The 71,357-nt window shown below is 42.3% G+C and overlaps 5 protein-coding genes and 2 non-coding genes across 16 annotated transcripts in view; 4 read left to right on the top strand and 3 right to left on the bottom strand.

The window, feature by feature from the left end:
• LOC105041993 (nuclear intron maturase 3, mitochondrial) overlaps positions 1-5,855 on the bottom strand; it is a 9,880-nt gene extending 4,025 nt beyond the window's left edge. For 2 of the 9 annotated variants that reach the window (XM_073253994.1, XM_019849597.3), the window contains exons 1-2: positions 963-5,855; positions 825-882 (exon numbers count right to left, since the gene is read on the bottom strand). In XM_073253994.1, coding sequence (XP_073110095.1) covers positions 3,621-5,855 — 2,235 coding nt within the window. In that variant the 3' untranslated portion in view covers positions 825-882; positions 963-3,620. Of the gene's footprint in view, positions 1-824 lie in introns of all 9 variants that reach the window. The other 7 variants (XM_073253995.1, XM_073253997.1, XM_073253996.1 and 4 more) reach the window with 7 other exon arrangements.
• Positions 5,856-6,191: 336 nt separating this feature from the next.
• Positions 6,192-8,585, top strand: LOC105041994 (pentatricopeptide repeat-containing protein At4g13650-like). Its single transcript, XM_010919087.3, has one exon. It carries the CDS (start codon positions 6,192-6,194, stop codon positions 8,583-8,585), a length of 2,394 nt encoding a protein of 797 aa, XP_010917389.1.
• A 2,331-nt stretch (positions 8,586-10,916) lies between these two features.
• On the top strand, positions 10,917-35,507 carry LOC105041995 (proteasome subunit alpha type-5). Its single transcript, XM_073253992.1, has 9 exons — positions 10,917-11,019; positions 11,111-11,174; positions 11,270-11,351; positions 11,452-11,526; positions 30,144-30,230; positions 30,316-30,417; positions 31,011-31,070; positions 34,100-34,168; positions 34,308-35,507. Exons 2-9 carry the CDS (start codon positions 11,161-11,163, stop codon positions 34,461-34,463), a joined length of 645 nt encoding a protein of 214 aa, XP_073110093.1. The 5' UTR covers positions 10,917-11,019; positions 11,111-11,160; the 3' UTR covers positions 34,464-35,507.
• LOC140856798 (small nucleolar RNA R71) lies at positions 18,127-18,232 on the bottom strand. Its single transcript, XR_012140400.1, has one exon. It is a non-coding gene; the product is annotated as a small nucleolar RNA R71 (small nucleolar RNA).
• LOC114914053 (small nucleolar RNA R71) lies at positions 19,969-20,074 on the top strand. Its single transcript, XR_003800486.1, has one exon. It is a non-coding gene; the product is annotated as a small nucleolar RNA R71 (small nucleolar RNA).
• Positions 35,508-54,392: 18,885 nt separating the features above from the next.
• Positions 54,393-57,301, top strand: LOC105041996 (subtilisin-like protease SBT1.5). The gene is given in 2 exon segments (XM_073253991.1): positions 54,393-55,429; positions 55,432-57,301. Coding segments are annotated over 2 exon segments (2,391 nt in total). The 5' UTR covers positions 54,393-54,459; the 3' UTR covers positions 56,853-57,301.
• An 807-nt stretch (positions 57,302-58,108) lies between these two features.
• LOC105042062 (protein TONSOKU) overlaps positions 58,109-71,357 on the bottom strand; it is a 13,620-nt gene continuing 371 nt past the window's right edge. The window contains exons 1-20 of one of the 2 annotated variants that reach the window (XM_029263613.2): positions 71,217-71,357; positions 69,644-70,444; positions 66,441-66,617; positions 66,011-66,102; positions 65,754-65,852; positions 65,196-65,674; positions 65,056-65,096; positions 64,504-64,776; positions 63,741-63,888; positions 62,803-62,922; positions 61,900-62,000; positions 61,669-61,750; positions 61,380-61,492; positions 61,045-61,156; positions 60,473-60,577; positions 60,310-60,376; positions 60,085-60,205; positions 59,802-59,975; positions 58,864-58,981; positions 58,109-58,783 (exon numbers count right to left, since the gene is read on the bottom strand). The exon at positions 71,217-71,357 is cut by the window's right edge and continues 371 nt beyond it. In XM_029263613.2, coding sequence (XP_029119446.2) covers positions 58,275-58,783; positions 58,864-58,981; positions 59,802-59,975; positions 60,085-60,205; positions 60,310-60,376; positions 60,473-60,577; positions 61,045-61,156; positions 61,380-61,492; positions 61,669-61,750; positions 61,900-62,000; positions 62,803-62,922; positions 63,741-63,888; positions 64,504-64,776; positions 65,056-65,096; positions 65,196-65,674; positions 65,754-65,852; positions 66,011-66,102; positions 66,441-66,617; positions 69,644-70,444; positions 71,217-71,357 — 3,873 coding nt within the window. In that variant the 3' untranslated portion in view covers positions 58,109-58,274. Of the gene's footprint in view, positions 58,784-58,863; positions 58,982-59,801; positions 59,976-60,084; positions 60,206-60,309; positions 60,377-60,472; positions 60,578-61,044; positions 61,157-61,379; positions 61,493-61,668; positions 61,793-61,899; positions 62,001-62,802; positions 62,923-63,740; positions 63,889-64,503; positions 64,777-65,055; positions 65,097-65,195; positions 65,675-65,753; positions 65,853-66,010; positions 66,103-66,440; positions 66,618-69,643; positions 70,445-71,216 lie in introns of both variants that reach the window. The other variant, XM_019849001.3, reaches the window with a different exon arrangement.

Genomic DNA, 71,357 nt, shown 5'->3' with positions numbered 1-71,357 from the left:
TTTTGCCTACCCCTACAAATTATGTCACATCTTAGTGGTTGCTTATTAATTTGCCAGCTACATCTACTAGATGGTTCCTTACTAGCTCTAGTGCCTCACTGGGTTTATTAGAGCTCAGATGAAAAATTCCCTTTTTGACTTCCACAAGTGGATTGCTAGTCTCCAGCCAGTAGTGACGTTGTAATTGTGGATGGAAACTTCGCATATCTTGGGAAAGCTTCTGAGAGCAGAAAAGTAGTCAAGATAACCCAATTTTAAATCTATTTAAGACATTTTAAACATAACAAAAATAAAAAAAGATCTGCAAGAATTAATTGGTCACCAAGTAAAAATCAAAGATCACATCCACACCAAGAAACAAGAAACAGAAACCAAAGTTTCAGCTCTTCCACAACCCAAATTCAATAGAGAAAGTTGAAATGTTCAAGATATTTCCGGTGTAAGGAAGAATAAAAAGCCAGCAGGGTCAAACTACTCAAACTATTCCAATTTTTACAAAGGTCATGCCAAAGCAACAAGGCAACCATGACAGGTACAACAAATCAGATTGTAGACTCATGCCAAAACATTCCAAGCAATACTAGCTGTTGCACTGAAAACTTAATAATAATAATAATAATAATACACAGGACATACATGAATAAGGTTTTAAATACAGGACACATTCACTAGTTCCTTCATGCAACATATGGACTAACAAATAACAGGCGATTTGGTAACAAAAAGAAGTGAATAAGCCTACAGATAAATATTAGCAAATATGAAGATATGAACATCTGGAGGAAAAGTATAGTCACCTTAGTGGGTGGACTAAAATGACTTACCGGCAAGAAACATATATTCAACCACAGTAAATCCCAAGAGCAATATAAACATCAGGACCTATGGGAAGAACGAGTAACCAAGCATCACACTTCAATGAAAAACTTCATACCTAAATTCAAATATAATCAAGATTTTACCTGTCTGTTGTCCCAAATGCTCAGATGGTGGATTCATTGTACTACACCAACGCTTGTCAAGGAGCCAACCTGCAAAGCGTCACTAAGGCATCACTTTAGCTAGTTGGGTTTCCATCAGGGTGTGTTTCCACTTCAGTTCATTCCCTTAATCACCATGTTCACCTTCTCATCTACTATCTTTTGCTTTGAGCCAGTCTTCATGTCATAAAAATGGTTAAGAACTAATCCTCAAAATCGGAAGGGGAGGGTAAGTGCACAAGTGAGAAACCCTATCAATTCCTAGATGTGCTCTATTTACCCTGACAGGTACCTCAATCCATACTTGAGTGCACTATTATGGCTATAAATTTTCCAACATAGACAAGTTAACCAAACTAAAGATAAGACTGTTTCAAGTTTTTTTTTTTTTTTTCTTTGGACCAATAAGATAGTAAAATTTGCAGAGACTGGGGTGTCATTTGGCTTAACTTTCATTGTTTTCCTATTTTCAGAAAATAGAAATTCTGTTTCTATTTTTTATTTTTAAAAATATATACATATTGGGTCTAATCAATCATTTTAAAAACAAACATGGTGATGGTGGTAGGAGACTGTGGTAGTAGAAGAGAAGGCAACGGAGGCTGTAGTGGTGTCATTGGTGGGTTTGGCAGCAATATAATAGAGATGGCAATGATAGCTGCAGTGGTGGCCTTGATGGCAATGATATTGGAGGCAAGGGCATCAATGACATGCCAAAGGGCAGGAGGTGACAGCGATGGCAATGGTGGTGTAGCAGAGGCAACGACGACAATGATAGCGGCAGTGGTGATACTGATGGGGAAGATGCCAACAATGTAGCAGAAGCAATGACGATGGTACTGGTGGAGTGGCAGCGGCAGCAACAATGGTGAAAGTGGAGAAGGCCACGACAATAGTGGTAGAAGCAGTGCTCGTTGTGGTGGTAAAAAAACATGAGTTTCTGATGTTTAAAAACTTAAAAATGACTTTTGAAAATAGAAAATAAAAACAATAACACTAAACATGTTTTTTGTCTCAGTTTCTGTAATTTTGTTTTTAAAAAGAGAAAACAAGAAATAAAAGCAAAGACAAACATACCCTAATGACACACTAGTCTAGGTATAAGCTCCAGATCAGTTTATTAATTCTTTAATAAATAAAGTGCATGATATTTGTGGGAACATGGCTCCATGAGGAAAAAAATTGTGATCTCATTTTTTCTATATACTCTAAAGTGCAGATTGTTATTATAACCTATCGTTGTCCAAATGAGTTTTCTCAAGAAATGCAAATGTGAAATAGGGCCACTGTGCCATTACCCGAGGAAATAGAACTACTATATTGCAGTTGCATAGCACAACATGTATGAACCCAGGTAGAATTTTGGCAGCTTCATAGACAATTTAACTGCAATCAACAATTTCACTAGCTTTGAATTTTGTTGCATATGCTACAATATAGAAGATTTTCATATTGTTATACTTGGGTATATTCAAATGTGAAATAGAAGACTTTTCCATGACAGATTGGAACACTAGTTTATTATATCTGCAGAAAGATGCAAGATTTCCGAATTTTGCTTTGTTTTTCTAGTACAACAAAACCAGCAATTGCTATATTCTTTAGTACTGCTCAAATATATAAACGTTACAGCAAACAGAGTCTTATGACTTAATCCCTTTGTGCTGAACAAGCCAACTAAGCCAAATGCAAGCTCACATCAACATCAAGGACAGTAGGAGGGAATAAAACTAGTAATAGAACAAAAGGACATTTTTGCATTTTCTAGTGCTATGCTAATTCCCTAGAGGACAAAGAAGTCAGTAGACATTCCATTTCTGACTGCATCATTAAAAAATATCAGTGATGGTCCTTAAACAATGCAGTACTAAGTTTTATCATGATTCAATAAGTGGAAAAGAAGAGTTACCCAATCTTCAAGAAACTTGCATCCTTATGATATAAAATTTGCAGATTCATTCTCAAAAATATGGATCTGGTTCAGAATTGATAGCTATTGATGATATGATTGCTAATTCACTGAATAAATGTCTACAGTAAATTATCTATTTTTGAAAATACATAAAAATGCTGCAAGCAAACAAGGACTACAAGAGAATATTGCTCCTGGTGAAAAATAAAGAAGAATTAAAGTGCATACCTTCCAATACCAGAATTGTGCATTTCTAAAAGCAGAAGTGACCTAGCAGTAATACTGAAATAGCATATTGTATGCACCTTTTTCTTTAGTAAAGAACAAGAACCTAGTAAATAAATATTGAAAAACAAAAGGACCAAGCCATTAAGAAAATAAAAACTTAAACAGGATGTTATTTAACTAAAGTCACATATTTGATGCTAGTCCATGCCCTGTTAGCACAGAAACTTTTGATCCTTCACTTGGAGCTCCTTGAATAGCTTCCATTTTCAGTACCCAATAAATGAAAATGATACTACCATCAATCAATACTTCATTTCAAAATATGAAACTTTCAGTCAAATCTCTCTTACCTGAGCAAAGGAAGAGTTAGCAACACCACATTGGCAAAGCAACATGGAGAGCTTGTGTGAACATTTGCCTAGTGATGACCTCCAGCAGTTTCACCATATTCAGAACCATATCTTCAATGCAATTGATTTGCACACTACTTGTGCAATTTACTAGACATTCACAAATGAGGTACAGTCAATGTCTTGGAGTGTAATCCTGCCCATGAACAAATCGCTTGCATGTTCTGGACAGAGTGAAAGAACCTTCTTATTAAGGCTTTCATGAATAGCACCCATCCCTGGTACCCACTTGTTCTCATTCCAGGGATCTACATGCAAACGGTTCTGAAGCAAACGTATTCTATAGAGAACAGTATCCTTCCTATCACAGAAATGGGCTAGGCAGGAGCAAGCAGGTTCATTGACTGCTAGTCTAGCCAAAATCATAGATAATGCGCCATCCACAGGCTTTGGATCAGAGAGATTCTTGTCCCCCATCATCCTTATCTCCCTCTCAGTAGGAAAGTGGACTTCTTCCACACCACCGTCATCGGTAACTTTCAGATCCTTGGTGTAATGTCTAATGGCTTGGTGTTTAGTGGATTCATGCTTCTCTGCCAGCGTCAAGAAACAAGAGAACCTCAAGTGGTAATTGACAACAGTCTTTACCATTTTAAAGTTCCAACAGCAACAGAAATACTCCAACCATCTCCTTCCCACACCAGCATACCATTTGATAATATCAGCATCATCTAAACAAATGAGCAATTTGATTGGCCGTGGTCGTCCCATAGAATTAGTAAATCCAGCCAATTTCACTGCCCTCCTTACAAGTTGTATAGGTGCATTGACTCTCATCTTCAACTCAGTTAAATCCTCCACTGTCCTCCTAGCATAACTCCTCTCTTCTTTTTCTTCCTCTTGTCTCTCCTTTTTCTCTATGACCTTACTAATTCTAACGGGATTTAGATATTTATCGACCTTTGCCTGAAACTGATCGTATGAATCTACCAGCTCTGTTGGCAACTGATCCCTCACCCTCTTCAAAGATAAAAAGTCTCCAGTTGTGAGCATCCGGTGCCAATTCCGGCGGTCCTCTCTAGACCTGAAGTATTCTGCCATCACCTCCTCTGCCCAATTCCTAAACACCTCTCTAACCTCGCTCTCAATCCGGAAATCAAATTCAAACACATGGCCACGCTTAAGCTTCTTGAACAAATGATTCAATATCTTCAATCCAAGCTTCTTCCTTCGAGTCTCACGGGCATTCTTCAACTCCAATGCCTTTGCCGCCTTCCTCTTTAGGTACTTCTTCATTGCCCGAATGGCCTTCTCTGACATGGGAGGGTCCAGAACTGAAGGAGGGACAGCCTGAAGTTCCATTCCCATGAAATCCATCTTCTCAGAGACAGCGCTATGGATGGAGGTTTTCAATTTATCAATTTTAACCTCCAATTCGCCCTCCAAGTGCTTCAAAATCCTATCTTTTATGTTCATGGTGAACAATTTGGAGCCAGAAGTGATCACCAGTATCTCGTCCAAGTACCTAACGGCATAAACCCTAATAGGCGTATGAATAACCCGATAGTTCTCGCCCTCGAGATCACGGAGCCTGGGATTCTTCTTATGGACATCGGCTCGAAGCTCCTGGATCTCGCGATCGACGGCATCGAAGTAGATATTGATGAGAATCGAGCTGAGATCGCTCTCTTGGGGGAACCCTCTCCTCAGCCCAACTCCACCGAGCTCGATCGCTACGGCCACCGATTCGAAGAGCCGCTCGACGAGGGCGATGAGGGCCGGATCGTCGATCTTCTCCTCCATGACGGCGGCGAGACGGCGCACGTGGCGGGTCCCGAAGGGCTCGCGCTGAAGGGTGACGCGGAACCACCAGGTGGGGTTGCGGACGGTGGACTTGATGTAGCGGATGGCGGTGTGGCGGCCTATCGCGGCGCGGCCGCCGTAGGCGAAGGTGGCGAGGCGGGACTCGTAGACAGCGGCGAGGGTCATACGGAGGGCCTCGAGGGCGACCTTGAGCTCGAGGGTGGGGAGGGTCAAGGCCTGGCCTTTCCGGCTGGAGGAGGCGAGGGAGGAGCAGAGAAGAGCAGGGTCGAAGGCACCGCTGCGGAGCACGGTGGAGAGGCCGGAAAGGGAGAAGGGAAGGAGGGAGAGGGAGGGCGTGGAGGAGGAGGGGTGGGAGCGGGAGAAGAGATTGTGGCAGGCGGCGAGGAGGACGGAGGGGTCGGCTACGACGGAGGGGAGGAGGGTGTGGAATTTTCCGGCGCGGAACTGGCGGAGGACGAGGGATTCGAAGTCGGAAGGGGAGATAGGGACAGGAAGAGGGGAGAGGGACGTAAAAGCGCGAGCTTTGGAAGGAAGGAGGAGGCGTTTGAGAGGTATTAGCATCGAATTCGAGAGGAGCAGGAGGTGCTGGTGGTGGCGGCGGCGGCGGGAGTCGCAAGGGAAATTTTGTGTTTTTGAACGAGAAAGGGCGGCGGAGGGAGGAGGAACGGGGCAGACGACGGAAAAGGGCGGAGCATAGATCCGGATCCGAAGACTTGTGGATCGCCAGATCGGGACCATCTTGTAGAGTCCAGCGTTAGAAAACTTTTCAGATACGATTCCGGATCTAGATTACCCGAGTCCGACCCGTTATAATGGTAGGGGCTCGTCTCCTAAGCTCTCATTGGATCACCGGAAGGAGATCCGGCGATAATGGCTTGGTAATTACTAATTAGATGGATGGGCTTCAGATCTCCAACAAAGCTTAAGCTCTTCTTTCGCTCCACCATCAACTCAACGGTCAAATTCCACAACCGTTTGTATTCAAACAACCCAGATTCCGTCAGGCCCTCCACTGAATTCTTTGAGATAGAGAAGGAGTACGCCGAGCTTTTCCGAGCCTTCGCGGAGACCCAATCGATTTCCAATGGGGAGGCCCTCCACTGCCACATCCTCAAGACCATTCCCCGTCCCCGCCTCTTCCTCTCCAACAGCATGGCTAATATGTACTCCAAATGCCAATCTGTGGCTGACGCCCGTCGGGTCTTTGATGAAATGCGGCAACCTGATGTTGTCTCCTGGAACACCATCATCGATGGTTACTTTCTTTCTGGGCTCCGCTCGGATGCGTTTGCTTGCTTAAGAGAGATGCTGAGATGTGGAGTTGCTCCTGATAAATTTAGCTTCACGTGCTCTCTTAAGAGTTGCTCAAGTTATCGAGATTTTGGTGTGGGATTGTGGATTCATTGTGTTATAATTAAGTACGGTCTTGGCAACAGTGCTTTTGTTGCAAATGGACTTGTCGAGTTTTATGCTAAGTTTGGGTTTCTAGGTGAGATGAAGAAGGTTTTTGACATATTGGAGTGTAAAGACATTGTGTTGGTTAACACTGTGATTGGTTTACTTGGAAAAGCTGGGAATTTTGAAGAAGCTTTTGTGAAGTTTCGAGATTATTTTTTGGCATTTTCTACAGTGCCCACTAGAGCTACTTTTGTGAATCTGTTGGGTGGGATTAATGGGTATGAATCTTTGAGACACGGAATTCAAGTTCATTGTTTGGCAATTAAGCTTGGCTTTGAGAGTGACAATGCTGTGGAGAATATTCTTGTGAGGATGTATTGTGACTGTGGCTGTGCGAATGATGCTTTTGATCTGTTGGTTTGTTCCGGTAGCAAGAGCGTGGTGTCCTGGACCAGTTTGATTGATGGCTATGCCAATCTAAGACGCTTTCAAGATGCTTTGGAAGTGTTCTATTGGATCTGCCATGAAGGAGGATTGTTGGATGACATATTGTTACTTTGCATTCTCGGGATTGCAGCCAATTCTGGGTGCTTGCAACTAGGTATCCAGCTCCATTCTCTTATTCTTAAATATGGTTTTGAATCTAACAGCTGCATCAGACATGCATTAATGGATATGTATGCAAAATGTATGTCTATGGAGGATGCACAGAAAATATTTCAACAGATTGGTAAAGATTGCAGTGTATTATCATGGACAACAATAATATCAGGGTATGTCTACAATGGGTTCTCCATGGAAGCTTTGAGAAGTTTCCACCAAATGAATAGAGAAGGTTTCTATGTAGATTCTGTTGCATGTATCAGTGTTCTCGCGGGATGCACTGATCTGCAGGCTATCATTCAAGGCAAACAAGTTCATGCTTTTGTGATCAAGTCAGGTTGTGAAACTGATATCTCAGTCCAGACTGCATTACTATCTCTTTATGCTGATTGTGGGTGCTTTACCGAGGCCACTAAACTTTTCAGAATGATGAGGCATGATGTTGTTTCATGGACTGCATTGATTTCAGCTTATGTGAAACTTGGCTATAGTGAGGAAGCTCTAGTTTGGCTTGTTAGAATGCTCCAAGATGGACTAAAGCCAAATCACTTTACTTTTGCTTGTGCACTGACAGCCTCAACGAAACTAACGTCTTCTGAAACTGGGAAGTCACTTCATGCTGCTATCATAAAAACTGGACTAGAAAAGGATACATCCGTCGGGAGTGCTCTTATTGACATGTATTCCAAGTGCGGTAGCATGAACAGTGCAGTCAAGTACTTCACAAGGACATCTAAACATGACCTCATACTATGGAATGCTTTGCTTTCGGGGCATGCCCAACATGGTAACATTGTTGAGCTTTTGAAGGCCTACGATGAGATGATTGACCTTGGGGTGAAGCCTGATGGAATTACATTTGTTGCAGTTCTAACTGGTTGCAGCCATGGTGGCCTTGTTCACAAGGTAATCCAATACTATACAGTGATGTGGGATGACTTTGGAATTAGACCAGAGATCGAACATTGTGCTTGTGTTGTTGATGCTCTTGGGCGTGCTGGTTTGTTTAAGGAAGCAGTCAATTTTATTCAAAGAATGGGACTTACACCTGGTTCAACAATGTTAAGAAGTCTGATTAGTTCTTGTATAAATTATGGATATGTTGCATTAGGCTTGGCTGCGGTAGCCAAGATGGTGGTTTGGGGCATGGTTGATAGTTCAACTTATGTATTGTTGTCTAATTTGTATGCAGTTGAAGAAAGGTGGGCTGATAGAAGGACAGCTAGAGAAGCAATGGAGACAGTTCAAATAAACATGAAGAAAATTGGCAAGAGTTGGATTGCTTGTTAGCTTAATTTGGGATGAACCAGCTAACCCTTTGGCTGTAGTATATGGTAAAGTGGAAACTGATTGCATGAACTAGATAAGAAACATGGAAATTAACTGAACTGATGCCTGAGTATTCTACTAGAGAGTGGGCATGGTTCACCAAGCCAGTCTTTCTAAAACTTGTATACTGATTAACAGAATACACAGAGAGAATGCAACAGAATGTATGATTTTCTTCAGGATTTTTGGAATTTCACAATCGGTGTTGAGATTAGTATTTCATACAGCATTTGTTTATTATCAAGGTCCTCAAGCATACAGCCTTATCTTGAAATTATTCAAAAAGACCATTTCTCCTGTTGTGCTTGCATGCCAAAGTGCTTGTAAGTAGAATGGCATGAACAGAGTTTCGAGAAAGGATCTATGGAATCACGGGACTGACTAATTGGACCTTGTTTGATGAATATTCCCCATTATTGAAGCCAAATATGCCCGGGAATAGGTTTGTAGAATTAGTTGATGCATTGTTTGGCAATTCACTGATATGGACGGAAATAGCTATACACATTCATTTTCTTATGGGAGATTGAATATGTTTGTAGTTTTATTGGAATGGCTCGATCGGCAGCAAGATTAGTAATTGAAATAGTCATTTCTGAAAATTTCTCAAGCATATGAACTTATTCAGATGTTTACACCTATGCTTATGCACGCAAGTTTGTGCGTAGATTGAATAGTATGAATAAAGTAGTGACATGTGGAATTTCATGATTAAGGCATACCTTGTTTTGTTTTCTCAGGGAAAAAAAAAAGTCATACTTTGTTTTGGGTAGCGCATTCTCTCTCATTGAAGAGAGGGGTTTTTCAATATTGGCTGTTGCGTTATTTTGCAAATCGAATGAAATATATGGAAATATTATATCTTATTCTTTTAATGGGTGTCCATATGAAACATTAAAAGATTTTGCTTTGCTTCTTTTGATGTAATATTTTATTGAGTTCAGAGTTGAAGGAAAACAATTCTCTTAACCAAAATTGATAAGCCAGTCATGTGGCCAGTTGAGGTGATCCAATCCCTTATCAACATCACCTATTCACCTTTCTCAGGGTATGATTCTGCTTAGTTGACTGGACGTTTCAGTAATTGCTCCTGCTGCCATTCTATCTGTAGAACTCCTAAAGTCATCATACCATTTATTTTCTCATATTAAGAAGGAAAATACATGCAACCTCTGACTTCTTGGACCATAGGTTTAACTAGCCAGCTGAAGACTTCATGTTAAATAAATATAATCAATTACCATATAACAGAAGCATAATTTATATAGAGTACTGACAGTCTTACTCAAGTAGCTTAAAATAAACCAATTTGTAGATGAGCAAGAGAATTTTGATGCACATTTTGAAGAAGAAAACCACTCAAACATCGAATGCAAAAACCATCAACATTTTGTTCAAATACGGAAGCCTGGATCAGTCTTGCCATCCAACACCCAATCATGTAATATAGACCATTTATTTACAAGACAAGCCCTTAACAATCCTACTAATGAAAGGTTTTACAAATCATTATCAGTCATCCATAACTCAAACCTTAACTCACACATGAAAAGTAAAGTTCAAGTATAATTAGCTAGATGAAATAGCTGGCAGAAATGGGCATAGTCTTTTCTTGTGAAATGAAAACTAGCTCTGTATTAGCATCATTTATCCAGATGGAGTTCTTAATCTGAGAAATGATTTTATGAGTCATGCTCCACTAAATGGCTTGTATTTTAGGAAGGCAGTTTCTGTTGAATAGGTATTGCATCCAAAAGAGTCGATGAATCAATATACTACAAAAAAAACAACTTCCATAAAATCAATTGTGGTTCGAAAATACTGCATGAGCTTTCACAAATTAGTCTATGATGACCATGAGAATACTTAGTCTTCCACAACCAAGTTCTTTTGAACCAAACCCAACATTCTCAATTTGGACAATATCATCACCAAAATTGAGCTGACCAAGAACTCTTATGCCATATATTCTGGACTCGCTTCATGGATTGACTTATGATCCATCAACTTAAGAGGACTTTTTAAATCATCTCTCAACTTGGCCTCAAAATCTTGCTGCTGATCGGCATCGCATTCCCAACAAAAGATAACTTATTGGAAGAAGAGGGGTTTGCCACAACAGCCAGTAGATTAATTCTATGGTAGAGGATGTGGAATTTTTGTTTTAGGGAAAAGGAATTGTTAACTATGTGGCAATCCCCCATCTCACAGTTTGTTTGCATGACCTATTGGGCTCAGTGTTTGTAGGCCGACCCTGATCCATCAATGCCATGGCCTATAGGCCTCCTTTGATTGATAAGCCCATTAAAGCTTCACTTTGGAGGCAGAGATCCCGCCACCTCCATAAGCGAGAAAGAGAGATTCTTTTTACCTCCACCGGAGGACGTGCCCACCGGTAGCCATCCCATACGAGCCCTTCCATTCCCTTCTTTTTTCTTCGCTATCTCTCTTCCCTCTGATCTCCTTTTTCAAACGCATTTTTTTAGGGTTTGGCGCCCTGCATTGCGGAATTCTAGGGTTCCGGTCGACGTCCGAGATGTTTCTCACGAGGTGAGGCCTCATCGCTCTCGAATGTCGGGTTTTTACCTGGTTTTATTTGGTTCAGTGGTTCGTTGACTCCCATGGGATTTGGGTTGGGTTTGAAGGACGGAGCATGACCGAGGTATTAACACCTTCTTGCTGGAGGGAAGGCTGCTTCAGATCGAATACGCCATCAAGGCGACCAAGGTAATGTTTTCCCCATGTTTATCGTATTTTTTGGCATATAAATCAACAGACAGGGTCTTTTCGAGTATTTTTCGGCTTTTACTTTCATTTTTTGGGATAGTTGGGGTCGACTGCGATCGGTTTGAAGACAAAGGAGGGCGTCGTTCTCGCTGTCGAGAAGCCTTCTCCTCTTCTGGTATTTGTTTCCCCCTGTATTTTAATTCAATGTTTTGCTCTTGGTACTGCGTTGTGAATATTTTAGGCTTCTAATTGATAATCTGAATTGGGTTTGTGAATTGGATTCTCTTTTTAAATAGTGTTATTTCTGGGGATTTCCTTATAGTGGAGAGACGTGATCTGTGGATTGTAGGTATATTGTTCAAATTTCAAGTCAGTCTGGAGTCTAATGAACTTAACTATTTTGGTCAGGAGCGTTAGGAAGTCTTATGATCTTAGCCTCTTATACACCGCAAAGGAGTTACTTTTTTTTTTTTTTTTTTTTAATACAAGCATGCAGTCACACCACTCTAGTGTGAGCACAGCCTATAAAGTCAGAATACAAAAGATTCTGCAGGATCGGCAGGCATATCTCACCCTATCTCCAGGTCTAGTTTTCGGAGTGCTTTGCAACATAAAATACGACTGAATCTGCATGCTGTTCGCCTCCTAAAAAACATGTCGGACATACACTGTGATTGAAAGACGAAGAGCAGTCCAGATGTCACGGAGAAGTGGATGGGCCTCTAGCTACTTCATGTTGTCTCGGATCCATTTGATAATAGTAGCAGAATCTTTCTCTATGAAAATTCTCACCATCCGTAGCTGCTGCTTGGTATAGTAATGCGTGTCCAGACGACATGAAGCTCAGCTTTCGGGACAGAAGGCTCAAAAAGATAAGAACCCTCCACCGCCAGCAATCTGGCATCCGGGCTCCGGATAACAAAATTCGTATTGCCTCTACCATCCTTGACACTGCCATCAAAATTTACCTTGACAACTCTCCAAGGAAGGGGCTTCCAAGATATGAAAATAATCCTCCAGATCACTGCAGGAGCAACATGGGAGTCCTAGGCATTAGGGGCGTCAAGGGATAGATTGGCATCATCGAAATGATTATACTCCACAGCCAAGCAGATGACTCTCTCCAACATCCGGTGAGCAGACACCACCTCTTTTTCGAAGATTAAGCTGTTCCTAGAAAGTCAGATCTGATTGATGATGTAAGCCATCCTACCCCCATAGTACAGATCATCCTCTCAGCTATACCTTGACGGATTACATCTAGGGAGGACTCCAGCTAGGGGCCACTGCTTGCCTCCTAAGATTGGTCGATCGTCCTCCTTTAAATCAGCCTCGCCTTCGGACACCGCATAATGACGTGCTCCATTGACTCATCTTCTAGCCCGCAGATCGGGCAAAAAGCTTAAAGCTTCATGTCCCTGTCTCTGAGAAGCATGCACATCAGAAGCTAGTCCTAAGCAACCTTTCAGAGAAAGAGCCTTATCCTAAGGTAGATGACCACTCTCCAAATCCAAGCAGCCTCAATCCTTCCATCCATCGATGGCTTACACATCTTGGATAGGTCCCTCAATGGAACCTTAGGGCAATAAGAGCGGTCCCATACCCTCAAATCCTAGCTGTGATATACAGAAATCGGCATGGCAAGGATCTAATCAACGAGCAGACCATCAAAGAACTGGGTGACATCCTGAGCTCTCCGGTCCCTACTATTGGCAGTGAATAAGTCGCAAACATGTAGATGGTCATCCATCTCATTGTTGATGTAGGTTAGCCAATGGAAAAGAGACAGACTGGAAATTCAGGTATCCTAGCTCACATGAACTGAAGTCTCATCCCTAATCAACCATTTGATCTGGGTCAGAGCTATTGAGCCACGGGCACAAATTTTCTTCTAGATGAAGGAGCAACCATAGGTAGCCTAGATCTGGGATCCCTAACTCCACGCCTCATACTAGGCTGCTATCACCCTGCTCCACAAGCAATCATGCTAGATAAGAATCTAGCAGCATGCCTAACGATCATGACCTCCCTCCTAACCAACAGGGATTGAATCGCAAGACCCCCATCTCTCATAGGCTGCCAGACCACCTTTCAGGACAACAAATAGATCCCACAACCATCATGTCCAGAGCCCCACAAGAAGTTCTGGAACCACTACTCCAACCCCTTGAGATAAGAGCTCGGCACAATCGTGTTCGTCAAGATATACACCGGAATGGAGCTTAGCACTGATCTCACAAGAGTCATCCTATCTATCATGGAGAAGGCATTGGTTTGCCAATCCTCAGGCAATCTTGAACCCACTGCTCCATGAGCATGCAGTCGGCCCTCCAAAGATGCCTCCCCGTGATAGGAACATCCAAATAGGTCAAGGCCCCTGTCTGCTCCTAGATCCCCAACCTATACCGAATTGCCTACTTCACTTAAGTCTTCGTCCTGGGGCTGAAGATGATTGTGGACTTCTGTAGATTCACAAGCTGGCCAGAGGTTCAACGATAGGCCTCAATAATGGTCTCAAAGCAGGAGTTACTTATTTGGCAGATCAATGGGAAAGAAAAAAAGTAGCCAAGAAAATATGTTCTACTACACTAGGAAAGTCTCCTCAAATGATTATTGCTAGATACTAGAAGCTTAAGGCACAAGTAAGCATGCACTTGGTGTTGGCCAGCTTAGAGATTGGAGTTTGAATTTTTGGATGCTTAACAAGACATGATGGTTTTTTGTTAGCAATGGTGGATTCATTTAGGAGAATTCATCTTGTCAATTGAGTTTTGATTGTTTTAAGCCTTTAGCTTTCCAGAACTACTAGCCTCTATTTGGTATGAAGGATGGATTGGAGGATGGATAGATAGGGAAAAAAGGTTTGATGAGAAAGAGGATGGATAGATCTTCTATTCATTTTTTTGTGTTTGATGAAACATGGAATGATGGATGGAAATAATTCTCTCCTCTGTTTGATATAAGAGAAATGAAAGGAATGATTGATGATATTTGTATGATATTTTTAGAAACTATTCTTTGATAAAAAAATATTATTATTATCAATTTATAACATTTATTTATACTAAAGAAGTTGAGCAAAATATAAATTTATGATCTTTATAATTTATAATTATATATAAATATATAAATACTTCATTTGATATAATAAATAATTTTATAAATTAATTATATATGAATAAATTTATTTATATATTAATTATATAAATAATTAATTAGTTTATAGTCTAATTTAAATAGTTAAGTAACTTTATACAAATTCTTAACTTAAAAATGTGAATATAAATTAAAAAGAAGATAATTCTAATTATTTACTTATAATTATAGAAATTATGTGCTAAAATTAAAATAGCTAGTAATAAAGTTTAATAATATAGGGTAAATAGTATAGGTAAAATAAAAATATATATAAATAAAATGAATGAAAAAATGACAAAGTGTTAGGATTTTGTCAAAAAGTTAATAAGGGATAATTTTATCAATGTAAAAACCCATCTTGTACATGCTCCATCCATCCTTTACTCTATCCTCTCATTTGGGAGGATGCAAATTGGTGGTCCTTGGTAGATGGGCAATCCCTCCTGTTCATCCATCTTTCCTAAGATTTTTTAAACCAAATAGTGAATGGAGGTCATCCATTCTTTTAGTCCTATCTATCCTTCCTCTTATGGACCCAACCAAACACAAGGTTTATTCTGGGGGATGCTTTTTTTGAATGTATTAGATGGTGGTCAACTAAAGAGTGAACACCCCCAAGAGTTCAAAATACATCAAAAACCAAGATCGACGTGATAAAATCCCTCTCATATATAAGGTGCACCACGACCTTTCTCTGAAGGCAGTCCAATCCGCTGCATGATTGGCCAGAGGATGGCATTGATAAACACTTAAATTAAGTCACTAGAAGCACTCAATTTTATTTAATTGCTCCTTATTTATTAAAAATTTGATGCTTTCTAGTTTATTTTGTAGATAATTGACAGATTGAACTTAATTAATTTGATTATGTGACACAGACACAGACGTGACACGGATGCAGAATGGCACTAAGAAGGAAGATCCAAAATAAAGAAGAAAATAAGGGATATATGCGGCATTAGACCAAAAGAACAAATTCTCTTTGGAAGAAGTGGATGCATGAGAAGACAAGAAGGTGGTGCATTGGCTACGGCTGGGTCAAACATGAAAGGATCAAAATCATGTGATTGTGGGCCACCCGCTATACATGTAAAGCGGTGGGGCCAATGCACATTAAATGCACCACTTTGATTCCTTTTGGCTGGGCGTGAGCTGGGAGCTTGAGCATGCGCGGCCTGAAGCGCGATTTTGGAGCAAATGCGGGAGCTAGAAGCGACACGTGCAGAAAGGAAAGAATGCAGAGCAAAGTGTGGATGCAGTGTGTAGGTGTGAACACGGAAGACGCCACACGGCCGTTGGAGCACTAGCTGGATGCGGGGACCCACGTGGATGCACGATTTTGCAAAGGAAAGAACACGAAAATGGGATGCGACTTGTATGGAGCGAGCGCGATGGGCTGTTGGGATGCAAGCAAATGCGATCTGAACGCGTGATATGAAGTCTTTAAAAGGAAGGCTGCAGGGAATGAGAGGGGATCATCGAATATTTTCTCCTTCCATGCCCAAAGCCCCAGAGGTTGCCATTTCTCCATCTCTTCTCCCTCTCCCACTTCTCCATGCCACCAAGACTAGGGGAGGTCCTAACTTTAGCATTCTTCTTCTCCACCAAATCTTTGCTCCCCATCCTATCCTTCTTCCCATCGTCAATCCGCTTCCAAGAGGGGTTGGAGTTTCGCATCAAGAGGAGCACTGGTCCAAAGGTTGCTGTCAGCAGAAGGATGAAGATATCCACCATGCGCGGCTAGTTCCCTTCTTCTCGAAAAAAAGACACACATTGTAACAAATTTGCTTTAATTGTTTATCTTTTGTATTTTTTCTATTTTACATCAATGAATGATTTATCTTTGAACGTGCAAAGTTGTTTGTTTATGTTTTAAAGTTAGATTTGGTTAATTAAAATATTTTATACTCCTTAAAGACATGCCGTGATCCAAGGATACAGTGCATACCAAGAGGGGATAGATTATTCTAAATAACCAGATCAATCATTTTTTAATTTGTGAGTCAAGATAAATAGCATATTTTTTTAAGGGACGAGCCATGACCTAAGGGTACAATTCGTACTCGAGAAAAAAATAAGCTATACCAACTTGCACCACAAAGTTTACTAAGTGCACCGTAAAAAGGATCTAAAATCTATTTATAAAGTAGAGTTAGATTCCCGAGGCTGTTCTTATTTAATTACTTTTATCAAATAACTTAGCGTTAACTTTAAATTTCTTGCAAAGTAATATTTAGTTCTTACATCACATCTATTGCGCTTTAATTTCACTTTCGAAATAACTGCCCGAGATCCCTGTGGATCGATATCTAGTCTCACCACTTCTACATTATTAGTTAGACCAGTTTAATTATCTTTGATCATCTCACGACAAGGCATATCAAATTTTAGCACCGTTGTCGGAGATCTTTGGCACGGTTGTTTCAAAAAAAAAAAATCTAAACTGACACCTCATAAGCTATTTAGAAAATTAGAGATCTAATCATAAAATCTAAAAAGAGAAACAAATTAATTTAATTTAGTCATGATTGTGTGCTAATCACGATGCTTGGACATCTTGGTTTGTTGCATCTCATCTCCATAATTAACCTTAAGGGCATTAACCCATTAATCAAATAAGGCAGAGATTTGATCATCCTTAGTCTAAAAACCACATCATTCTATATTAACCCAAGCCTTAACTTTAAAATCAATTAGACGTCAGCCCTAGAATTTCGAGCTCAATAAGACAAGAAAGCCCTATAGTTGGATCGGGTTCAGATTGGTTAATTGCTCAGTGTCTAAGGCAAATGGTTCAGGGACCCTGATCCCGAAGAAAGGTGGTTCACTAATTAAGGAATGTTGTGAAAGCACAGAAAATCTTCCACCAATCTTACACTTATCTGGCCGAGTCAGTTAGTCAGTCTTAGGCTTGGAGTGCTCAAAGGCGGTCTTGGAAGTTAGGAGCTGTCTAGATCTTGGTTAACCTTAGGTAGAAAGTCCATGCTTATTTAACTTGATTGCAATTAACACCCAAACATTAACTAACTTCTCCCTTCTCATAGATTTAGGACTCTTAGATTCTTCTCTTTAGAATTCTTTCACTTTGTTCTATTTACTAAAAAAAACAAAAAAAATATAAAAACTTGAACGAAGGTTTGCTCTGAATTACAACTGTGGGGGTGTATGCTTGGTCGATCATTACGACCGGAAATCCAACCTTTAGACCCTGAAATAAAATGAACCATCAGAGCCAATCGAACTAGAATTATGGACCGCAATCACGAGACTGATACACCACGACAGTTGAAGGAGTACTTCACTCCTTCAACATATACCTACTCTTCCTGTATACAAGTGCCTCCTATAGAGGCAGTCCAATATGAAATCAAGTCTAGCGTGATTCAGATGCTACCATCTTTTTATGGACTTGCGAATTAGGACCCTTACAAATATCTAGACGAATTCTTAGAAATTTGCTCAATGGTTAAAATCCGACACTTCTCTGATGATGCTCTCAGACTCAAGTTGTTCTCATTTTCCCTGAAAGACAAGGCTAAGTATTGGTTGAACTCCTTAAACACCGTAACAATTTCGACCTAAGACTAACTTCAGAAGGAATTTCTTAAGAAATACTTCCCTATAGGAAAAATTAATCAAACTAGAAAAGCCATTACAAGTTTTTCTCGGATGGATAGGGAGATGTTCCACAAAACATGGGAGAGATTAAAAGAACTGATTAGAAAATGTCCGCCCCATGCCCTACTTAAGTGGCAACTAGTGCAGTGCTTCTATGACGGTTTGTCAGAAAAGCATCGGCAAATGATTGACTCTTGTGGTGGAACATTCATGCTCAAAAACGAGCATGAAGCTTGATAGCTCTTCGAGACATTGAGTGAGAACTCATTACATCACATGTCGGTTGCCCGTAGACCCTTCCATAATAGGACTTAAATGAGATGGAATATATGAGGTAGGTCATTTTGTAGATATCTACAATAAGGAAGATGAACTATCTTGAAAACTTGATCGATTATTGCAAGTCGGGCACACCTCATCCCCATCTGCACAATTACAAGATGTTTGCACATTCGATAGGTGATTGTCCAGCCGCATACCAATTTTCTGAGCTTGTTCAGGAGCAAGCCCACCAAACCCAAATCCGAATGGCTCCCAGACTAGGAAATGATCTGTACTCAAATACTTATAATTCGGGCTGGTAGAATCATCCGAATTTTTTTTGGAGACCACAACCTGTGGCCAACCCAACCTCATACAGGCCCAATCATCAGGAGACACGGTTCAGAAATATGTCATACTCTCAGTACCCGAATGCCGCACAACCCCAACCCCCTCCTAGCAATCATAGTTCTACTTTTGAGTAAAAGATGTTGCAAGCACTTAAGGGGCTGGAGGTGAACACCCAAATCCTTCACTCCCACATAGTCCATTACAAAGCTAGAGACCCAGATAAGTCAACTAGCCACTGCTTTTAGTAGAAGGAAGGAAAACTTTCCAGCCAGCCCATTGTAACCTAAAAGGGTAGTATATGGCTGAGAGCTCCACTGGCCCTGAAACCTATTCCAAACATGCGAAATCTGTAATGATTCTTAGAAGCGGGAAAGTCTTAAAGCAGCCAGAGAAAACCAAACAACTAGAACAAGCAGTACCGACCAAGTCAGAAAAGAAAAGCACTGAGGAGCGGAAGGAACCAATTACCCAGCATCCGCACTTAAGGCTCCATTCCCAAGTGCTCTAGAATCCCCTCTGCCTCTCGTCGATTACCTTAAAAGCAGTGGCTAGTTGACCTATTTGGGTCTCTATCTTGGCTATTGATTGAGTGTGGGAGTGGAGGAGTTGGGTGTTCATCTCGAGTCCTTTCAGTGTTTAAAAAAAGTTGTGGGTTCTGTGCATGTTATGGGTATGGAGCCGGTTTATATGCTCCCTCAGAATAACTTGGTCTTGGCATTAGGGGCCTAGTGGTAGGTTGTTGGGCCCAAGAAAAATTAGAATGGTTTCTCCAATTCGAATTATAGGTGTTGGAGTAAGGGTTGTGTCCTGGTCTAAAATTATTCTGAGCTTGTGATTAGTTTACTTGTTCATATATAAACTCAGAGAATTAGGGTGCAGTAGGACAATCATAAACAGCATGAGTAGGACTCGAACATATAGAACAAACATCTATCAAAGGTGTTGGTGGGGTTCTAGTAGGTACTACTTGCAGCAATTGATCTAATTTTTGAGATAATTCATCCATCCTACTGTGGATGTCCATTGAACGTCCAACTTCATAAATCCCATCATATTTAGGTCCAGTCATGGGAGGGTCTCTCCTGACAGCAGACATGTGGTGTAGTGAATTTTCACTCAAGGTTTCAAAAGGCTATCAGACTTCTGCTCATTTTTCAACATGAAGGTTCCACCACAGGAGGCATCAACCATTTGCCGATGCTTCTCTGACAGACCATCATTGAAGTACTGGATCAGTTGCCATTAGGGTACAGCATGGTGTGGACATTTCCTAATTAGTTCTTTCAACCTCTCCTAAGTCTCATGAAATATTTCTCCATCCAACTGGAAAAAATTAGTTATGGCCTTACGGATTTGATTAATCTTTCCTATTGGGAAGTACTTTTTGAGGAATTTCTCCTAAAGTTGATCCCATGTTGAAATTGTTATGGTATCTAAGGAGTTCAGCCAATACTTGGATTGTAACTGTTGAACAAATTTCAAAAAATTCATCAAGATGTTTGTATGGGTCCTCATTGGCAAGTCCATAAAAAGATGGGAGCATCTGAATAACACTAGATGATTCATATTGAACTGTCTCAACTGGAGGCACCTGAATGCAAGGAGAGTAGGTATATGTTGGAGTAAAGTACTCCTTCAACTGTCTAAATGGATCATTCTCTTGATTTCGGTCCATATTTCTACGTCTGTTGGCTCTAAGGATCATTTTTATTTCTAGATCAAAAGGTTGGATTTCTGGTCGTAACGATCTAAGACCAAGTATGCACCCTATAATTATACCTTAGAGCAACACAGAAAATTCCAATTTTTATAGGATTTTTTTTTTTATAGAAGTGAGAGAAGAGTGAAAGAAGTCTAAAGAGAAGAGCCTAAGAGTCCTTAATCTAAGAAGAAAGAAGAGTTAAAGTTTTTTTTTTTTATTTGTTAAACACTTACTTAAGCAAACTTCTATCCTAGGTTATCCTAAATCTGGACAGCTCCTAACTGTCAAAGCCGTCTTGGATCCCTCCAAGTCAGAAACTAACTAGCTAACTAGCCAGATAAAGATAAGATCGATGGGAGGTTTTCCATGCTTTTGCAACGGACCTAATTAAGTAACCACCTTTCTTCAGGCTCTTGTTCTTGAACCTTTTTCCTAGACACCAGTCAACTGGCTAATCCTGACCCAATCTAACTCTTTCAGATGCCTTGTCCTAGTGAGCTCGAACACCTTAGTGGTCAACATCTAATAATTTTAAGTTAGACTTGGGTATGCAAGATGAAGATTGTGGTTTGTGGGCTAAAGAGGGGTGATGAAGTTTCCACCTTATTTAATTAATGGTTTAGCCCTTAAAATATATTATGACTATGCAATGCAGCAAATCAAGATATCCAAGCTTGTAATTAGCACACAATCAAGATTAGTTTGTTTTTGTTTTTAGGTTTTGTGCTTAGGTCTCTAGTTCCCTAAATGGCTTATGAGATGTCAATATAGAGATTTTTTTTATTGATTTTGCAGCAATGTAAGTTTGACTAAGTAAACTGAGCAAGTTAGAAAGCACTAAAAATTAAAAATAGACTAAGAATAAAAGATAGAAAGCAAATAAAGCAAATTTTTTTTATAGACTCAAAAGCAACTATGCCACGATCCCGACAACGGCGTCAAAATTTGATCGCCGTCATAGGTATCAAAAATAAACTCACTCACTACTATGTAGATAGTGTTAGTCGAGATCGTATCCACAGGGATCGTGTTAATTGCGTTTGAAGGATTGGGATTTAAGTTAAAAGCAGGATAAAGATTGACAAATAAATTAAGACTAATTAAGATTGGTATTGAGTATGAGGATGGGTTCACAGAATCTTAACTACCTCGTTAGACAGCTAGTACTCTTCTTAACATGTCTTAGATTGGTATCTAATCAATAAAGATATAACCTATCTTAGAGAGTACGTTCCATACCCTAGGATCACGGCCTGTCCCTTAAAGTTATAGGTTAGTCAAAATTATTAGATATGAAAGATAAGAAATTCTATCCAAATATAATCTATCCCAAGAGTACGAACCATACACGTAGATCACGGCTCGTTCCAAGGGTCATAAACTATTCCAGATAAAAATTCTTATGCAAGAAAAATAAAAACATAAAGATAAACGCAAGCAAAATAGATCTTTATTGTATATTAAGAGAGAAATACAAAAGATTTGAAAAGGAAGCATACTGTCAAAATAAGATTATAGCGATTTTCTGAACGTGACAACTAGCCGGCTATAGGGATACTTCTCGCTGAATCCTTCATCTTGGGACTCTGAGAACTTCCTTCCAACGATTGGAAGCAGGAATCGAGAGCAGGAGAAGAGGTTTTTATGGAGGAGAAGAGGGCTTTAGGTTGGTTGTTGGGAGGTTTGGAGATGGAAAAGGGGGTGGCGTGTGATGGATTGTGGAGGCTTTTGGGTGTTTGGATGGCTAGCCTAGGTGAGGCATGGAGGAAGATGGTGGAAGCGTGGAGAATGGTGGTGGCCGGTTCGTTGTTTGTGGCGTGGAAGGATAAAATATTCGATGTCTCCTTTAAATAGAGCTCCAACCCATGTCAGCCGTGTCTCTGTTTTTGCATCCCAGGCGTGTCCTGCATCTAGGCCGCTTGAACCAAAAGTTGCTCGCTGAAATTGTACCCCCACTATTCCAATCCGCGTCAATCCGCGCACTTGTCCTGCGCATTCAGTCCGCATGAATTCAAATCGTGCCCATCTAGATCCGCTTCTGATTGAATCCGCTTACTATGGCACCCACATTTGAATCCCGCATCTCGCGTGCTATTTTTGACTCCCGCATCCCGTATCCCGCGTGTTGTTTTTGACTTCGCATGCATGCCAGCACCCACACAAGCCCACGTGCCAAAAACTTAGCCAAAAGAATCTCCTTCATATTTAATGTTCATGGCCTCACCGCTTTACATGTATAGTGGTGGGGCCACTCCATATGCTTACTAGCTTTACATGTATAGGGTGGGGCCACTCCCATTTAATGCTCCCACATATGTCTCTTTGCTTTGATCTTTCTTAAATTATCATCACCCAGCCAACGCACCAGTTCATCTTTTTGTTTTAATTACACATAGGTCCCACTCCCATTTAATGCTCCCAAAAAAAATCTCAAAAATAACTTCTTTTGCTTAAATTTCTGGTGTGTCCTCTCTTTCTTCACAATTTTGGATGTTATTCTATGCTCCTGCACATCCGTATCTGCATCACATAATCAAATTAGGTTCAATCTGTCAATTATCTGCAAAATAAACTAGAGAGCATCAAATTCTTAATAAATAAAGAGCAATTAAATAAAATTGAGTGCTTCTAGTGACTTAATTTAAGTGTTTATCAGGACATTTCAGCGGAAGAAAAACTATAACAAAAGTGCTGCAGAGTGGGTTCTACTGGCGACTCTATTCAAAGATGCACATGAATTTGGCCGTAATTGCTTAAGATGTTAGCAAACAGGAAACATTTCAAGGAAAGATATGATGCCCCTGTCTCTTTCTAGTAATAGAAATTTTTGATGTTTGGAAAATCGACTTTATGGGACCCTTTCCTTCTTCGTTTGGATACGAGTACATACTGGTTGCAGGGGACTATGTATCGAAATGGGTAGAGGCCATGGCAACCCAAATCAATGATCACAAAGTGGTGATCTAGTTCATTTAGCATAATATCTTTAGCCGGTTTGGGTGCCCAAGAGCCATAATTAGTGATGGGGGTGCACACTTCACGAATTAGCACTTCGACACATTAATGAAAAAATATGGGTTAACTTATAAAGTTGCCACACCCTATCACCCCTAGACAAGTGGCCAAGTAGAGGTCTCAAATAGGGAGATCAAGCATATTTTTGAACAAACGATAAGGCCCGATAGAAAAGATTGGTCAATACGTTTAGATGATGTACTATGGGCCTACCGTACTGCCTTTAAAACACCTATAGGAATGTTTCTTACTAGCTTGTTTTCGAAAAAGCTTGTCATCTGCCGGTCGAATTAGAACACTGCGCATTTTGGGCCATACGGGAATTTAACTTTGACATGAAAAATGCAGGTTCCAATAGGAGATTTCAGTTGAATGAATTAGAAGAGCTACGAACAAAGCGTATAAAAGTGCTAGAATTTATAAGGCTCGAACTAAACGTACCACGATAAATTCATTGCACGAAAAATGTTCAAGCCCAATCAGAAAGTGTGGCTCTTCAATTCTATGTTGCATCTTTTCCCCGAAAAACTTCACTTATGTTGGGATGGACCCTTCATCGTGATCTAGGTATTTTCCCATAAAGTCGTAGAACTCAGAGATCTTAAATAGGGAAATACTTTTAAGGTAAACAGCCAGCGTCTAAAATCATATTTGGAAGGAATCAATGATGGGGAACTATTGAATTTGTTGATCTGGTGGATCCAGTCTAAGCACCGCCATGATACTCAGCACAGTCTGGTTGAAGATTTTAAACTTAGCATTTTTGGGAGGCAACCTAGTTTATGCATTTTTTTCAATTATCTAGCTTCTTTTCTTTTTATAGAAAAATCCGAGAAGGGCAATCAGCCAAGTTGGGGGGAGATCCCATCTAAGGCCCAAATGGAGTCACAAACAAATCATGCCCACAAAGGAAGAACCTCTCACCCAACAATGAACGAGCACATCGAACTCAGGTGGTATCCTTCCTTGCAATTTCTTTCTCTATTTTATTCTACTTTGTTATTCTCTTCTTCCATTGAGGACCATGGAAATAAAATTGGGGGGGAGAATAATTAAATTAATCAAGTCCTTAAGTATGACCATAATAAGTTTTGTGTACCAGATGTTGTCTCAATTTGAAGTTAATCGGACATTCTAATTGATGAATGATTAACAGTTTAGATAATTTTAAAGATATTGAGGGACAAATTATTAAGGAAGTCCAATAAATGGCAAGGTTTAGATCAAAATAAATTTTGGAGTGATTTTAGAACCTTCTACCCAATGATCTCAATGAAGGATCTACTTCATGAGGATATAAGTGGAAAGGTCAAAGTATGTCTAAAATCCATCTTAAAGTCTACTTAGATTGATAAAATAGGTTTTTAGCATCTCTCACTGAGTAACCGGGCTCCTTCGTCTAAGTAAGCGTTATGATTCACGTCAAAAGATAAGAATATGAAAGAACCTTTTGTAAAGTCAGTCTTAACTCGTAGTCTTTTTTATTTGAGTCAGCAAGTCTGAGGGATGTTCTACATCTAATACCCTAAAGCTAATTGGTTTAGAAGTTATTGGCTTAAAGCTTGTTATAAGGTCAACTAGAAAGCTTAAAGGGTTAGGACATTGCACTGACTATACAGATAAATAATTAGTTTAAAAAAAAGAAAAAAGAAGAGAGAGAGAATGAGGGGACTAAACTGCAAGAAGACACTACACTAAGCCTACAAGTTAGAGGACTTAAAAAAGGAGGTGGAAAATTGGCGAAAAAAAAAGTTTAGAAATTTCTATGGACTTCACTCAACCACTAGATGGGTAGAATTGATAATCCGATGAAGTATGTCTTTAATAGTCTAACCGGATATCAATTGCCTTTAGGAGTGCCAAGGATAACTTTTAATTCAAGGATAGGTCGGTACATATTTCTAATTTATCTACTTTACTTGAGGACGAGCAAAGTTTAAATAGGGAGGGTGTGCTAAACACTTAAATTAAGTCACTAGAAACACTTAATTTTATTTAATTGCTCCTTATTTATTAAGAATATGATGCTCTCTTGTTTATTTTGCAGGTAATTGATAGATTGGACTTAATTAATTTGATTATACGATGCGGACACAGACGTGACACGGATGCGGAACGGCGCTAAGAAGGAAGATCCAAAATAAAGAAGAAAATAAGGGATATATGCGGCATTAGACCAAAAGAACAAATTTTCTTTGGAAGAAGTGGATGCATGAGAAGACAAGAAGGTGGTGCATTGGCTATGGCTGGGTCAAACATGAAAGGATCAAAACCATGTGATTGTGGGCCATCCGCTATACATGTAAAGCGGTGGAGCCAATGCACATTAAATGCACCACTTTGATTCCTTTTGGTTGGGCGTAAGCTGGGAGCTTGGGCATGCGCGGCTTGAAGCGTGGTTTTGGAGCAAACACGGGAGCTGAAAGGGACACATGTGAAAAGGAAAGAATGCGGAGCAAAGTGTGGACGTTGTGTGCAAGTGCGAACGCGGAAGATGCCATGTGGCCGTTGGAGCACTGGTTGGATGCGGGTGCAGTAAAGAATGCAGAAATGGGACGTGACTTGCATGGAGCGAGTGCGATGGACTGTTGGGACGCGAAGCAAATGCGATCTGAACGCGTGATATGAAGTCTTTAAAAGGAAGGCCGTAGGGAATGAGAGGGGATCACCGAATATTTTCTCCTTCCACACCCAAAGCCCCGGAGGTTGCCATTTCTCCATCTCTTCTTCCTTTCCCACTTCTCCATGCCACCAAGCAAGGTTCGCTGTACCGGTATCGGACGGCATGCGGTGCCGGATCGGTATGGTACGGTACTAGTACCGTACCATACCGACATACGGTACACCGAGGCATATCGGTCCGGTACCGATACACTATTTTTTTTGATTTTAAATTTTTTTTTTGGATTTTTGAAGTTAATAATTGATAAATACAACCTCAATATGGCATTATATTGCATATTATTGACATATTTGGGTTCAATTTGGAGTTAAGTTGCGGTACAAAGACTCTTGATCCAAAATTTTAAACATATATTTATTTACATTATATTTCAACTATGTCATCTTAAAATTAAAAAAAATATATAAAATACGTATTAAAATGTATCTAAATATTTAAGTACAAAGCGCAATAACTGATATACGAACCTTAAGATGTACTCTGCATTTAATTTCTTGTCGAGTGTCTGTGACGCTCGTAGATGTCTGGATCATCAACATAGTCTGAAGGGATATTAGTCCAACCCTCTAGTCAAGCTGCACCGTACTCTCGAATATTCATCATCCCATAAGGCATCCTCTCTGGATTGTAAGATATCTCAAACCTCTCGTTAAAATTCTGACTCTGAAAAGTATCCTCGAGATGATGGTATGGTTGTGGAAGAGCCCATCCAAATATGCCAGTAGCAAAATCTAATCCGTAAGATGCTTCAGGCTGCATAGGATAGTAACCACTAGAAGATGATGCCTCAAATGCACTATATGCATATGGATCATAAGGTGGCTGTGGATAATAGGATCCATAATGCGAGGATGATCCAGATACATCCATGGACCCTACTCCACGTGCAAGATCGTCCGTAGTATATATATATATAATTAAAATATATGTAAGTATAACAAAACACGATAGTTTAATGATAATTAAAATAATTATATATAATTTTAAAATAATTTTAATAATTATTTTAAAACTTATAAATTCAAAATAAATATGTTATATGCTTCAAATAATATTTTTAAATTAACTAAGATATAACACTATTTTATATATTTTTTATTTTATAATTAAATTTTAATTTAAATAATTAAAAAAATAATTTTTTAATTTCAAATATTTGAAAAAAAATTTAAATTAGATTTAAGTAGCTTGAACATTCTAAACATGATTCCAAACTCTAATTTTTTTCCCTAAAATTTATTTTTTTAATTAATAATAAATAAATATTTAAAAATATTAAAAAAAATAATTAACGAAAATTAACAATTTTGGTGTCATCGTGTAGATCTTCCAAAGATCTATCACATATAATTAAATCATACCAAAATCATAAGATTTTGGCATGATTTTCTCCTATTTTTATTATCTCATTTTTATCCTATTTCTAACAACAAAAATAAAAAAAAAATATTTACTAACAAAATAACAGATTATCTTACCTCCGATCAAAGATTAGCCTCTTCTCAAATCACTCCAATTTCACGAAATTTTGCCTTCTTTTCTAATTTTTTGGAGGTTCAATGATTAAGTTGCCCACGACCATGGGTGTTCTCTGAGAACTCTCAAAGAACACCGAAAGTCTGGTGCTTATTAAAGCACCAGGCCCTCCCCCATGTGAAGTGGGCCACGCCCATTTCTCTCCCCCTCCCTCCCCCCAACCACGTGAAAAAGCCCCTACCTTTCCCTTCCCCCTCCCCCATGTGAAATGGTCCCTGGGCGGTACGGTTCGGTTCACCTCGAATCGACGGCGAACCGAGCCGTACCGCCCGGTTCCGGGCAGTATGGCCCGAACTGCACCGAACCGGGCAGTTCGGTGCGGTTCGGGGTCATTTTTCGAAAAACAGGCCCGAACCGACCGGTAAGGGACCGGTCCGGCTCGGTACTCCCGTACCGAGCAGTTCGGCGCGGTACGGCAAACCATGCCACCAAGACTAGGGGAGGTCCTAACCTTAGCATTCCTCGTCACCAAATTCTTGCTGCCCATCCTATCTTTCTTCCCATTATCAATCCGCTTCCAAGAGGGGTTGCAATTTCGCATCAAAAGGAGCATTGGTCCAAAGGTTACTGTTAGCAGAAGGATGAAGATCTCCACCGTGCCGGCTAATTCCCTTCTTATCGGGAAAAAAACACGTTGTAACAGATTTGCTTTAATGTTTTATCTTTTGTATTCCTTCTATTTTACATTAATGAATGATTTATCTTGGAATGTGCAAAGTTGTTTGTTTATGTTTTAAAGTTAGATTTGGTTAATTAAAATATTTTATACTCCTTAAAGACACGCCATGATCCAAGGATACGGTGCGTACCAAGAGGGAATAGATTATTCTAAATAACCAAATCAATCATTTTTTAATTTGTGAGTCAAGATAAATAGCATATTTTTCTAAGGGACGATCCATGACCTAAGGGTACGTTCATACTTGAGAAAGAAAAAAGCTATATCAACTTGCACCACAAAGTTTGCTAAGTGCATCGTAAAAGGGATCTAAAATCTGTTTACAAAGTAGAGTTGGATTCCCGAGGCCTGTTCTTATTTAATTACTTTTACCAAGTAACTTAGCATTAATTTTAGATTTCTTCCAAAGTAATATTTAGTTCTTACATCACATCTATTGCACTTTAATTTCACTTTCGAAATAACTGCCCGAGATCCTTATGGATCGATATATGGTCTCACCACTTCTACATTATTAGTTAGACCAGTGTAATTATCTTTGATTCCCTCACGACAAGGCATATCAGGCACTTCATTTGTATCTGTTAAGTTTATTACATCTTTTTCTTGTGAAGTAAATGCTGAAATCAGATAGTCTGTAGTGATACTGGGAATGTTTGCTATCGAAAAGGTCTGCCTGAAATGTTTAAATGAATAAATGCTTTTTAAAGGAAAAAAATGATTGAAGAATTGTCTGTTTTGAAGGTTTCCTGTGAAGGTAGAAACCAAGACATGGCTTTCAGAGCTAATAACATCAGAATATTTGGATGAAAGGAATGGTCACCATATCTTTATATTTGTTAAGGAACAATCTCCAATCATTTTAGTGTGCAAGAAAAAGTTCAGATGACCAAAATCATTCATCTCAAGTGGCACGCTGTTGAAGTGATGATGGTGTTATAGAAGGAGATCATCATGAGCAGCACTTCCATATTATGGTGATGACTGCATGAGTAGAACATTCATGAAACTTGCTCAGTCAGAGCCTTCTCAAGGGAAATATTTGAATCATCGCTGTTGTTAGTGGAGAGAGAATCATCAACCTGACTGCTCTTGATCTTTATTATGCATGGTGCAATTCTTCATCTGGCTATACTTGCCTCTATGAACCAAATTGATATTATTGTTTCTGGAGGCATCCAGGATTCTTCTCTACCTTAGAAATTATTGGTGGGTATGCTTCTATGCTTGAATTAAATGCACTTTACACAAATTTACTCATTTTTTCTCTTTTTAATACAACAAGGTAGCATCCCAGCCACTGCAGCTACTTGGTTTTGCAAATTCACCTAATTATCAGTCTGATGTCAGCTGTATTTGTTGTGAGCCTTTTTGTTTCCTAAAAGCAATCTGGTGGCATCTATTTAAATTGAGCTTAATCATCCTATCTAAGGGGAAAAAGTTTCTGCTGCACCACTTAGCATTCACATTTTCATGGATTATCTGAAGACCATGTCACAGGTCTGACACCAAGTTAGTAAATAGTTAAAAATGGTGTTCTGGTGTTTTCAACTTTATTTCATTCCATTACTCCATAAGTGCTAGACACTTGTACAAGCCAATCTATCCAGGCAATTGTTTGACAAATTTGGACACTGATGGATGCTCATCATGTACAGCTTGAATTTTGTATCTGATATTAGATTGTCTTCTAGTTTGACTACTCTTTCACCTTTTGCATATTTGCTAATTTTTTATCTTCACAATTTTGTTTCTATTCTTGTTATTCAAGTCTACAGATCAAATTGTAATAAAAAAATTGCATTACAGGACATTGATGAACAAATAGGTTGTGCTATGAGTGGACTAATAGCTGATGCTTGCCCTCTTGTTGAACATGTGCGTGTTGAAAGCCAGGTATTGATTCATCATCAGTTGCCTTCCAGAGTAGCTTTGGTGCTATAGTATTTATAAATAACTAAATTAGTTACCTGATTGTCAGAATCACAGGTTCTCATATGGTGAGCCAATGTCAGTTGTGTCTACTGCACAGGCTCTCTGTGATCTTGCCCATAGGTTTGGTGAAGGCAATAAAGAATATATGGTAAACGTCGTTAATTATTTCAAACCTGACTAACATCTGGAATATGTTAATCCAAATTATACCTGAATAGGATGCACGACATTGGGTTGGGGTTGGGAGGAGGCTTTAGATGATGCAATTCCTCTTCTGAACAGTATTTTGCAGCTGATGGAACCCATAGCATGCTATACATGATTAACAAAAGACTGTTCAGAACTCTAGAACCGTAATTGCTTTTTCCTTTTCAAGTGCATTTGGTCCCCGTTAATTGATATTTCTATGAAAGAATTTGCCTTTGTCCCTTTCTGCCATCACATTGTTTAAGATGTTGGATCTCCCTTGCTATGCTTTCTGATCCTCGTACTCATTTTCTTTGCAAAGTAGGCTGAAACCTTATTAGGGCATTTAACCCAATATAGGGTGCCATTAAATCTTCAACTTTAGTAAAGAGGAAAATACAAGCATTTTTGGCTAATTCTGATATTTCTCATGTTACTTTATTTATCAGAAACCTCTTCTCCTTTTAGAAAAGTAATTTCATGAAAAAGAATAGATATTAGTTGTATTCACAATAGAGTTTTTTTTCTTATATTAAATATTATTCTTTTCTGCAGTCACGTCCTGTTGGTGTGTCTCTCCTAATTGCTGGACATGATGAGAATGGGCCTAAGCTTGTAAGTACCTAGTTTCTTGATATCTTGATTTTCAAAGTTTTGATGCCTTACAATTTGGTGTATTTGATTTTGGTAATAGTATTTCTGTTAATTGATCTGTTTGATAGACTGGAGTTTATCTCTTTAGATTGTAGGAGTAGGTCGGCTTCAGCCATCTGTCTGTTTTGAATGCATTAGATGCTTAGTAAGAAAGATGGTACATATCCAGGATACCATTTAATTGCATAAAATTAAACTTTTCTAATGAAGCTGGAAGCTGTAATGCCATACAAAACAATTATCTGGTGACTAGTCATAAAATGTAAAGCTCAATTCTAATATACTTGAACTCTCGAAACTTACTTAACAGGAACTATATGTATGAACATCATTTAAGCAGCATATTGGAATCTCCTATTGCCGAACATACTGATTCCTTGGAGTATTCTTGTTATGTCTGGTAGCAACAAGTAGTGTTACTTTTAGAGATGTGTACTAAAGGTTCTCAAATCATGCATTAAGGTTAAAGATGTGTTTCTGAAATGCGTTCACTAAGGTTGTTGGCACTCAAAAATATTCCCAAAATTCAATTTTCTCTTGCACAATATGAGTTCATTTTCATATGTCAAACTAAATTCTTGTTATAAGATATCTGTTATATATAGTGGGAGAGGTAAAGGAGGTATACTTTTGCTGTACTAGGGAGAAATTGGTTGGGATTTCAACTTAAGAAATATATCTTCAGGCCCATAGTATATATCTAGTGGATTTAAACCATTCCAATCAAAGGATTTAAATCCCGTGGGATGAATGTGTCCCAGTTTCTCCATCGAACAAGATGCCCCATTGTCTCATCTCGTCTCAACATCAATCCCGGTCATGCATCTTGATAAATATCTTCCATTCTTCTCCCTCTTTTTTTCTTTCTTTTTTTTTTTTTCTTTCTTATTTTTTTCTTTTCCTCTACCTTTCTTTCTTTCCTTTTTCTTTCCTTTTCTTCTCCCTTCCTTTCTTTTTTTTATCTTTCTTTTTCTTTTCCTTCTTTTTTTCCTTTTCTTTATCTTTCCTTCCTTTTCTTCTTTCCTCTTTCTTTTTCTCTCCCTATGTGGATGAGTTTCAGAGTCCCAAACCTATCCCGATCCCATTTTTTCATAAGAATGGGATGGGACGGCCGTGACACTCTCCATCCTGCTAGAACGTAAAACCTTGATTCCAATTGAACATATGAATTTATCCTATTAGAGCTTTATCTTTCATCTAAACAACTAGCATGTGTTATAGAATCATCTATCTAGTTTGATTCACAATGTCACAACTGTATTTGACCATCAAGGCCAAATAGTGCAGCCAATTTTTGGTAAACAAGCTAAGGAACAAATACTAGGCCATTTTTTTCAGAACAGGATGCATGGAGGAAAATTTAAAAAATCGATAATTTACTTCAAATCAACATTTACAGGGAAAAATTAGAAAAATTTAGAAAAGTCATAGACATGTTTGACCATCACATTGTAAATGTCATGTTTCTTCTGTTTGTTGCAAAAAAATTATGGTGGCTTATGGTTTTAACTCATAATTCATGACAGAAGAAATTCTTAGCTACATCTCAAGACCACCCATTTGATAGTTCCATACTTGTAACATTCACTGCCATCATCTAAGTTGCATAAAGATGTGGATAGAAGTGTGCTGCATTTGTGTATCTTAAGATATAGGTGGATATGAATTCATTTAAAATGGAGGGTAAGTAGTCCATGATTCCTTTACCTATAGCTGATGTAGGTTCTGTTAGATCCTCCCACTAAGTAGCAGGTATAGCAATTAAGTGTTAACCACCAAAATAATACGTGTTTCCCATGCATGATGTGTAATTGTTTGCAGCTGCATACATAACCATGATGTTCCATATCCCCAAGTTATTAAATTTACATGCAAAATGTAGGACCACTGGTTTGGATAACAACTCTGTAGCAGGTAACATTTACAATGTAGTACAGATATCAACTAGATAGCAGGTAAAGTTTGCAGTGTAAGGATTTACTATGTATGAAAGCACACGCATTACTAGGCTGCAGTAACCACCAGCAAACATTAGCACCGCAACCATCAATCTTGTCATTCTTATCATCCTTTGTTGCCTTTGTGGTGCTTTTCATTGATCATTGAAAAACTAACTATGTTCTTTCTTCCTTGATCTAAGCTGTAAGGATCCACAATCAAAGTTATTAATACTATCCACAAGTATCTTCATCAAAGCCAAATATGCTGGCTTTTCTTTCCATCCACTCAGCTCATTTTTGGTTCAGAATAACGAGCCCACCATAAAGTGGCATACTATTACCATTTAATCTCCAGCTCTCAAAATTCTGATGCCTCCTGACTCTCAATCTTACATTGTTGTGGCGCAAAGCAAACCTCTTTCTTCCACTGGTGCATTAGTTTCCAGATTTGGTCTTGGATGGGCTAAAAAAGGAATCTTCTGCTAGCCATCCTCCCATTCACTACAGGAACATTGTTTGACATAGGAAATTCATCACATTGTTCCTAAGTGCCTCTAGCTCCAATTCCTTGTTCAGCAAGGTAAGACTTCATGAATATAAATAATCAGCTTGCTTATAATAAATATTACAATTTCATGAATACCACAGGTACAAAATTACAAAATTAAGTATCAAGTGATTATCTCTTTCATGAGAAGACATATGCCAAGGACACCAAACCATGTTAAAAGCTATGTACTTTTCTTTTTTGTACATGAAAAAGGTTGCTCCTTCTGTATGTCAAACCTATTCATAAACTCCACATACCTATGGAAAGGACTAATGATACACTATTTTTTTGGCACAATGACAGAAAGCAAAGTAAATTGAGTTCATTTTCATTTATGTTTTATCATCTACGGGGATAAACTCCATTGCCTTTTATACATAAATGAATGAAATAGCTTTTCGCACATGCATACATAAATATAGTTTCCTTTTGCGATGTATTTACTTTTCTCACATGCAATATGCAGATTTTACACAAACCCATCTGGCACATTTTGGCAGTGCGTTGCAAAAGCAATAGGATCTGGTTCAGAAGGAGCTGATAGCGCCTTGCAAAAGCAGTATAACAAGGTATGTCGATTTGCTTGATCAATTATATTTTCTGATAGTTATTATTGTATATTTCGAGCTAGTCACCCACCTCCGGGCTTCTTTCAAATACTCAAAGCCAAGCAATGTACTGGGTGATTGTTTCGAAGTTATCGTGCAGGATATAACCCTCCAAGAAGCTGAAACTACAGCACTCTCAATCTTGAAACAAGTGATGGAAGAAAAGGAAGGAATATTTCCTTATTATTTTGTTTCTTTTCCTTTTCCAGACCATCAAAATAATGCTGATATAGGATTTTGCTTGTTGTTCAGGTAACATCAAAAAACATTGGCATTGCAAAGGTGGCTCCAACTTATCATCTCTATTCTCCTTCGGAGATTGAAGCTGTCATCAACCGCCTATAAAAGAATTTATACTAATGCTTTCAATATGTTCTCTCCCATTAACTGTTTGATATCTGCTCTGCATGTTGGAATTCTCTTTCTGAATTGGGGAAAGTCCAGTGAGAATATTATTCCATATTTCGGATTTTGTTTGCACTGATCATCTTCTCTTGCTTGTGCTTGCACTCCCTGACATTTTGCTTTTGGGTAATTTGCGAAATAGATATAGTAACCAGTCAGCTGGCAAGTATCATTCAGGAAAATGTGTCATGGCTTCCTTTGCTTTCAGTAACCAGTTGATCAAAAAGATATAATTGACAGATAGACTTTCTTTTGGACTGAAAAGTCAAAATATTGTTTGATAATGCAAACTGATGCTGGTACTTTATTTTCTTCTCCAAATGGACCAGTTCTCTCATTATTCATCACCCTTGACTTTGACACTGCAGCCATGGGAGGAGACCCTTTTTTGATGGATTCCAAATTGTCATGATTCTTAGTTGTGTGACTATATAATTTATCTCGCTGGATCTTACTTTTGCCTCTTTCCTAATGAGTTTGTGATGGCATGCGGGTTATATTGGCTTATACCTTTTAGTAATGATTACTTTTTCTTGCACTCAAATTGGTAGAGGCCGTTTGGCATGGAGTTTTGTTCTCGTTCTAAAAATTTCTTTATGATGTTGTAAAAAGTGTTTTGGCTTCCACGACCATAGAAGAATAACTATTAGGCCATGTTGGGAATACCAACGGAATAAAGCCTCAATTCGGACACAGAAGATGGTGATTTTAGGCGAAGGTCTGTTCTTGTGTTGACTTTAACGATACAAATTGAGAATATTCTCGATCATGAACTTGTTTTGATAAAGCAATCAATTTTTTTGATAGAATAAAGTATTCATTCAAGTTTTAGTTAAATAGGCTGCTATTTTCTAATGAATAATTCTTTAATCATGAAGTTCCTAACAAATTGCAAATAATGTACTTTAGAGGAACATGTATAAAGGGAGTTTTCTAATGGATCATCAAAATTGAAGGCATGTATCTGCTAGGGTATTGTTGGGGCAATAAATAATTAAGATAATATGGCACGATGAGGTTCATCTAGCTTACCATCTACGTGATGGCTCGAGCACCTTTAGAAACTCTCCGAGATATTCCGGTGAGACCTTCAAGCTGACTAGAAAAGCTGAGACAAGCATAAAGGCAATTGATCGCAAGGCCTTGCGATCACCTCAACTCAATCTGACGATCAGTTAGTTAGCTTGGTGATCGGTCAAATCCGAGCAGAATCACCTCATGGTAAAGGCTGTCCGATCCTTCTGCCTAAATGTGGATGGAGTTTTAGCAATTCTATCATATGCCTTGGTTATAGCATGTCCTTAAGTTATTGCATTTGCATCAGCAAGTACAGCATGATCTAAAATTTGTTGGGATATAATTCACTACGGGATCTTAGCTATAAAAATATCCGAATGATACTCCATGAACCATGAAGAAAAGAAGAGAGAAAATGAAAAAGTATACTCTGTTACTCCTCAATTTCAGCATTATTGTTCTCCTTTCATTCTTCATTATTTTTTACTGAAAAAATCTTTCTCTAATTTAAACATCGAAGGATCCGATCAGAACCAATGTGGCGAGCTCTCCAACTCTTGCCTGTTATCTTGTAGGTCCATGCAGATGGATCATGTAAGCATCCAAGATCGGCAACAGCAGGTATTATTCAAAGATGACAACATTCTCTTTCTAAAAATTAAAAAAATCATGCTCTTTTACCAGTTACATATACAGTGTCATCATGTTGGTCTGCTTAAATGTGAGGATGAGTGGACGCCATTATCATCGACAAGGTTCCGGACTTGTCTAGATCTGCTCTTTAAAGAAATGAATGAAGTGGGGGATATGCCTAACCAGGCTACGAAATTATTGTTCATCTGGTGTCGGAGAGGCATAGTCCTCCAAAAGGGTAGCATAGGGGCCCCTTCCCTATGTTTTATTCATCTCACCACTCTGTACCTTTGGCTTCATACAGTAATTTACCTTCAGTTCTTTTCCATCTCATTCGGTTACTCTAACTCTTGTCTTCATCTTTCTACCAGATTAGATTCCCCAGTGCATTTGTCTCCAAATGTGTTCCCAGCTCTACTGCTTCACTGCCTCACTCTGGAAAAGCAGAGGCTCTGCTTTGAATGCTCATCTACCAAAATACATAAATGCCCATCATTGCATTGGGTCACTCCAGTTTTCCAGAAATCCCCCAATATTTTTTCGGATCCTGCAGAACTGATAAAAACCCACGAAGTATTTGACAATTCTTTTGTTCATTGTGAAAATAGACTTATGATAAAGTTGAATTTTTTTTATCGTACCATATCACAATGGCCTTTTTTTTGCATAGAAGTATCATAATGACTTGGAGATAAATTATTATCTTTTTAATGTATGTTGGTCAATTTTCTTCAGTTAACACGTACAATCACATCAAGTTTTTTAAATATGACTCTGATTTGAGAATTCACTGAAGCCACAATGAAAACCAAAGTTTTTTCAATCTCTTCAAAAATTCCGTTCTGTATGAAAAACTAGGAACAAGATTTGCAGCCATGGTTAGGGAGCAAATAGAATGAACAGATATGGTAAGATATGACCAAAAAGAAACTGTGGATTCTCCAACATGAAACCTTTTGCACAGCTAGACTCATCCCTTTTATTAATGGATTTGGGTTGTCCCTTTTTAGTGAACAAATGATCTTCTTTCATGACATCAACCATTAGATCGCATCCTGTATGGACCTTCAAGCACTCAAAACTCCTTCATTCATCTATCTGCACAAATCTCAAAATAATCATTTCATGATTCAATGATAGATTCGCATGAAGGAAGGTGCATCCTTCTTTCGTGTAAAAGGGAGTTCTAACAAATCGCATGTGATCTACGCCTATCCCCATCGCCCAATATATCATCTCCCCCCAAGTCCTGGCCCCTGCCTGCACTTTGCCTTTATCTTTTCCTCCTTGTTCTCTTCCTCTTGGAAAACCTCTCTTGTCCACACCTAGGGCATCTGGGGTTCTAGTCTTCTCTCTAGTATCCTTCTACTGGGTCATCCTTTGGAAGAAGGAAGGGTGTCAAAAGTGAATCAAGGGTCTAAACAAATGAATGCTAATGCAATTGCTAGTACTAGTGCTTGTATATAAAGTTTAATATGGTTTTTTGCGTGCCTGCAGAGAATGACACCAGGGCTGTAGAATTTAGCAGAGCTACGGTGGTCCCTGCTGGCACTGAATCCCTTTGATAGCGGGATGGGCATCCATCATTAAATAAAGGATAAATTATAAAAGCCCACTTGATATTTATGTTTATTATATTTATATCTAACGGTTTGATAAATATATGCTTACACCTAATTAAATTAATAATATTTAAATAATTATTTATTATATATAAAAAATTAAAATTATCCTTTTCACCTTCTTATCAGCATCCCATCACTCTCTCCCCGATGGCGACCCCACCGGCCGCGCCCTACAATAGGATGGGAAAGATGGAAGAAGAAGAGGTGGAGGAATAGGAGAATGAATTGGGAGGAAGAGAAATTATTGTAGGTACATGCTTAATGATAGCATCCATCATTAAATAAAAAGGCTTTGGACACTAGAAACCATTGAAGGTACATGCCTATATCCTTATTACAAACTTCTTCATAATCCACCTAAGCTAAATCTTTGAAGCATGACAAATAGTTCACCCTTGAGAGATTCCTAAACTAGGAACATAAAGCATCTTTATGGTGGACATAAATTGATTGAGATGATGGAGAGAGCCAAACTGAAACCTCTGTCATCTTTTATCCATAGATGCTACATCCTGTCCATGCTACTTGACTGCAAGGACAATGAAGTTCTCATCAAGCACTTATAACCACTTCTATACCATGAGGCACATCTCAACTCCTCGTATCTTAGAATATTGCGAGAATTTTGCACATATTACTCAAATATCATGTTTCTATAATGAGCTCGTAGCAGCCTAAATCATGCTTCTTTTACGTGCTTCGTGAATGATGCAGCAGTCGACTTAGGTATGTGTTGGGGGATACCGACCGACCCCGCTCACGACGGCTTATGATCGGACATATCCGATCGACCGACCGACCGACCGACGACCGATCGACCGACGGACCGATCGACCGACGGACCGACCGATCGGACGCCATCACCGGCCGATTAACGGCCCTTTACCGACTGAGGATATATCGGTCGGGCAGATCTTTCCCACTCTCCCGACCGACTGAACCGGGAAGTCCGATGGCCGACTCTCGCAACATGCCCGGCTGATTATCAGAGAGGCCCAAATCTTCGCCGACGCCACACAGATGGCCACCGACCTAGGGTCGGTCGACTCCTCCGATCGCCGTACAGCTGCCAGAGACTGTCAGCCCCGACAACGACATGCGACACTGCCACCTAAGGGCATTATCCCACCTAGGACATTGTCAACCCTAGTGATTTGACAGTCCCACGGCGATGTGACACTTTCACGGCGACTCTGGCAGTCTACAGTGAGTTGACAATTCCTCAATTGTTCGCGCCATTAATGACGGCGCCATACCACGCTCCACTATATATACCGGGGAAGGCAACAGTGCAAAGGGCCTTGAAAAACAACAGGCTTGCTCCCTCCCTCTCTCTCTCTCTCGATTGAGCTCTCTGTTTCATTTCACTGTTGCCCAGTCACCTCTCTGACTTGACTGTCAGAGGGTCCCCGCCGGAGCCACCTCCGGCCGGTGTGGACTTCCTTTTTTGCAGGTGCTCATTCCCGGCGACCAGGCGACGAGGGGATTGGCCGCAACAGATTGGCGCGCCAGGTAGGGGGGGTGAGGCAGGCATTCTCAAGCAGTAGATACTGATGACAAAGACAAGAGCCCAACGATCGAGAGTCACAGGGTCGGCGAGGCGCTCTTCCCGCCGGGAAGAGGCCTCTCCGCCACCCTCCGCGGCGAAACCCAGCTCTCCGCACCCCGCGGTGACCACGGAGACGCAGATCGCGATAATCGTACGGCAGATGACCGTGCTGACGGACGCGGTCAAAAGCCTCCAGCAACAACCGACGGCCCGTCCGATGCCCTCCAGGAGTAGCCGCTGACGCCCGCGCCGATCCCCGTCGCCTCCGCGCGAGCGCTTGCCACAGCGCTCTCGAGGAGCGGCCACGGCGCGATGTCCGTCAGTCCCAGCAGCTCTCTCCCTCCTTGCTGGAACGGGCGAGGAAGGAGAAGCGACCACGAGCGCCGTCCGTCTCCCTCTCGGAATCTTCCGGAGACTCCACTCTTGGAGTCTCCCAGCACCGGCGGACGGACGACTACGAATGCAAGTTCGAGGAAATCGATCGTCGGCTTGCATAGTTGCAGGTGGACGGACAGAAGTCTTCAAACGACGTCGACTTCCAGACTGCCCAACCTCTTTTCTGACTCATTCTCGACGAACCGATCCCCAGTCGGTTCAAGATGCCGCACGTGGAGCCATACGACGGCTCCACCGACCCAATCGACCACCTGGAGAGCTATAAAGCTCTCATGACGATTCAGGGGACAACCGACGCTCTCTTTTGCATCGGCTTCCCCGCCACACTCTGCATGGCTGCCAGGGCCTGGTACTCCGATCTTCGATCGGAGAGTATCCACTCCTTCGGGTAGCTCGAGCACTCTTTCGTGGCTCACTTCAGCACCAGCCGGAAGCCGCCGCGAACGTCGGACAGCCTTTTCTCCCTCAAACAGGGAGAAAATGAGACGCTCCGACACTTCGTGGCGCGATTCAATACGGCTACGCTTGAGGTCCGGGACCTCAACGAGGATATGGCTATCTCAGCCATGAAACGGGGGCTGAGGGCATCCCAGTTCACCTACTCCCTGGACAAGACCCTCCCCCGTACATATGCCGAATTGCTGGAGCGCGCGTACAAGTATATGCACGCGGACGAAGGAGCCTCCGACCAGCGCTCGACCGAGTTCAAGGGTCCGAAGGAAAAGCGAAGGAAGGGTCGGGACCCCGCCGAACCTAGCAGGCCCCCGACTGATAGTCGGGTCTCGCCCCCGCGACGAAATCAAAAGTCGCCCCGATGGCAGACTCCAAGGCCGGCACGCCCCAGGTATGACTCCTACACTCCTCTCTCCGCTCTCCGTGCGCAGATTTTAATGGAGATCGAGGGAGAAGAATACCTGCGACGGCCTCCGCCTTTGAAGGCAAAAGGCCTCGACCGACGGAAGTACTGTCGATTCCACCGGGGCCACGGCCACAATACCGAGCAATGCATCCAGCTTAAGGATGAGATCGAAGCTCTCATCCGCCGAGGGTATCTCGATAAATTCCAGAGGAACCCGTCGACTCGACCTGTGGCCGACCGACGACCCCAGCCGACTGAGGAAGCGACCACCAATCAGCTGACGGTCGGGGTCATCAATATGATTTCCAAGCGACTCGGCCCAGGGACGTCTGCTGAAGGGGAACCCATGAAGAAGCTGCGCCCGGACGACGTGATTACTTTTACGGGAGAGGACGTTCGAGGCATCCAAACTCCCCACGATGACGCTATCGTTGTCTCGGCAACAATACCAAACTATGATGTAAAAAGAATTTTTGTAGATAATGAAAGTTCGACAAATATTTTATTTTACTCGACCTTCTCCCGGATGCGACTATCTACCGACCGACTCAAGAGGGTCTCTACGCCCTTGATAGGCTTTGCCGGGGACGTCGTCTCAACGGAAGGTGAAGTTATCTTGCCCGTGACGGTCGGCACCGAACCACGACAAAGCACGATTCATTTGACTTTTGCGGTCGTCCAAGTGCTTCGGCCTACAACGCCATACTTGGAAGACCCGGACTTAACGTCCTCAAGGCGATCGTCTCGACGTACCATCTCCTCATTCGGTTTCTGACAAGGAACGGGTCGGGAAGATGTGCGGAGACCAACAGCTCGCTCGCCGATGCTTCCAGATCTCCGCTCAGAACGACGAGTTAAGGGGTTCCCTGACGATCGACAAACTAGACCAGCGGGAGGAGGAAGAACGGGGCTCGCCGGCCGAACAACTCGTGTCAATCCCGATTGCAGGAGACCCCGACCGGAAGGTATGGGTCGGGTCTCAACTGTCAGAACCCGAACGGCGACGGTTGACGGAGCTGCTAACGGCCAATGTCGACGTATTTGCTTGGTCGGCAGCAGATATGTCGGGCATCCCCCCAGAGACAATAACCCACCGACTCAACATCGACCCGACGATGAGGCCGGTGAGGCAGAAGAAAAGGTCCTTTGCTCCCGAAAGACAGAGGCCATCGACGAAGAAGTGGACAAGCTGCTCGAGGCGGGCTTCATCAGAGAAGCCACGTATCCCGATTGGCTCGCCAATGTTGTCATGGTCAAGAAAGCCAACGGAAAGTGGAGGATTTGCATCGACTATACCGACCTGAATGGGCCTGTCCAAAAGATAGCTTTCCACTTCCAAAGATCGACCAGTTGGTGGATGCGACGTCCAGATTTCGACTGCTCAGCTTCATGGATGCCTTTGCCGGGTACAACCAGATCCGGATGGTGCCTGAAGACGAGGAGCACACTGCCTTCGTGACCCCCAAGGGCCTCTACTGTTATCGAGTGATGCCCTTCGGGCTGAAGAACGCCGGCGCCACCTACCAACGACTTGTCAATAAGGTCTTTAAAGACCAGATCGGGCGCAACATGGAGGTATACGTAGACGACATGCTGGTGAAAAGTATGCGGATTCGGATCACGTTCAGGACCTCGAAGAGGCCTTCCACACTCTACGACAACATCGAATGAAGCTGAATCCGACTAAGTGCGCTTTTGGGGTAACCTCGGGAAAGTTCCTCGGATTCCTCATTTCTCAGAGAGGGATCGAGGCCAACCCTGAGAAAATAAAGGCGATCATCGACATGCATCATCCGAACACCAAGAGGGAGGTCCAGCAGCTGAACGAAAAAATCGTCGCTCTCAGCCGGTTTATTTCTCGATCGGCTGAAAGGTGCCTCCCGTTTTTCAAAACTTTGCGGCAGGCGAAGGGTTTTTCTTGGTCGGATGAGTGCCAACGGGCCTTCGAAGATCTGAAGAAGTACTTGGCTTCCCCGCGCTGCTCGCGAAGCCGCAGGTCGGGGAGACCTTGTATCTCTATTTGGCCACCTCCTCTGAGGCGGTCAGTTCGGTGCTCGTCCGAGAAAACGAGAGCCGAACCCATCAGCCTATCTACTATACCAGCAAAGTACTCCGCGGCGCTGAAGCCCGATATTCGGAGACGAAAAAGATGATTTTCGCCTTGACCGTCTCCGCACAAGCTTCGCCCATACTTCCAGGCTCATGCCATAGTGGTTCTCACCAACCAGCCCCTGAGGGCGATCCTGCGCCGACCGGACACATCGGGACGACTGCGAAGTGGGCGATGAAGCTCAGCGAGTTCGACATACAGTACCGACCGCGGCCTGCCTTGAAGGCTCAGGTCCTGGCCGACTTCATCGCCGAGTGCCGACCACCGACCAAGGGTCGGTAGCTGCGGACCCGGGATGAGATGCGGTCTCCGAGCCAGACCCGGTCTCCACTTGGGTACTGCACATCGATGGAGCTTCAAACGCTCAGGGGAGCGGGGCTGGGTTCCTGCTCACCAACTCGGATGGGGTAGTCACCGAGTACGCCCTCCGATTCGACTTCAAAGCCTCCAATAACCAAGCCGAGTACGAAGCGCTCCTCGCGGCTTGAGGATGGCGAGGGAACTGGGCGTCGACAGCCTCCGGGCATTCTCCGATTCTCAGCTGATCGTGGGGCAGGTCAAAGGTGAATTCGAGGTGCGAGATCCGACCATGGCCAAATATCTCCAGAAAGTGAAGGACCTCGTAGCGCGCCTCAGGTATTTTGAAATTTCTCACATCCCTAGGTCGGAGAACGCCCGTGCGACGCACTCTCCAGACTGGCGACTTCGCTTTCGACTCTTTGGGTCGGACGTTCGTGGAGAACCTCGAGCAGCCGAGCATCGACCGGGTCGAAGAAGTACTACAACTAACAGCCGAACCAAGCTGGATGGATCCGATTGTCCGGTTCCTGACTGACGGGACCGGCCCTGAAGACCCCACGGAGGCCAGGCGGCTCCGATGGTCGGCCTCCCAATATGTGATCATGGATGGCCGACTCTACAAAAGGTCATTCTCCCTTCCCTTGCTTAGGTGCTTGGGACCGACCGACGCAGACTATGCTCTCCGAGAAGTGCACGAAGGGATCTGCGGGAATCACTTGGGGGCAAGTCTCTGGCCTACAAGGTCCTGCGACAGGGCTACTACTGGCCCACCATGAGGAAGGACGCGGCTGAGTTGGTCCGGAGGTGCGAACCTTGCCAGAAGTACGCTAACGTGCAGCACCGACCGGCCAGCCAAATCGCTCCTATCGTCGCTCCATGGCCCTTTGCCCAGTGGGGGGTCGACATTCTCGGTCCTTTCCCTCCAGCATCGGGTCAAAGAAAGTTCATAGTTGTCGCCATCGACTACTTCACCAAGTGGGTGGAGGCCGAGCCCCTGGCGCAGATTACCGAGCGAAAGATGGAGGACTTTGTCCAAAAATCCATCATCTTCAGGTTCGGATTGCCGCATACCATTATCACCGACAATGGGCGGCAATTCGACAACCAAGATTTCAGAGATTTCTGGCAAGATTTCACATCACGCACCGACTGACTTCGGTCGGGCACCCACAGTCCAACGGCGAATCGAGGTGACCAACCGGACCGTACTACACGGCTCAAAATCCGGCTAAACGAAGCCAAAGGCCTCTGGGCGACGAGCTAGGCTCGTTCTGTGGGCTTACCGAACGACCCCCCGCGTACCGACCGGGGAGTCGCCTTTCGGTTTGGCCTATGGGACGGAAGCAATGATCCCACTCGAGATCGGGCTGCCGTCTACAAGGGTCGAGCGGTATCAAGAGCCGGACAACTCTGATTGTCGGAGAGCCGACTTAGACCTCCTCCCCGAACTGCGAAACAAGGCTCAACTTCGCATGGCTTCATACCGACAGAAGGTGGCTCGGTACTACAACGCCAAAGTCAGGCCAAAGCTTTTCAGGCCTGGTGACTTAGTCCTGAGAAAGGCGGAGGTCTCGAAGCCCCTGGACCAAGGGAAACTGGCTCCGAACTGGGAAGGGCCCTACACGGTAGCAGACACCTATGGTCCGAGGGCCTACCGACTGGAGACTCTGGAAGGAAAACCCATTCTCCGAACATGGAATGCCGATAACCTGAAGTTGTATCATCAATAACTTTGTACTTGTTCATTCGGAATACGAATCCAGTTTGAAATCTGGAGTTTTAACTCTTCGACTGACGATCGGCGCTCACCAAGGTCGAGCCCCGACGTGCCGACTCGGACTTGGTATCCGCCTGAGACCGACGGCACCATCGTCGATGATACATCGGACTCTTACAAAGATCGATATATCTACATGGACGGGAGTCACACTCCTCCGACGGTCGATGAAACATCGGACCCTTACAAGGACCGATATATCTATATTGACGGGAGTTGACACTCCTACGGTCGTACTTTCGGGCCAGACAATCGACTAACCTACCGACTGAGCCCCGACCAAAGAAAGACGGAATGCCTACGCGACTGCCCTCGCGACTTACCGACCTAGCTACGACCGGTCGAAGGATATTCGGCTTACCACCGTCTATCGCACGATGCGACCTCAGTCGCATTCATGACTCACCGACCGAGCTACGACCGGCCGGAAGATATTCGGCTTATCACCGTATATCATTTGGCGCAGTACAAGTACCCATCGCAAGAGTATCGGGATCCGACTTATCGGCGTTCCCCCGACTAAATGCGTCGGACGACATTCGACTGAACGCGTCGGAAGGGACCTGACCACCGAACCTTTATCCGATGGTCGGTCGGCTTCCGACTCAACGAACGCGCCCGACGCCCGACCGGGGGAAGGACGCCCAACTTACGGCCTCAACCATTGAAGGCCGATCCAAAGTCGGGACTTGTTCTACCTTCGTGGCGGCGCGAGTTGCCGAACGTCCTAACCGACCTATATGAGTTGGCAACTTACGTGTTCAGATGCATTCTATAACACATGAAAGAAAGAAAAACAGGCAGAGGAAAAAAAGTTTAAGTCCAAGACTGATTTCATTCAAGATCAAAAGAAGCTTACAAAGTCAGACCGAAGCCCAGTTACAAGTGTTCTAAGAAGAAAAAACAAAAAGGATAAAAGACGACGAGACCACGGTCATCCTTCCGAGTCAATCTCCTCGACCGATGGAAGGTCGGGGATGACCGGCGTGTCCACGCGATCGGCACTAGGTCGACGGCCAAGCGGGATCGTCGGTCGGCAAGGGACTGGCAGTTGGCGACGGGTCACGAGTCGCGGCCGTCTCTCCTTCGGCAGCTTGTTCCTGGACGGCCTCTCCCGCCACGGCGATGCCTCCCGACGACGGGTCGGCCATCTCTTCCGTGGCTTGGTCCTCGGCTCCGACGGGACGATACTGCTGAGGTCCAGCTCCGGGTACAGGGCTTGGACCGCATCCCGACCGTCCTCGTACCCCACCCGGTACGACGCGAAGCCAGACTCCAATAGCTCTTCCCGGTACTGGTCGGTGGCGCGGAAGTCGTCCACCGCCCGACTCGCCGACTCCTTCGCCGACCTTGCTTCCGCTTCCGCCCGGCCGAGCGAGTCCTTTGCCGACTCTGCCTTGCCTTCGATATGTCGGCGTCGGCCTGGGCGATTGACAGATCCTCCTCAGCTTTGGCGAGCTTCTCCAGGCTGACCCGGAGCTGCTCGCGCTCGCCCTCGAGTTCGGCGGCAACGCCGGTCACGCTCGCGCCGCAGACGGTGCACGGTCCGACTCTTGCATTTGACTTCTTTCCGGCCGACTTTAGCTCGGACCCGAGACGAGAGACCTCGTCCACCAACTTCGTCTCCCGATCGGTCGACTGCTTCAGATGGTCGACCAGCATTGTCCGGTCGGCTTCGACCGCCGCCGCCCTGTCTTTCCAAGCCGCCCGGATGTTTCGAACCTCCGGTACCCGGCTTCAAGTTCGGACATGGTGTAGATCAGCTGCCGACATGAGCATTTCGTCAGGAGAGCAAAATAATGAAAATATTAAGGAAAGAGGAGGCGAAGCGGTACTTACCTCGACCATGGTCGGGTAGAACGAAGATAACATCTCGGTCACTTGCCGAGACCTCAGCGCCTCCATGTCGGCTGGGAGGAGGATCCCTGGCACAGCCTCCTGGCCAGGTTGTGGTCGGCCAGCGCCGACGCCCCTTCGGGGAACTGAGCGGTGGGTGGCACTGTGCGACTCCCCGACCTCGTGTCATCCGCGGGGTCCATCGGGGCTTTCCCCCGATCGGCCACCCCAACCAGCAGATCCGGTAGGGAGGGGATGCTCGAGTTTGACGCGGCACCCCCCGTTGCAGCTGCAGATGCCGTCAGATGATGTTCGGGTTCCCGAACGTCGTCCGACGCCACACCCGCCGGCGAAGCCGCCGATGTCCCTTCCGCCGCTTCCTCCGCCTGCCGCTCCTCCGGTTGCACAGCCGGAGCCGCGAGTGCTATCACCGGCTCCGACTGGTCGGTCGCCGATGCCTCGACGGTCGGGCCCGCTGTGGTGGGCTTCTTCGGTGGACGCAAAGGTCCTGCCCCCGATGCCGGCCTCTTCCTCGCCGCGTACTGTCGGATTTCGACGTCGGTCGGCCTCATCCTCGGAGGTGTCCCTGCGATACCGACAGAAATATTAATATAAGAACAAGAACGAAAGCCGAATGAAAAGACAACCGATGGATCGGGCGATTCCTAGACGGGGGACCAAGCTCAGGCCAGCATCATAGAGGGCTTGTTCAGTAACAAGCTCCCTCTGCTTCGGGACCGACATGTCCTTGAGTCGGTGGAAGTCCTCCCGGTCGTCCGCCTCCACCCGGCTATTCTCGTTTGCTTCGGTCCGAGGCACGCCCCAGTGAGAAGGAAAGCCCCAGGGAGAAGAAGATGAGATGAAGAAAAACTGATTCTTCCACCCGTGGATGGACGATGGAAGACCAGTGATGAAGGAAAGACCCTTCCGGGGGTTGAAGAGCCACCACCCTCGGACCTTAGGGTGGGGTCGGAGCACAAAAAATGCCCGGAAGAGAGAAATGCGAGGGTTGGTCGGCAGAAGCTGACACAACAAGGCGAAGCTGATTATTAGTCGGACAGAGTTCGGCGCCAATTGCGCCGGAAAAATCCGTAATAATCCAGCAGATTCCGGACGAACTCCGAATCGGAAGCCGAAGACCCGCGCGAAGATCTTCGACGTACAGCGCCAATTGACCCGACGGAGGGTTGTTAACCCGACCGCGACCCTGGGCGGAGAGTTGAAACTGCTCCGGGATGCGATACTGATCCCAAAGCCGATCAACGTTCGGCCCCGAAAGCGAGGAAACCTCAACTTCCGGAGTCGACCGAGGGTCATCGATCGGGTTTCTCGACCGAGCCCCCCGAGATGGGTTTCGGCCATCGCACCAGAACCAAGAGAAAGGCGAGACCAAAGAAGAAGAAGAGGAAGAAGAAAGAAGAGAAGATCACGAACCCAAAACGGACCCTTTAGAAAGCGAAAGGGGAGACGACTGCCGGCGACGACGGAGGGAGTACTCGGACAGAGTCTCTGCAGCAAATTGTTAGGGTGGGGCTTCGAGCGCAGGTGGTCCTATATATATAGGGCCGTTCAATGGCCAAGATGACCCCACGCCGATCGAGACCCCCCGGATGGGCGACACGTGGCGGCGTCCGGGCCCTCCTTTTGGCCCGATGGTCCGGCGCGCCCATCCGGGAAGGCCGCACCACCCTCATTTAATACGGAGGAGCCGGCCCCAACCATCTTCGACACGTGGTAAGAGGGCCGCGGTTCCGAATTTAATCGCCCGCGGCGATTTGCATTCCCGATGGGATGCCTGACAGTGCCCCGCGCTCCCAGGACCGGGCTTGGCGGCGGTTTGCGTTTCCCAAAAGGCGCCAGACACCCGACCACCTGACACCAAATCGTCCGGCACCCGATTGCCTGACACCAAATCGTCCGGCACTCGATCACCGACGTAACACTTGACGCCGACAGGACGGGACGTCTGACACCGACGTAACACCTGACGCCCGCGGACGTCTGACACCGACGTAACACCTGACGCCCGCGAATCCTCGCATTTATGAGATACCTGACGTCGTATCAACTCGCGGTACGGTCGGAATTTGGCCTGCGGCGAATCCACTCCTTTTCGCCCGCGTTGCTGTCCAAACGGAGGCATCGGCCAGCGCACCGTCCGACTCAGGAGTGGAGGGGGGCAACTGTTGGGGGATACCGACCGACCCCGCTCACGACGGCTTATGATCGGACATACCTGACCGACCGATCGATCGACCGACGGACCGATCGACCGATCGACCGACGGACCGACCGACCGGACGCCATCACCGGCCGATTAACGACCCTTTACCGACTGAGGATATGTCGGTCGGGCAGACCTTTCCCACTCTCCCGACCGACTGAACCGGAAGTCCGATGGCCGACTCTCGCAACATGCCCGGCTGATTATCAGAGGGCCCGAATCTTCGCCCGACACCACACAGATGGCCACCGACCTAGGGTCGGTCGACTCCTCCGATCGCCGTACAGCTGCCAGAGACTGTCAGCCCCGACAGCGAAATGCGGCACTGCCACCTAAGGGCATATCCCACCTAGGGCATTGTCAACCTAGTGATTTGACAGCCCCACGGCGATGTGACACTTTCACGGCGACTCTGGCAGTCTACAGTGAGTTGATAATTCCTCAATTGTTCGCGCCATTAATGACGGCGCCATACCACGCTCCACTATATATACCGGGGAAGGCAACAGTGCAAAGGGCCTTGAAAAACAACAGCTTGCTCCCTCCCTCTCTCTCTCTCTCTCGATTGAGCTCTCTGTCTTCATTTCACTGTTGCCCAGTCACCTCTCTGACTTGACCGTCGGAGGGTCCCCGCCGGAGCCACCTCCGACCGGTGTGGACTTCCTTTTTTGCAGACGCTCGTTCCCGACGACCAGGCGACGAGGGGATTGGCCGCAACAGTATGCATAATCTAGGGTGAATTTAAGCAACAATCCATGGTGGAGACTCTATTTGGATATAAAGCAGGAGAATTATGTACATAACAAAAGCAATACTTGATCAACTATGTGTTTTGCATGTATCTCTCTTGAAAGCTCAATCCTCTCTTATAATTTAAAGTTTCTAGTGCACAAAACTATATATTAATATTATCACTAGATGTTGGCATCTTTAATAAAAATGAGAGAAAGAAAAGGAGAATAGAACCCCTTCATCTTAGGAGGCATCATTTCTAGCTCTTTTCCTCTAGATGATAGAGCCAATTAAGAAGTTAATTACTTGCAAATATCAGTTTTTTAAGCATTTCCCCACCTTTTCTTCTTTATTAGGCTTCCTTTATTACCATATTCGCAAGGTCGAATACCTAATTTCAACCATCAAAAGCATAGAATCTTTGCAGTTTATTCTATAATATATATATAGTATCACTGAGCTATAAAATATCTATGCAATTTTAACCAAACATTTCGGAAATCACCTTTTTTTTTATATCATTTCTCGAGATATAAACAAAATAATAGTTCTTAAATGATTTGCTTGGTTGCTTTCTATAAAGTTCTTGGGAAAATTAAGAGATTAAAAATGAATCATTAAAAAATGGCTGTTTTGCCCGAAAATCTTTTTTAATATGTAAATGTTCCATCAAAATGAACAAAAAACACCCAGATATTTTTAGTCTCTTAATTTTTTTATGAAAAATTTCAAACAGTAAGAAAAGTTTGATTCCACGGCAAGCATTCCTATGTATCATGGCATCATAACCAGAGACATGTCACTTCATCCAAAAATTTGTACAGTCAAACCCTCAAAAAAGATGCAGAGAATCCGATAAAGACAACTTTTGGATACTGTTACACATAATTTTTGGCACACCCTTGCAGGATCCTCCAGCTTTGAATGGGACCAAAACGGGAGGATGAGCCCCGTACTTGATGGACCCCTCCATCAACGGACGGTCGTGATCTATTTCACGATTTCAGTTGTCCTCCCAAAATCCGGAAATCCGATAATCATCATCGGGGAACAGACGGCTGGGATGCATACAGCGGTACGCGTCTGACGGGAGTCACGGGCGAGGGCGCACGTGGGGGACCACGCGGAGGACCGCATAACGACGGCAGTAGGGGCGCAGTCGAGCGCGTGCGGATCGGCCGCTAGTGCTGTCTTCTGAGGTGATGGACCTCCTCTCTGTAAATCTTGTACATTAGCACGTATACCCTCATCCTAGTAGGCAGGACATTTCATCAACAACCATCCACAGTATCAGTATCGGTTGTTCTCCAGATATACCGTATACAGAGGGTTGTGATTGGAAAATAATTATAATCTATACGATATGCATTATGTGGCCACGCATGCTGCTAACTATTCGTTTCTATATCCGCACATCGAGATGATGAGTGCATGATAAATAGATTTATAGGAACGAGTGATTGTGGTTGATATATTGAAAAAATTTTAATTAAAATTTTTTTATTAAAATTTTAATTTTAATTTAAAAAAAAAAAATGAAGGTGATAAGTTGAGCTCTGCAATTGCAAGATTATTTTTGAAGTTAAATAAAGCATTTGGAGATGGTGCTAGCCTTCCTCGTATTAAAATATTTTGCTACTTATAACATAGGTTAGTTGGATTTGTAAGAACTTTATTGGGAGTATTTGAGAGATGGCTACCCCAAAAAAATGTGGAGGAATGAGTGATTGTGGTTCATGTATTGAAAAAATTTTTAATTAGAAATTTTTTACTTTCTTTATTAAGATTTTAATTTTAATTTAAAAAAAAAAAAGAGGAAATGAAGATGATAAGTTGGGCTCTGCAACTGCAAGTTTATTTTTGGAGTTAAATAAAGCATTTGGAGATGATGCTAGCCTTCCTCGCTATTAAAACATTTTGCTACTTATAGCATAGATTAGTTGGATTTGTAAGAATTTATTGGGAGTATTTGAGAGACGGCTACCCCAAAAAAATGAGAAGGAATGAGGTGAACGGAATGAGTTTAGCTTGGTAAAGTAACGAGCGTGATCAACTTTGGATGATGATGAGGAGCTGCATGTTAGTAATGTTGCTCCCCTATGCCTCGATTGTTCTCATTAGTATGATACACGAGGGAAACCCTAGGCATCACCATCATTTAAAAGCGGATGCTCATTGGCATAAGTGATGACAAAAGAGGAGTCATTTGAACCCATTCCACGGACAGCTGCCTTTTGGAGCAACTCTGTGTATGTGAGAGAGAGAGAGAGAAATAGAAGGTTCTAAATTTTTCTCCCTTCACCATCTCAATGATTGATTAAGCTATTCCTTTATTGTTGAGGGCACTAATCCCATTAAGAATGCACCAAGCTGTCTCTCTTTTTTATGAGCAGTATTAATGAGTCTAGCAAATCTAGAGTCGACCATCCAGTTTGTTGTAATAATGACAATTAGAATTGCATCTCATAAATGATTGCTAACATATAATAGCTCTTTAATTACACTAGGTTTAAGTCTTGTAAAATTGTACAGGACTTGAAACGAATCTACAAATGCTAACTAATGATCAAGTCCAAATACAAAACTTTAATCAACATAAATCGGCACCATGTTCTGCGAAAACACATGTCCTCCATCGTCTCCCAACAAAGCTCATACCAATTTTACTTATCAGTCTATTGTATTCTCCTATGATATATGTTTATCATTCTCGATTGTACAATAACACTTGGTTGCCACCATTGCACTAATCAAAATCTCTTCTACCATAATTATTTTCATCTGATCAAACTAAAAAATGAGATTTGGCAAAAAAAAAATAAAAATGTCGTCCAAGCCTGACTCTAAATAAGTGCAAAGGATTACCGATTACAATTATACTCAAAAGAGAATTTGGCGTGTGTATTAGATAAAAGATTACTATCGATGGTTGTGGTCCTCTGATTTGAATCTCTTACTTACATAATTTAACATTGCACATCCAATTTTTAGAAGTGCATTTCTTTTATACACTTTGTCAAAATTCATTAGATTAGCAAGAATTAGATCAAGTAGTTGACATCCCTCTCTCATTTGTTAGAGACCTTGAATTTGAATGGTGGCATCCTTGAGCCAAGATTCTGTTCAATTTAAGGTCCACATGGAGAGGCCCAATGGTGACTCGCAATTCATCGGTGAATCGCATGATGGTCACCAATACAGCAGATTTGTATTATTGTATGGGATTGGCGGACTATAAGCAGTTATATAATCCATAAATATTGGTCCATGATGCAAGATGAGGCTTCTCTATTTCAATCATGAACAAGAGAAGATCCTAAATGTTGCCGTCAAAATCCAACTTGACTTGATCAAAAGTTTTGAGATTGGTGATTGGTCGGCTCAGTCTTTGCTTGGAGTTATTTAGTCAAACAATGCTCAAAGTATAAGGTTAGGCCTATAAAGAGAAGATGAGAAATGAAGGTTGTCGGATTTTATCCGGCAAAAAACTCTCCCATATCTAAGTTAAGGCCAGAAACAATAAATATCCGAGCCATATAAAATAGAAATGGTTCATATGAAGTGGAGGTTGGTGTCAGTTTCTAGAAAAGATAGATGTGTGCCTTAATTGCTTAGCCAAAAAAAAAAAAAAAACAAACTATGCATACAGTGGATAATGACCCCTTAGGACATGCTTTTATACAACCAAGCTATAATTGCCTTTTGTTAATGAGCTTTAACTATGTTTATTGTATATTTAATGAAGGCTATGTGATACACTTTCGCTGGTTGGCAACAATTGGATTCATGCCATATCACTTGTCTCTCACTTTCAAAGCCTAGTTAGTTGCTTTTTTTCATCTCAGACAAAGGAGGTGGTCGGGCCATCCATTTATGTGCTTTTCTTGATAATTTTGGAACTTGTGAATAAAGTCAATTAAAGCCCACTAATAAGAGGCAGTTATAACTTGGTCCCATAAAAATACTTTTCGTGCGGTTATTGTCTATGACAAACATAACGTGCAGCTAATTACTGTATACCGAGCGATTTAAGAGATGCTCTTTCTAAAAACCAACACTAACCTTCACTCTATATAAACCAAACCAATAAGACCTTCAGGCACGCTTATGCTTGCACTCTCTTCCACTTCACATTGCTCGAATCTCCACCATTCCCTGGAGCTTAGTCAAGCGTTGAATGGTCTCCTGCCAAATAAAATTTACCAATCTTCATTGCTCATTTTCGCTTTTTTGCAGGTCAAATATCGTACTCCAAGGACCATTCGACCAAACAATTCTGAACAGAGATGGAGCATATCAAGTACCACTCTCAAAGCACTTGATCAAGTCAGGTTGGATTTTGGTGGCAACAATGATCAAATACTCTCATTTCTCAAATTAAAACAGAGATATTTTTATCTATACAGAGATGGTTAATCACGTAACATAGACTCAAACTTTGGATTCATCGTTAGAACAAATAATGGCTCTGAGAAGTGGGAATATCTGTACGACGATTAATATGCACTTAAAGACCAAATTTGCAGGACGGGGGAGTTGTAAACCCTTTACGTCCAATCTCCATACTGTATACTATATTAACATGTTCTCTACATTAAAGACAGCTGTCACACTCTTGCTGCATCCAGTGACTAAAAATATTACAGAACAATAGTAAAATAACCAAACTAAAGATACCATCTCTGCCCACCAGGACCAGCATATAAAGCCACCGACATTACTCTCCCTCCCCCAACTCCATTCTCCCTCTCCCCTCTTTCCTTCCTTCCTTCCGCTCGCCAAAAATAAAATGGAAATAAAACTTCTATTCCTTCCCCTCCTCCTCCTGCTCCATCCTTGCATCTCGGCCGTCGATTCCAACGACATCACCAATGGCGGCAAGCGCACGTATATTGTCCGCGTGGACCGCGACGCCAAGCCGTCCGTGTTCCCCACCCACGCCCACTGGTACGAGACCACTGTCGCCGCCGTCTCTGTCTCCACCGACGGCGCCGCCACCACCGCCTCCCGGACCCCCGGCGGCCTCCTCATCCACACCTACTCCTCGGTCTTCCATGGCTTCTCCGCCCGCCTCTCCCCCGCCGCTGCCGCTGCCCTCTCCTCCTTCCCCGGCGTCGTCGCCGTCCTCCCGGAGCAAGTCCGCCGCCCCCTCACCACCCGCTCCCCTAGCTTCCTCGGCCTCCTTTCCTCCGACCGCTCCGGCCTACTCGCCGAGACGGACTTCGGCTCCGATCTCGTCGTCGGCGTCATCGACACCGGCATCTGGCCCGAGCGACGGAGCTTCTCCGACAGCGGCCTGGGCCCCGTCCCCTCCAAGTGGAAGGGCGTCTGCGTCCACGGTGCCGGTTTCCCTGCTACTGCCTGCAACCGCAAGCTCGTCGGTGCCCGCTACTTCTCCAGCGGCTACGAGGCCACCAGCGGCCGCATGAACGAGTCCGCCGAGCTCCGATCCCCGCGCGACACTGACGGCCACGGCACCCACACCGCCTCCATCGCCGCCGGCCGCTACGTCTTTCCGGCCTCCACCCTCGGCTACGCCCGCGGCGTCGCCGCCGGCATGGCCCCCAAGGCCCGCCTCGCCGCCTACAAAGTCTGCTGGGTCGCCGGCTGCTTCGACTCCGACATCCTCGCCGCCTTCGACGCCGCCGTCGCCGACGGCGTCGACGTCATTTCGCTCTCCGTCGGTGGCGCCGTCGTCCCTTACTACCTCGACGCCATCGCAGTCGGCGCCTTCGCCGCTGCTGAGGCCGGGATCTTTGTCTCGCCTCCGCCGGCAACGGTGGCCCCGGGGGGCTTACTGTCACCAACGTCGCCCCCTGGGTCACCACCGTGGGCGCTGGCTCCATGGACCGCGACTTCCCAGCCGACGTCAAGCTCGGCGACGGCCGCATCGTTCCCGGCGTGAGCGTTTCCGGCGGCCCTGGCCTCGCCCCTGACCGCCTCTACCCCCTGATCTACGCCGCCGCCACCGTCGGCGGCGCTGGCGACGGCTACTCGTCCTCCCTCTGCCTCGAGGACTCCCTCAACCCGGACGCCGTCCGCGGCAAGATCGTCGTCTGCGACCGTGGCGTCAACACCCGCGCCGCCAAGGGTGAGGTCGTCCGCAAGGCCGGCGGCGTCGGAATGATCCTCGCCAACGGCGTCTTCGACGGCGAGGGCCTCGTCGCCGACTGCCACGTCCTCCCCGCCACCGCTGTCGGCGCCGCCGCTGGCGACAAGATCCGCAAGTACATCGCCGCCGCCAGTCCTCACTCGCCAGCCACCGCCACCATCCTCTTCCACGGGACCCGCTTGGGGGTTCGGCCAGCGCCAGTGGTTGCCTCCTTCTCGGCCCGGGGACCGAACCCCCAGTCGCCGGAGATCCTGAAGCCGGACCTCATAGCTCCCGGGCTCAACATCTTGGCCGCGTGGCCCGACGGCGTCGGCCCGGCGGGGATCCCGTCGGACCGGCGGCGGACGGAGTTCAACATTCTATCAGGCACATCAATGGCGTGCCCCCACGTGTCCGGGCTGGCGGCGCTGCTCAAGGCCGCGCATCCGGGGTGGAGCCCGGCGGCGATCAAATCCGCATTGATGACCACCGCCTACACCAAAGATAACAGGAATATGACAATGCTGGACGAGTCGACCGGGAATTCCTCCGATGTGTTCGACTTTGGTTCCGGCCACGTAGACCCCCAACGAGCAATGGACCCCGGGCTACTCTATGACATCTCATTGGTGGATTATGTGAATTTTCTCTGTAACTTGAATTATACACAGCAGAACATCAGGGCGATCACGAGGCGGCCGGCGGATTGCAGCAGGGCAAGGAAGGCCGGGCATGCTGGGAATTTGAACTATCCGTCGTTCGCAGCGGTGTTCGTCGATGATGGGAGTGGAAAAAGCATGTCGACGCACTTTATAAGGACGGTGACCAACATCGGGAGTGGCGGGGCGGTGTATCGGGCATCGGTGAGGGTGCCGGAGGGGAGCACGGTGATGGTGGAGCCGAAGGAGCTGGTGTTTCGGAGGCCAGGGCAGAAGCTGAGCTTCATGCTGAGGGTGAAGGCGGCGGCGGCGGCGGCGGCGGAGAAGTTGCCACCGGGGAGCTTGAGTGTGAGGAGTGGGGCATTGACATGGCGTGATGGGGGTCATATTGTGAGCAGTCCAATTGTCATCACAATGCAGGCACCTCTGTGATGGCCTTGGAAGCAAAGAAGGCGCCCTTGTTTTGATCATAGTCTGAATGAACCCTAGCTAGCTCAGGGATTTAGAAGAACTACCAGAATTACCTAGGGTTTTTGTTCTTTCCTTCTACCATGCCCTTTTTTTTGAAGTGAAGCTGAAGGGTTTTAAAAGGGTTTATGAAGTATATATATATATATATAAATATATATGTAATAATATTGAGAGTGTGGCTTCTAGCTTGGGAAAACGCATTAGAGCACTGTATACATCAAAGAAGAGAATGATGCAACGAGAAGTGGAAAGATCTACCCAAGGAAACAAGCAGTGGAAAGAAGAGATGGAGGGAAAGAGGTATGGTTCCAAAATGCTACGGAGGTTTGTGGACCTAAGTGGCTATGTTTGGTGGTATGTTTCTTGTTGTCATGTACTCACTTCAATTATTACACCGTGTCTTAGTGTTCCATCTTGCTCTCAGTGCATCCGACAGTCACGTGCATGGTATATGTGAGGGCTTCTGTTTGCTTGCTTGTTTTGATGTGGAGAGAGAACCTTGTCTGGAAAAATTTTGGGTGGCGAGTTCGGCCACTACCAAATGCCGCGTACCGCACTGCGCTTCTGAGATGTGATGGTAACCAGCTGTGCCTGCTACTTGAAAAGGTGGTAGTGAGCGTGAAACGGATGTGTTGGTACCAGCAACAGTTATTGATAGCAGGATTTTATGGGTGCTGGGTTTGGATGCGCTTCTGGATGGAATGATTTGGATTCAAATGGATGAAAGGTTTCCTTGTCTCTTATCCATAATATTCTGAAGTTTAAAAACGTTTATATAAGAAATTCTGATAAAATGTTCTCATACAATGATTAATTTGATCGATACATTAGGAATTTGATAGGATCCTTTATTTTATGGTAGACTTGGAAATAACAAGATACCAATATGCAAAATCCAACCCAGAAACAGCCAGACCTAAGATATGGGAAAAAAAGGACCTGAAATAAAATTGAGCCAAGGATCAGGCTTGAGATTTTGATGTAGGTCTAGTAGAATTGGGTGTCGAGATCCATGCAGTCCAGGGCAGATTTAGCCTGAGCGAGGCCTTCCAAAAGCCCTACATGAAGAGCATGAGAAATGATGTTATGTTTAAATTAATATTAATAAAGCTCCATGGAAGAGTCCAACTGCAAATTAGTTCCTTGACAAAGAATTTGGCAGCAGATTAACAAGCTATATAATTAATGAACCTGAAGCTAGAGGATGCCAATTACTGAAAAAATGCTGGGACAGGATGTTTTTATTTCCTTTCTGCATTAGTTGTGGCAAGTATACGCCGTGCCCATAGGCTTATATTTACATATCTCCCACTCAAACATCCTTAATTGGCAGAATCAAGAGGCAATTAAATACACAAGAGGGCTTCATCAAAGAACAACCCTTTAATCTCTTTTACAGCAGGGCTTTACACCACAACACCTCTTTCCATCCACCAAAAAATGGATCAACTCTTTACTAACATGTTTACGAGCCATAGCTCCACATCTAGAACTTGACCATGAAGCGTACAATGACTCTATAGCTTCTTCCGAGAATCCATTTTGACTAAGATTTAGCAGCTGCAATTGCTTTGCCAAAGCAATGGCCTCGGATAGCTCTTGAATCAGCTGACAACCCCCATAAGGGTTCCTCTGACACGAGCTTGCACAGCTTCCATCGGGCCCAGACATGGTGGGAAGTTCCTCCTTGAGCATCTCATCTTCGCTATCAGCAACTTCAAGCCCAGTGCACCCAGCATTCACTGCACCTGCTGCATTAGCTATTTCAGCTGCATTAGGCTTTTGGCTTGCAGGAGTTGAGCTCCCTTGAATCACTAAATCATACTTCAAGGTTCTTTCCTGGTCAACCTCAGAATTCTCAGCCAAGTGAAGCTCCTCCAGCGAGTCATTATCTGCGAACAGTCGACAGAATAATCAGAGAGATTGATGACGATAGATGGTTCAAAAGGAACAGGTTTGGATGTTTCATGACCTGCTAGTGCCTGAACTATTCGAATGATTCCTGCCAACCCGAGATGGCACTTGTCAAGAATGAGAGATTTGAGGCTGCATTGAGGATCCACAAGAATCGATCCCAGAGCATCACAGACCTGCTTCCATGCAGAGGGTGAGAGGAGAAATAATCACAAATTCAAGTTTGAAAGAGCAGAATAAATAAATATTATCTCACATTAGTAAGTAGTAGATTGGTCTAATCTGGCAAGCAAGCTATAAGCCTTGTTCATCACATCGTGAGGTGAGGGATTGGATATCTGCTTATAACGATGAGGTGTTGGCCATTATAGTTATTCTATTTAGAAACTGCAAGCTTGGATTAAATGTTACATAATTTAACATGTATAAAACTTCAATCTCTCATCAGTGTTCAGAGATATCTACAACCATGGTTTTCAACTTATTATACTATGCCAGTGAAGCTCATCTAAACATGACAAAACCTACATGATTGTCACTACAGAGGAAATTCAAACACCGAATTTTTTTTGGGAGGGAAGATATCGAGATTAGTAAAAGATTTGCACCCATTGATTAACATAGTTATTATCAAACATATAAATGTCATAATACAGCAGAAGAATATCAAACAGATTAATGCAGAGGATGCCAAAATTTTTGGTTCGCCCATGAAATCATCACAATTAAGGCAGGCTAAAACATTAATTGGCTCAAGTGACGACAATTATATTGCACATCGAATAACCAACATCTCATTTTCTTCAAACTTTTTGGATGAAATATTCTTATGTTGTACATAGCTATCCATACAAAAGTAAGGTTGTAACAAATATCCGTTATGCATGCAGCATCTACAGTGGTGATTGTAAGGTGGAAGAAATGGCCTAAGCAAAGAATCAACATTGTAAGATAATGCATTCTATGTTATTTTCAAGGTAGGATAGAACAACAAACCTCCTGACCAATGGAATTTCCTCCAAGGTTCAATTCAATTATACCACCAATGACAGCAAGATTTGTGCAAACTTTTGTAAACTCATGAGATGTCAGCCCGCAATATGATAGGTCTAACTTCACCAACTCTTGAGGCCCACTGGATAATGCCTCAGTTAACTTTATAGCACCATCCTGCAATACATGCAATGCATAAGTTCAGATAGATAGGTAAATCAGCTTGATTGTTAAAGGTAGATAGTAATCTCAGAGAAGGTAAATTATGCAAAGAAAATTCACTCACAGTTCCAATATATGTTTGTCCAAGAAACAGTCCTGACAGACTTGAGGATTGAGCAAGTTGGCAGAGGCTATTAACCATGATCTTGTTCAGTCTTACACCAGTCAAGCTTAGTTCTGAAACTCTACAAGCAAAATTTGGTGCATAAGTTCCCATTTGTAAAATATTCAGGAATTATCAGGCAAAAAACCATTTTTAAAAATTTAAAAACAAAGTTAGATTTTTCACCGGTTTAAAGAAGAAAGTTTGGAAAGTAGATTAACCATTGCATTTCCAGATATAGGACTATTCTTTCCTGTTAGATGTACAGAAAAAAAAAATTATTGGCAATTCAAACTAAATAATTAAATAAATTGAGTGCAAGTTTTCAATGAAGCATCACAAGTAATACCTAACGATAGATGTGAAAGAACAGACCCATCACGCAGTGAGTCAGCAACCTTCTGAACTGTTCTAGATGTGATAGAACATTGCTCTATATTTAAGCTGTAAAGTGCTGCAAACAAAAATAAGCAGCTTATTTAATAAGCTAGAGACTGATGTAACAGAGTAAATTAAAAGAGTTCAAAAGAGCAAGAGGCCAGCTGATGAAAAAATTCATTCACTAAGCATGTTAATATTGAGAACCAGTACTGCTTAATGGTGGGACCCTAGATGGCACATTACAATCTCTAGATAGCAAAATGAAACATCACTGTCTGGAGACCATTCTGGTTAAATAACCAAAAGTCGCACTAAAGTCCATTCTATCTGGTATCCCTTTATAAGGCATTCCAATACAAGGAAAATTTCAAGTCATGGAATTTACTTCCACAGTATCTCTCTTTTCTACCTTTCCCTTTATTTCTGTGGGCAACATTTCATCTATGCTGCCTCACCATTTTTCAGCCGAACTGCATTTGGATCACCTCTAAATATGAAACACTGACAAGGTAAGAAAATGCAATTGATAGCAACGCAAACCTTTGCAATTCTCCAAGATAGAGGCAAGGTATGAACTGCATGCATCTGTCAGGCGGTTTTCAGACAGATTAAGCACTTCCAATCGAGAGAACATGACAGAGCATTCACAAATCTGTCAATCGAGGAGAAAATTTGTGCTTGAAATATAAGAAGACAAATCAACCTCCGGTTAAATACTTACTATTTCAATAAAGAATCATCATAATCAGAAAATCTATTTCGCAATCCCCAATTTAAAATGATTCTTAAAAATTTACAAGCTTTGCGTTCTTAGGGGAGTTAAAAAAAAAGTAGTCCATTGGGCAGCAGCATTTAATAGAAAACGAAAGGAAAACCTGGAATAAAGCAGTTGGACCAAATCGGTTACAATGCAGATCCAATGTCAAACCACCATATTTCTGGCTTGATGATGTAAATATTTGTTGAAGCTTCTCCATTGTTTCATTCCCTGTGAAATATCAAATCAAGCAATGATATTATTCAAAAATTCCAGGATTAATCAGTGTGTGAGACTGTGCACTGGTGCATGTGGTTAGAAGACACAGCATATCTCCAGTCTCAAGCTTTAAGATCAAAACAAGCATAGAAGAGATTATATTGTACATCCAATAGATAGCATTATACCTAACAAATTATGAGAGATGTCCAATACTGCGACTGTCCTGTGAGCCTGCATAGCTTTTAGGAAAGGTGAAATTGAAAAATCCTGCAATCCACAATCAGATACTATGACTTCATCCTCTGAGACCTGATTTAAACAAATAAGCCAATACGAAAATTTTGATCTATCAGCTGCATGAACTGTTAATGATTACTTAAAATAATGAACCAAACTAAGTTTGGGAAAGCAATTACCTCCAGATTATATAATTTTTTCAGCAATTTCATATTGGGTGCCTCCAATAACTTCCCACAGTAATCAATATACAACTTCATAAGGCGTTTAGGAACCCATCCTTTGCAGTATAGGTCACATTAGAAACAGGCCATGTTCCATAACGAAGATGAAAGAAAAAGAATATACAGTTATTCAAAAAAAATTATAAAATGCCAATATAAAGGATGTTTAATAAAAGCTCAATGGTGGAACTTAACAGAGTGAACAGATATTCACACTGTCTTATGAATTATTACAATATTATCAAGTCAGAAGATGACAAGAGACCAGAGAGAAACATGTCTCAAAGAAGTGGATACCTCACAAAAATTTAAGAAGGGATCTCCTTTAATTGTCAATCAGTTCGTTGTTTGCATAAACACAAATCTGATATGAAGCAAGATTTTAAATTTCGTGGAACAGGACTGTCCTGTTTTTTCTATGAAATGGGATACACTGCAATTCCGCCTCATTCGCCAGGGATGTTCCAAGAAGCACTATTCAGGATGCTGGGATGATGGTCAGATAGTCTCATCCTGATACTTGGGACTGGACCGATCCCTGCAGCCAGCAAGACGTCCCACCAGGATTTGAAACGTATGAAGTATACATTGCTCCGAACAATGGGTGCCTTATTAATTCTTTCCCCTTAATCTTTAGTGAATTTTTCAATGTCTTCTCTTTCTAACAAAACCAAAGGTAGATACCACTAATAGAAGAAAATGAAAATGTACCTCTTGATTAGCACATACTCAGCACAATTTGCCAAGTGTTTTATTTACATGGTCAATGCATACGTTAGTAGGCAGCAGCTGAATTATGTCACAAGCATTTGATATTTGCAATATAAAGAAATATGAATGCACCTTGAAAATTCTTACCATCAATAACCACATCAATCCAGATCTTTCCACATGCAAGATGCTTAAGACCTTCGAATGTCTCTACAGGACCCAGAGATTTCCCAGAACATTTAAGATGTCCAATGACAGGCAACAAACCTAAAGCATGCAGCTTAATTAGTACAGCAAAGTAGCACTCTAGACCGCACTTAGCATGCATAAAACCATCTATTACATAAAGACCATATACAACAATATTGAAGGTATCCCATTGATATATGAGATCAGCAACAAAGCCAAAATATATTCAGGAGTAAAAGGTTCGGCTAAATGTTTTTTCGACTGAAACTTGATTTTGAAATGCTTATGATGATACCGGGAACTTCTTCTAGTAATGCTGAAAGCAAGAAGATTTAGTCCTGTATATAACAGTTTGGCAAAAGCTCACAAGTTGACCAGATACTCTGTCCTTTAGATGGTTTAGTGTAACAACAAGACTTTAAAAAGAGGATTTGCTTATAAGTTGGCCAAATTCTCTATCCTTTAGATGGTTTAATGATAACAACAAGGCTTAATGAGAGTGAAGGAGAAATGAACTGATAAAGGATGAGAACACTAAAATTTTTAGAAGTTCGGGCTGGTATAAGGAACTAGGCAGTGTTTTTCCCCATCTTGGGTACCATTAATACACAGACAACATCCAACTTTTATATTAGCATGTAAAATCAGGCCACACTACTCTAGTTTACAATTTATTTCTTCGAATTTCAAACATTCTGAAGCACACATTGAACTACTTGGGGAATTCAAAGTAAAAAAAAAAATCTAAAATTCCAGTTGTAAAGTCTAATGTACCATGTCTTGATTATCATAGCTAACCGCAAAAATGTGATAAAGGCTTATCAAGTAAGATTAAGGTTTTAAAGCCAATATGAACAGTATGGTATATAATTTGACTGTATAAGTTTCTAACATACCTTTGGCCCTCCTCTCTTCAGAGAGCTGAAGATAGTAAACACATGCGACTTCAGCTTTCATGCATTCAATGTTCAGATAGCCCCCATCATTGCAAAAACTTATGTCCACATATATTAACTTATCACCAATTTTGAATGTGATGAACCGCTGCGTGTAGAGCAGAGATGTGAAGATTAATAAACAACATCAGAATACATTGTTAACTAACACATATTATGCTTGAAAAGTTGCCATGAAATGTGACTTTGTTGAACTGATCCACTAATACAGTAGAGAATCATTGATATGGGTAAAAATAAACAAAAACAGATATTGGAAAAATGCAAATCAAGAAATGAGGATGTTTATTCTGATGTGAATCACTAAGAAAAAAGGTGACTTCTAGAATCAATCTTGTGCATTCCAAGCCATGTCACAAATGTACATGATTTTTTATATCAGATCAGTAGCCTAGAATAATATGCTAATATGAGGGAAAAGGGGAAAAAAATCATTTTGAAGGTATCAAAAGTCATAATCGTATTTTCAGCATATTTTCCACTAATAGTTCACAAATACCAATATTAGGAAAAAGAAAAGGACATCAACCAAATATGCATCCAGTTCAACAATTTATAAACTAAAGGATGCAGACTCAATCTACTCTAAAGAGCCATCGCCAGAGTCATGATTTGCTGTACCTGATTTGTTGAAGTGACACATACATTCAGTTAATGCATTAATGCATAACAAAGAACAAGAAAATGAAATAATAAAACTTACGCTATTGTCATCTTCAGATAGATTGAAGTTATTGAATCCTGCACCATTCTCCCTTTGCGGAAGACTGCCAAGTATATGACCACTATCAAATTTAGAGCCACTTGCTGCAGATTTGGATGCAATGTCTATTCCCGCATCACTTGAAGATCCAAAATCTGTGCCATTATCGGCAGTAAATATCGGACTTTTGGATCTGAAAGAACAAATACTTTCTTCGACGATAGGTGTACAAGCACTGAGCACATCTTTGGATGCACTGGGATGCGAAACATCCTATGGAATGGAAAGTGATTGTTACAGTCATGAGCTTCAGTGTAGGTAACAGCCATCTAAATTCCCACACAAAACTTGACTTGTGATTATAATGCACAGAATATTTTAATAGACAATATGGGCTTTTATCATAGTTCCAATAAATTAAAGTGAAAGATGCATATCAGACACAACAACAAACTTTCACAGATAAAACAAGCAACAAATTATGAAATGATACACTACAAGCACGAAACGATGAGATAGTTTAGAATTAAAAGCTTATGGGATTAACCTCACCTGAAATTCGTTAGTGCCAATTGGCTCATCCCTCTGGTTATCTGCGGATCACAAGAACAAAAGCTTTTAGTAACAAATAAACATTAAAAACAAACATATCAGCATTCAACAAATAACTATAAGAATTGCTTGAATCCAACCTTTTTCAAAAGTAGCCACATCCTCAACCAGTCTTTTATGAAGTTTTCTTCCTGATCCATTGATCTCATCCGTCTCATCAGTTTCATCATCAGAGATGACTACACGAATACGCTTACGACCAGCTGGCTGCTGATCATCATTCAACTTGCATAAATCTCTAGAGGAAGCTTCAGCCAGATCACAAGTCATCCTGGCCTTCTTGCTAAGAGAATCCAACTGAGACATCTTGATCTTAGCTGAGTTCTTACTGCGGCGGATAAGTGATGCCAGAGGAACATCCTCCTCTCCAGTTGTGAGCAGGTTAGACGTGATTGTCGGAGTTTTGTTAATATCAACTGAAGCACATACGCCAGGCACATCATTAGATACATCATCACCTTCTGTTTCAGTTTCAGAGCAATAATCATTCTCCCTGTTCCTAAATGCATTTTCTTCTTCTAGTAAAATCTTCAACTTCTCAATGTCACGCTGCAATTTCCTGCAGCAGGAATAATTAGATAAGCAATTTGTCTGAACAGCATTCTTCTACCAATAAGTCTGCATGCCCTTGAAGATACCTGGCTTCTTCAACATTGTCAAACCTAATCATGTGGCTGTAATGTATATTGTTCAGCGCAGACATCTGAGCAGATGGTAAATTGCCTTGAACTGCAATTCTGCAAAGAAAGTACCCAGAAATTATTGTATAGCATGGAAACATGAAGAAACCAGCAATAGTGACTATTTTAGACTAAACAATTGACTTTCTGCTATGCTCCAAAATATTGTCCATATTTAGTGAAAGTTAGTGTTTATTTAAGAAATGAGATATTGCCTGTAACCCTCTTCGAATGCCTCCAATGCGCCAGCCCAGTCACCAGATGAGTCCAAAACCTCTCCAATATTTATCTTGGCTAATGCTTGGCCCTGCAAGCATTATTTCATTAAACAAGGGTTAACTGATTGTGTAAATACTTCACTCAATCATGTCTGAGATGGGGATGCATATTTGATTTCAGGTGGCAAAGCTCATTAGCAGCAACAATGAGCATAAAGAATCAGGACATCATTTGGATGTTGCAAAGACAGCCAAGCGCACCTCTTTGGTGAACAAAACAAAGTATTGCCACCCAAGGAGCACCATCAAAACATACTATTAGCTACCCAAAACATTAAGTTTGGCACTTGAACAGAGATAATTTGGTGCAATATAATGTCGAACAACATAAATTCTTTACTCCAAGCAAGAACATAATATATTTTACCTCTAGATTTCCGATTAACTTGTACCCATTCCAACTCTTCATGTACCATTTCCGAGCTTTGCCAAAGTTCCTGAGCTTCTGGTATGACTCTCCAATGGCAAGAAAAGAATCACTAAGCTTTTCCTTGTCGCAAAGCTCACTTGCCACCCTTTTCTTCCTTTTAGCAAGTTCCCGATGCTAAATCAAACAATATGGCGCATCAGAAATTTCCAGATAAACCAAACTATTAGCCAAATTACCATTTTATTCTGGCATTAGTATTTGATGTTACATAATGGACTGCTAAAGTACTTTGAAACTGATTACACTTAGGTTGGCCAGGTTATAGCAAATGAAAAAAGAAAGAATTTTCATTTTTCATTTTAATTGGCGAAGACACAGAAAATATGAATGATCTCTTTTATTAATTGACCTCCAAATTACTGCTTATTGTCTATGTGCTTAAATCATTATAAAATCACAAATGTGTTAATGAAAGAATTGTATGCCCTACAAAGCCAATAAATCTTATTATTTGATAATAAAGAAATATTTATTTTTATTACATGCATATTTCATGGGTATTGCTTTGATGCTATATTTGATGACATAATTTGTCTTTATGTTACATTGTATGAAATTCATGTTGATGATAGAGATCATCGACAGGAAGACATGATATTCTATTTTCTTTGTAGCATTAAATATGTTCACAACCTATTAGTCTAGTTGGGACAGTGTGCTTATTGTTGGTTGCTGTATGTTGTACTACTATTTGTGATAGAGTGATATATCTCAATCACTAGAGTAGAGACTCTTAGTAACATTGCAGATATTTGTAGGAGACAAATATTGAATTGGACCACTAATATATACTATTAAACCTAACACTCTCACTGAGAGTTGTTCTAATCACAATACACAAAAAGTCCTTATGACCTGAGGATGTTAGTAGGTCATATGCATAATTTGTGTAGTTTTGATATTGTCAACTGATGATGCCTAATAAGAGGCTATATACGGACATGTTGGACTATACAATAAGTGCATGAAGACTTGTAGTCATCCAATAGGGAATCCATCATATTCCTATGGTAGGAAAGAATATTCCAAATTGTATCTCTTATATATTGGATAGAAAAATCCGAATGGTCAATTTGAAAAGTTTTATATTTTATCTATATAATAAATTTATATGATATTTCTAAATTGAAGTTTTCAAATTATTTGCCCGTTTATTATATAGAGACGCACATATAAGTGGATTAATAGTGTCATTGGTGGTTTAATCCTATTAGTTTATATGGAATATTAGTTGATAGAGGGACTAATATGTGAGAACTTGTGAAAGAGGTCTCACACATAAATCTCTAATCCTTGGGGTGAGATTGTAATTTGTTGATGGGCATGATTACAATTGTTAAATTAGTGGAGACTAATTTACCAGAGGAAGGATCTCAAAAGGGTCCCACGCTACATATTCTTACCCTAGCCTATATACATGAGATAAGACATTAGAATTTCATGTCATTATGATCTCACTAAATATTTAGGAGGTTATGAGAATTCTAGAAATTCAATATACCATCATGACCTCACCAAATATTTGGAGGTTTTGGGAATTCTAGGAATTCAATATACCATCATGACCTACTAAATATTTGGAGGTTTTGGGAATTATAGGAATTCAACATACCATGATGCCCTCACTAAATGTTTAGGAGGTTTTGGAATTCTAAAAGTTGCTTAAGAATTTCATGACCTTACTAAACGTTTAGAAATTTTAAAAGCTTTTGAAAAGCTATATAAAGGATTTAAAACCCTATAAGGCATGTATGTAGAATCTTATGTTTTGAAAGCCATCACTTCCTCTTAAGGTTGCATTTGGTAGCTGGCAATCTATCCAGATTACTGACAATTTAATGTGATAATTTGAATGACTGCGTTTGATATGTTTTTGGGTGATAATCCACATTACCTTGGCAATCCAGATTGCCTCATGGGAGGCATCTGGATTGCCTTGGGGAAGGGTGGCTATTCAGATTACCACTTCTTCGACAATGTTGTAATAAAAATTTTGGACAAAATTATCCCTTAAAAAAATCACACAAAACCCATTGCCCAACCCTCCCCCCCCACCCCCCTCCGGGTGCATCCCCGGTCCGCAGCTCCTCCATCTCCTTTTGCCTGCCCGCGGCTCCACCGCCCCTGTCCCCCACCGCCCCTCGTGGCTCCTCCACGCCCATCCCCACCACCCCCATGGCTCCACATATGCCCGCCCCCTCCCCACCCTGCAGTGCCTGCGGTTCCCACACCCCTCGGCCCACCACTTCTTCGTGTCACCACTACACCCACATCACTCCCGTTACTTTTCATCAGAAAAAAGAAAAGCACCAGAGCAAAATTATTAGGGATATTTTGAAAATTTAATTTTACATTACTGATAATCTGATTGTCATACCAAACATGTCAATCAAGATTTTCAGTAATTTTACTGCAACATTATCTATATACCAAACATAGTAATCAATATTATTTAATGGTGGCAATCTATCCTGAAAGCAATCCAAGTACCATCCAAGATTGCCTAACGATGCACCAAATGCAACCTAAGGCATAAAGGGCGAAAAAGTTCAGGAACATCATTTATGAACTTTGGAGGATTTTGCATGTGTGAAATCTCTATGAGGTAACCCTTATCCATCATATAAAGATATGTTGTTCATGTGGTTGATTGATCCTGCACAATTATTCATTTATAAGCTTTTTGAATGAGATTTGGGAAGCGTTTAAACTAACAGTTAATTCAATCTATCTGTCTTGAATCCTTGACTATTGGTAATATGATTAGTCAGCTGATGCAAACAAATATCTCCAATCACCTCAATCTGCAAGCTATTTTGAAACCTTGATAGAGAACACATCATTTTAGAAGATTTGAATAATATTCAGCATGAAATCTTCTTTGAATAATACTCAGCCTGAAATCTTCTTTCTTTCAAGGGCAACATGGCTGCTCATTTTGCAACTGAAACAATATCCTACATTATCTGAAACATGACAAATTTATAGCTATCAGAACTATCTAAGAAACATCTTATTGTTTGCATACAAGGAGAAGTTTAGAATTTTAAGCCAGGTTTCCATAGCACAAAGAAAAAACAAAGTCAGGCAAACAAAAAGAACAAAGATAGGTTAAGATTATGACAATGTTAAAAACTTACTTTTGGCCAGGCAAATATCATGCTACATTTTTCAATTAGACCATCAAGACATGCATTCTGCTCCAGAAGACATTTTCTCTCATTTGATGTGCCCCGGGCTTCGCTTGTGGTCCTTGTCAGTTTTTTGAGTTTCTGCTCATCTTTTTTTAACTCCTCCAGCACTTTAGCTGCTTCTTTCACAGTCTGGATATTCTGATTGATCTGATCGACTAATGCATCTTCATCTTCCATACACTTTGCAATGTCAAGCGCCTTCTGATAGCAAAGGAGTGCTTCATCATACTTCTGAACTCGATAATGCAGCTCGCCAAAATTGATGAACCCCTTGGCTTCACCTTGTGGATGACAGATTCTTTTACAAATTAAGATGTCCTTTTCAATGTGCTCCCTAGCTTTATTCCACTCCCGCAATTCAATATAGAGACTTCCAAGATTGTTATGAAGCCTGCTGCGACCATCATCATTTTCTGAAACCTCTTCTTCATCACATATCTTTAGACCTTGAAGAAGAATCTTCTTAGCATCCTCCAAATTATCAAGGTCCATTTCAAGCATACCTATGTTGTTGTGAGCATCGGTGAATTCCTTGATAAAGAGAGAAGACTTTTCACAAGAAGAACTCTCCTTGAGAGTTCGTGCAAGTTTCATCGCCAACTTAAAATACTTTTTGGCATTTCGTATAGCATGATGGTCATTTTCAGATCTCAAGAACATCTCATGGTAAGTTCGACCAAGTTGTGTGCTAGCTCTTTGTTGCTCAACAAGATCGTCTGAATCCTTGGCAAGTTCCAAATGCTTCTTCTGCAATTCAAGCAAACAACAAGAATTAGATGCATCAAGCTGCAAGATAACAGCTAATTTCGAGTAAATGTACCATGAAGTCTCCAACAAAATTGATGCATGGAAGGCATATCAGATAAAACTACATGGATATGGTGTATGGTAGACCGCAGAATAGATTATCAAACAAATGAGAATTTTCTACTTTAATGCAGGTATAACCTTCATAAGAGTGGAGCAAAATTTTGCTGGTTTTAGTAAGATTCTCTTGGGATTTTTTGTCTTCTGCAGAAGAAGGAAGGGGGTGGAGGGGGGCTTAAACTCCTTCAATATGCACTTTTCAGCATCTTTCATCTTTACAACATAACAATGAATATAAAGAATTCATTTTCAATCCTCAGAAAGACATATAAGCACGAAGCTAACATAAATAAACAATGTTTGATGATTAACTCATAGAGAATCTAGCTGCAAGGATGACTTCAACCAACTATGTGAAGAACGAATTGGAGTAATTTCAGTACAACTGCTTTGGAGAAGCCCCATTCAGGGAAGAAAAGATTGGATTTTGACAAGTGTCAACGAAAATTCTAACCTAATCCTTCACCATATGCAACTTCTCCGCGTTTCCTACATCTAGGAGTCATTGATAAAACAAAACAACCAAATCCTGACAAACAAACACAGACAATGAAACAAGATTCCAAAAACGGGTGAACTTTATAAATTTCAACATCATTCCGAATTCGATCCACAAAAGAGAAAAAAGAAAAGAGAAAAGATAGACGATTACCTGGTAGATGAGAGCTTCCTTGAAGCGGTCGAGGCGGAGGTAGACCTCGCCGAGGGACTGGCAGGTGGGGAGGAGCTGCTTCTGGGGAAGGTGCTTGACGGAGACGTCGTAGTCGAGGCGGAGCCAGCGAAGGGCCTCGAC

Source organism: Elaeis guineensis, chromosome 3, assembly GCF_000442705.2.
Source record: "Elaeis guineensis isolate ETL-2024a chromosome 3, EG11, whole genome shotgun sequence".
NCBI lineage: Eukaryota > Viridiplantae > Streptophyta > Magnoliopsida > Arecales > Arecaceae > Elaeis > Elaeis guineensis.
This window is presented reverse-complemented; position numbering and strand designations above follow the sequence as displayed.

Bases quoted from the DNA above. Each gene is read 5' to 3' on its own strand.
- LOC105041994 (XM_010919087.3), top strand. From the start codon at position 6,192: ATGGGCTTCAGATCTCCAACAAAGCTTAAGCTCTTCTTTCGCTCCACC.
- LOC105041995 (XM_073253992.1), top strand. The intron at 11,352-11,451 runs GTAATGTTTTCC...TTTTTGGGATAG, and splicing joins ACGCCATCAAGGCGACCAAG to TTGGGGTCGACTGCGATCGG. The intron at 11,527-30,143 runs GTATTTGTTTCC...ATTGCATTACAG, and splicing joins AGAAGCCTTCTCCTCTTCTG to GACATTGATGAACAAATAGG.